This window comes from Zonotrichia leucophrys, chromosome 5 (assembly GCF_028769735.1).
Source record: "Zonotrichia leucophrys gambelii isolate GWCS_2022_RI chromosome 5, RI_Zleu_2.0, whole genome shotgun sequence".
Taxonomy (NCBI): domain Eukaryota; kingdom Metazoa; phylum Chordata; class Aves; order Passeriformes; family Passerellidae; genus Zonotrichia; species Zonotrichia leucophrys.
In genome coordinates this window covers 32,359,008-32,429,676 of record NC_088175.1, presented here as the reverse complement: position 1 = coordinate 32,429,676, position 70,669 = coordinate 32,359,008, and the positions used below count along the sequence as shown (strand labels likewise).

The 70,669-nt window shown below is 40.1% G+C and overlaps 3 protein-coding genes across 5 annotated transcripts in view; 2 read left to right on the top strand and 1 right to left on the bottom strand.

The window, feature by feature from the left end:
- NUSAP1 (nucleolar and spindle associated protein 1) overlaps positions 1-13,428 on the top strand; it is a 13,787-nt gene extending 359 nt beyond the window's left edge. The window contains exons 2-11 of the mRNA XM_064714006.1: positions 1,032-1,097; positions 2,144-2,332; positions 3,356-3,530; positions 5,027-5,110; positions 5,825-5,925; positions 6,883-7,070; positions 9,719-9,894; positions 10,858-10,968; positions 11,518-11,623; positions 12,090-13,428. Of these exons, the coding sequence (XP_064570076.1) occupies positions 1,032-1,097; positions 2,144-2,332; positions 3,356-3,530; positions 5,027-5,110; positions 5,825-5,925; positions 6,883-7,070; positions 9,719-9,894; positions 10,858-10,968; positions 11,518-11,623; positions 12,090-12,177 (1,284 nt within the window). The 3' untranslated portion in view covers positions 12,178-13,428. The remainder of the gene's footprint in view (positions 1-1,031; positions 1,098-2,143; positions 2,333-3,355; positions 3,531-5,026; positions 5,111-5,824; positions 5,926-6,882; positions 7,071-9,718; positions 9,895-10,857; positions 10,969-11,517; positions 11,624-12,089) is intronic.
- Positions 13,429-14,040: 612 nt separating this feature from the next.
- NDUFAF1 (NADH:ubiquinone oxidoreductase complex assembly factor 1) lies at positions 14,041-21,316 on the bottom strand. Of its 3 annotated transcripts, none has more exons than XM_064714008.1 (5): positions 21,116-21,316; positions 19,286-19,903; positions 17,337-17,522; positions 16,098-16,172; positions 14,041-14,472 (listed from the first exon to the last, which is right to left on the bottom strand). In XM_064714008.1, the coding sequence occupies exons 2-5, from the start codon at positions 19,787-19,789 to the stop codon at positions 14,332-14,334; spliced, it is 906 nt and encodes a 301-aa protein (XP_064570078.1). In that variant the 5' UTR covers positions 19,790-19,903; positions 21,116-21,316; the 3' UTR covers positions 14,041-14,331. The 3 variants fall into 3 exon arrangements, with proteins under 3 accessions (XP_064570078.1, XP_064570079.1, XP_064570080.1); XM_064714009.1 differs by lacking the exon at positions 21,116-21,316 and adding an exon at positions 20,701-20,963; XM_064714010.1 differs by lacking the exon at positions 16,098-16,172.
- Positions 21,317-21,352: 36 nt separating this feature from the next.
- On the top strand, positions 21,353-47,883 carry RTF1 (RTF1 homolog, Paf1/RNA polymerase II complex component). Its single transcript, XM_064714498.1, is given in 19 exon segments — positions 21,353-21,454; positions 21,456-21,545; positions 24,150-24,260; positions 32,601-32,748; positions 34,222-34,426; positions 36,465-36,579; positions 38,172-38,283; positions 39,120-39,255; positions 39,866-40,043; positions 40,954-41,036; positions 41,376-41,463; positions 41,548-41,655; positions 42,228-42,305; positions 43,534-43,655; positions 44,030-44,087; positions 44,661-44,738; positions 45,807-45,902; positions 46,191-46,302; positions 47,063-47,883. Coding segments are annotated over 19 exon segments (2,127 nt in total). The 3' UTR covers positions 47,170-47,883.
- The last annotated feature ends 22,786 nt before the right edge of the window (positions 47,884-70,669 follow it).

Below are 70,669 nucleotides of genomic sequence, written 5' to 3'. Positions count from 1 at the left end.
AGAGAGACCGCGTCCCCAGCCTCCCAGGGCGCACCCTCCCGGGTCTGGAGCACCGCGGGGTGCGGCGGTAGCTTCGCCCTGGGGCGCCCGGGGGCTGCGCTGCCGTCCGGGGTGCGGGCACGCACTTGGGGAGGGGGAGAGCGGGGCTCCGTTGTCCGCCGGGCATGGAGAAGGGGCGGCTGCCCCGCCCCTGCTGGCCCGGCTGCTCCCCACTCCGGTGTCCCCGGTGCGGGTACTGTGTTTATTTGCTTGGCTTTGTTTGTTTTGGTTTTTTTTTTCTAACGACTCGGAGAGGGAGGAGCAGTGACAAGAGAGCACCTTACGGGAGGAGAGGGCGGTCGCGGTTAAGGGCGCCCCAGGCTCCTGCCTGGAGCTGCGGGCGCTGTGAGGCGCGGCCCGGCTCCGCCTGCAGCGATGGCACAACTCGTAGAGCCTTAAAGGAAAGATCTTGGGTGGACAAGGCAGTTCCCTGTCCTCACAGGACTCAGAGCTCTTCTGAAAATGTTAGTTTTGGGGTACTTTCTTTGTTTTTGTGCTGACCTGCCTACTTAGGTGTGTAAGTGTCTTTCATAGCTTGAATTATCAATGGTGTATTTTCATCGTTGTTTTATTACTGTTACTGTTGAACGTATGCGAGGGTTGAAAAGAATGCTTTGCCTGTAGCATGCTCAAGGCAGAAGCAATTGCAGAAATTTGACACAATTTTAATTCAAGTTCAGCTGCGCTGTGGGGCTTAAAACAGTTTGTCTCCTTCAGTGAACAATTAACCTCCTCGACAATAGAGCAGGGGAAACCTAGTCAAGGAGATTTGCCCTTGTGCCTCTGTGGAGAATATGCTGCAGATTTACCTGTGGCCTTAGGCACTTTGTCTCATTGACTGACTCGAGCGAGTCCTTCTGGTAAGGTGCCTTATGCTGCTGGATTCGGGAAATGTTCTGCTCGCTCAGTTTATGGGATGTGGGTTGGGCCTGGGCCAGCTTCAGTGACTGAACGGACTGTTTGGTTCATGGGTTGTTTTGGTTTCTCTTCAGGCAGACAAATTATTGGAATCATTGAAGCAACACTTTGAAAGGACGAATGAAGAAAGTGAAAATATGGTAACATAATAAATCAGACCTTGCTTTTAAGAAATGTGAACCTTAATTTGTAACCCATAGAGCAGAGCATGTCCTGAAGAGTGATTTTGACCACAATGTAATAGAAACACCTTTTTCTTCTTAGTGCCCTTAGTTTTAAGTACTTATGTGCTGATAGAAATAGATATGCTAATGTTAGTTTTGAAGCGGCCTCTATGACTGAAAGCTGGTTTCCTTTCAGCTGCCAAAATTACCAATGCATTTTTCAGCATCAGTACAAACCTATTCTCTGTGAACAATGACATTTAATTTCCACTGAACAAACCTTAATTCTTGCTTGTTTGGCTCCAGACGCTATTCAGAAGCAAATACAAAAATATTTTATTTATTTTGCATGCCTAAATGAGGAGGACTAGGTACTAATTGGAAAGCAATTTGCATCTACTACAGTTTACTTTCCCTATTATGAAAGCAATATGGTTGTGCTGCTTCCTTTATTTGCCTCTTAGTGTTTTGTTTTCTTAATTTTTAAATAGTTTTCCCGTAAGCTGAATTGTTTTGTTGAGTGTGGCAATGTTTTTTATTAAAGTAATTTGTTATGTCCTTTTTCTAAAATACATCTCCCTTTAAGTGTATCCCTTAAAAATCTTTAAAGGCTTGAGGAACTGGTATAAACCTTGACAGCTTTTTAAAAATTTTCATGAGCAGGAAAGGAGCCCTGTTTTTACTGGTGAAGAGTATTCCACAAATGTACAAATATGGGAGGGTCATGACATCATGTAAGTTTTAGATTTCAAAAATAAAATATTAGATTGTTATAATTTATTAAAATGAAATGTGATAAACCAGTCATAGGAATTGATTTTACGGTCTCCAAACAATGAGCTTTGATACTTAGGGGAATCAAGATTGTGCCAGTTTTTTGATTACTGTGCTGTTATGTGGCATGCTACTGTTTATCCTTAGTATAAAATACTTTTTCAGATAATAAAATTGAAACTGTCCCTGGAGTATTTAATTCATATTTGTGTCAGATATCTTCCAGTTATAGTATTTTTCTGCTACAGGGTCCTGTAAAGAGTGCATCTGCTTCCATTAAATCGGATGAACTGAGCAATCAGGAGGAAATGTCTGATTCAGTGTGTGTCATTACAAAAAAACATGGTCAGGATAAGAAAATAACCAGAAAAAAGAGGAGCTCCCATGAGGAAACTAACAGCAGTGAAGAAAACCCAGTGCTTTCTGATGAGAAACAGGTGATTTGCTTGGCATGCTTTTGTGTGCTGTCCTCCCTTCCTCTGAGCATAATTTAAGCACACTTGATTTCTTTTCAGTCACCATTTATAGATGGTATGTGTTCATATATATGTGTGTGTGTGTGTGTTTTGACACGTAGAGAAATTGATATGCAAGCATTCTGGTACTGGTCTTTTGTATTTTGTAGCAATGGGTTTTGTCCCTTTATGCACTGTCCCATAATAAACAGACATTACTTCTAGTCACTGCTTCAAGACAATAAATTCCTCTAAGAAATATACAATTCCAAACATTTTATCTGAGTGTAAGGCTGCTAGTTCATTGTAATATTCTGAATCTTAGGCTAGCTTCAGAATTTATCTAAAATAATGCTGTTCTCTCTTTTTTGGTACAGAAAAAATTATCAGAAGTTACACAATTGCCTAAATATAATATTTTTTTGATTGTGAGGGGTTGTGTGACTTAATAAGAGAAAGTTACAGGTGAGATGAAGGTTGAATTTTTTTGAGTTACAAGGAGTAGGTAAATTAAGAACTGTGAAAGACTTGCTGAGGTAGAGGACGGGAATGAGAAAATGAGGAGTATTACTCTTTTAGTGTTAGAGAATTGTACAGTATGCAAAAATACAGCAGTAAACAGTAACATCCCCAGTGAATTTAATCTTATGAATCATGAATTTTAATCCATAAAGGCAATTTTATACTAAAATGTGAGAGCTATGCAGGCCAAAGCTTTCTAATATATCTTAAGGTTGTGAAGTAACAGGGTAAGTATTTCACAGGTTAACACAGTTTGAATTTCAGAAAATCTCTTGCTGAATCTCTCAGTCAAAGAAGACTCAGCTGTGAGGTTGGAGCCCAGTGCTTTAGGCTTTATCCAGTCTGATGCTGAAAACCCTTGAGGATGAAGGCTGTGCACCTCTCTGGGCAATCTGTTCCACTGGCTCACTGCTCTCAGAACAACAGCCTTGCTTTATATCCAGCTGGAACAAACTGGTTAAACAAGGTATGTTTAAATTGCAGGCGCATTCTGAAATGAAAGAAAATGAAGTGCCTCAGGGGGAGCACAAAAAGGGACAGAAGATATCACAAAACAGAATCCAAATAACTGAAGAGAAAGCTATTGAGAATCCAGGGATGGGTGCTGGGCAGAAGAAACAGGCAGAGAAGGCTTCTGCTAAAGGCAGGGGAGGACAACGTAAGTAGAAAATTGGATAAAAGCAACTTCAATTTATGCTGCTCAGAATAACCAAAAGATAATTTTATTGCGTCTTCGAAGCATTGCTGTGGTGCATCTGCTGATCAGTAACTTGTTTTGGGGCTGCCAGAAGAAAATTGGTCTGGTTTGAGTTTGTGTTACTTGTTTAACATTGTAACACAAATCCACAGATTCTGCAGTGTAGGAATTTTGCTGGCTTTGACTTCAGAACTCTTGTTTTAGTGAAGGAGTCTTCAGAGAGATGAGCGTATTTGAGTTTTACACTTCCAAAAGGATCAATGCCTTTTGGAATACCCTTGAGGTGGTGTTTGGCCTCTAGGAGGTGGCAAGAAAGAGAGGACTTGCTTTGTTATGGTCCATTTATCTTTTTCTACAGATGAACAGTTTTATCTTTTGCTTTCCAGGAGTAAAATCAGCAGAAAACATAGAATCCTTTACCATTTGTTTGAACTACCTAAGACTATCTGAATGTATTCTACTGGATCACTTTTTCATCTGGTGGTGTCTTTAGTCCTTCAAACATGATGCCACTGAAAATATTAATTAATTTATCCCCCCCTGCTTTGTGTATGCAGCTGACATGAAGAAATTAGTTTGTCCACCTAATCTGATAATTTCTTGATATTGAGGGGTCTTCAAGTAAGATACACTTCTGCATTTGCTCTGTTAGGCTCAGTGTATGTAGTCTGTAAGTTTGTTATGGATATTATTCTTGTTCCATAGAATTTATAAGGACAGTCTTATGGGAGACCACCAATAATTTTGAACTAGCTCAGAAATGAGGTTTTTCTATGAACTAAAATGATTTTCTTTGTTTTTAAAAACAAAAGCAATAGGATATGAGGGGACATCACTCATCTTGACAGTTGGTACAGTGCTCATCTCTTCCTGTAGCTATAGTAACAAGTCTGCATTTAATATCAAATTGATTTTTTAACTGCACGCCGTTATTTGTTTCCAATAAGGACTTCTTTCAATATATTGTAGTCATCTAAGCTTACTTTTGAGGGGATGTGAATGACCAGAAATACAAGTGCTTGCTGTTGGTATGCAAAAGCTGAACCTGATGTAAAGTTGTTACCTGTTTTTTTTTTTTTTAAGAAAATTAATCATTAAAATGTGAACGTGAGCATATTACTACACCTGAGAACAGAGATGACAAAAATAGCTTGGACTTTGTATGTAAATAAGGCAGTGGCAGAAAAGTTGGTCAAAAGGTATTTCTTCTTTAGTATCAACATTTAAAAAACAGACCAAGGCTCATGAGTTTAAAGTTTTTGTTTACTGCAAGCACAGGTCTCTTGTAAACTTTCCCTGAAAAATATTTTGCTATCATAAGATACTAAGCTAATATGACCCGCTTTGAAGAGATAAAGTGTGTTTTGAAACAAACATTGGAACAATATTTAAAACCACTGTGATTGTTTTAAATCATTTAGGAGTCATAATGATTTTGTCTAATCTTGCTGTACCAGGTAATGCTCGTCCTGCAGGAGGGAAGATCCCTTTACATGTAGGCCGTGCAGCCAGGTCTGCAGGAGGGACAGCCACCACACCAAGTAAGACAACCTGCCATCTCTAGGAAGAGAGGTGTTTTCTCTGTCTAAAGAGAGACTTGACTTAGTTTTTTAAAACTCAGATTTCTATTTGTGCTCAATTGAAAGAATATTCTCTCTTTAAAAAGCAAGCAAGAAAAAAGACTTCCCAAATGTTACATATCAAGATACATATTCCAGCTTGTAAATTCATAGTAGTAAAAGACTGGCATGTATGTTAAAAAACTGGTTTATTGAACATTTTGGTACTTTTCCATACAAAACTTGTATTAATCATTTTGAAAGAACAGGAACACATACATGCTGTTATTCCTGCTTGTTTAGTTTTCACTTTATAAATACTATGGTTGTGCTGTACTACTATACATTAGCTCATGGTCATCACTTCTTAAAATGTGTTAAATCGTCTCAAATGTAGAAGTATTTGTTTTCTTTAACTGCAGAATTTGGGTGTTGGGTTGGATGATCTTTAAAGGCCCCTTCCAACCCAGACCATGATTCTATAATCCTCCAGGCTACCAGGTAATGGGCCATGTAGCTGGTGAAATATTCTTTTGGTCCTGTTTGGTCAGCTGTGTCTACAGCCTTTAGTCAGAGGGATGCATTGGCTTCTTTGAGGCCGTGACAACAAGTGTCACAAAATTCTCCTGTTATGTGCTAAGCTCCCTTAGCACCAAGTTATATCTGTGAATGTTCTTATTTTTTGGAACTTCTTAGACTTCAAAAAGTTGCATGAGGCTCAGTTCAAGAAAATGGAATCTATTGCTGACTACATTGAGAGGAAAAAAAAACTGAATGAAAGTTGCAGTGCAGTCAAGGTAAGAGATAACATGGGAAGATACCCACTGTTGGCATATTCAATTATTTCGAGGGCCTTTCTGTAAAAGTCCTACCAGGTCTCTTTAGATCAGTAAGTAGCTGGTCATGTGAACCTGCATTGGAATATCATAACCAATATATATAACTTATATAACAACACAAGGTTTTACATGTTAACAGTGTACAGCTGTAGAAACCAATAACTAATTTGTGGTTTTTGAGTAAAAATAATTGTCACAATTACTTTGGTGAAAGATCTCCTGGATCTTTTGTTTACAACTTTTTTAATTGCTGCAAAATTTAACCGAGGGGATAGGTTATTTTTCAAAGAGGAGGAATTAAATATTTTCTCTTTTGTGCCTGAATTATCCCATGGCTGCATATGATTCTCCTTAAAAATACATTCAATATGTGTTGTTCTCAGTTCTTGTATTTCACCCTCACATGGGTGAAAGCTGCTAACAGGGCCTCTCACAAAGTGCAGTAGAGCCTGAAAAAGTGACAGTAATACATCAATGAATGTGTGAATGAATATGGCAATGGCCATAGAATTGTTCAGGTTGGTTACTCTAGCACTGTCCATATCAAACAGTGACAATGAATGAAACACCTGAATGCTACTTTTTTTTTTAAATGGCATATATTGTACCAGTGTATACTTCAGACAAATTACTATCAGCAGGTGCTGACCAGAAAATCAAATCCCTTAAGAGCATCAGAAAAAGACACTCCATATTCTAATGTATGTGTTGTCAGGTCAATTTAATAATAAAAATACTTACATTTAATAATAAAAACACATACATTACATAAAATATGCTTTTAAAGATGAAAAAAAGGGAGAGAACTGAAGAGACCATATGCTTCTGATTCACTGTGTGTTTTCCCTTCCTCTTGGCTGCTTGGTAGATAAATTTTCATTAGAGTATGGTAACTCAGAATTTGTTTTTCCCTAGAAACAAGCCAGTGGCAAAAGATTTTTATTCAGCCCCAATGCAGAAAGAGGCAGGTTCTCCACCACCAGCACTCCTTGTAATGTCCGGCGCTCACCACGCACCTCTCTGAACGCTGCTAATCGGAGCATTTTATCCCAGAAATCTTCATTTCATCCTTCTGTACTTTCAACATCCAAAATGAATGTCAGGTAAAAAAACAAATCAAAGCTACCAGCAAGCCATTTGATGTGATACACATGAAATAATTAACACTGACTGTGAATTTACTACATTATTTCTCTTCCAAAAATGAACTATGCAAGACTAATTCTGATTACTAACTTTCAGCCTGGCTTTTTGGGTGGTTTAAGCCTCCTTGTGCTGTTACTGTCTTCATTTTTCATTTTTATGTCTGTTAGAAGAATCTCAAGTCCTAGCTTTCATTTTTCTGAAGCCAAATGATGCAAAATCAAGCAAATTATTTTACTTCTATTATTGTGTTAGGTTTTCTATTTTGCCAGGCAGCCTAGTAGTTTCTGTTTATCCTAATTAATTTTTCTGTAAATTTTTAAAATCAGAACTCTCTTCAGTATTCCAGGTGAGTCTTGCAATGGTTTTTAGATATTTTCTTCCTTCTGTCCTCTACTTCCCCTCCCCTTCAGTGTCACAGCATGGGTCCTCTTGTGATTGACTAAGCAGCCTGTTTCTAGCAGATGGGAACTGACACCAGAAGTCATGAGCAATTGCTAAATGGATGAATTCTTACTCAATGCTATTATACCTCGTCTCATTTCCTTTTAGAACATCATGTGTATGTCATCATTCCTCCACAGTAATCTAATTCTCTATTAGTGTTAATATTTCATGAAATTTATAATTTCTAATGAAAGCCTTTATTTCTACTATTTCTTTGTTGATTTCTAACTATTATACTAATTTTGACTTTATTCAGTTTTCTTAACCTTCCTCAGTGACTGAAGTTCTGATTAGATATTCTCCCTTTGCTAACAATACACAGTTGTTCACAGGCCTTGGTTCCAGTGTTCCTTGCTCTGATGACCTTCACTTTTCCACTTCTGCATGCCAAGATCATGGCTGCTGGGAATTTTTTTTTGTCCCTGACTAAAGTGTATTTTGGATTATTGTTTTTAAGTCAGATAATGGAACTTCTCATATTGCTGTCTGATAATATATATTTATGAGACTTTGGAATGCAGGTCTTCTGCTGTTTAAAGGTCAAAATCAAGATTACAAACTTAAAGGCTTTGTTTTTACTTTAAATGTCTTTTTGATTTCAATAGATAACAAATGTCAAAAATACACTGCCTCTAGTGTCCTCTTGGATGAGCTTGGATGTCTTCACTGTAGCCCTAATTGACTTCTAGCAATATGTGAACCAAAACATTACTTTCAGAAATTGCTTCCAAAATTCCATTCCACAGTTGCACTGTGGTGGTGGACCTTGCAAGCTGTACTTCATCATAAAGTTGCTTGTCCACAAAAACAGCTTTCTTCAACATTTACTCCTTGTCTTTCTAAATCTTGCAAGCTCATGTCTTATTCTCATGTGTTTTTGCAAGATCCTGAATTTTATGCATGTGCACATATGAGTAATCATAGGTGTTAATTAAAAATGTGTATATACATATATATATGTATATGGAATACATATATATATATGGAATACATATGGAATGGCTGTGTCTTGGTATGCAGGTGTCTTGGTTTGGAAAGACAGGAGTCTGCTAAAGAAGGCAGGAGCCTCCCCACTCCTCTGAATTGCTATAAATTTTAAATTAAGGGGCTCTCAGGCAAAAGTATGGGAGCAGGAAATAACAGTTCTTTAATGGGGAAAAGAAAAAAAAAAGATAAAATAAATAATACAGTACACTAGAACAACACTGACAGAGTCAGAAGCCAACGTGACACCCTGTGGGTCAGGGTGTTGGTGGCAGTCCGATTGAAAATGTGGCTGCAGACCTCCTGAAGCGTCAGGTGTGGCTCTGTTGGGGCTAAGGGGGGTCCTGTAGGGAAGGATGGATTCTTCCTCTGAAGATCCAGTGGAAGAAGAAGGCAGCTGCTGTTTCTCTGTGGAATCACATGGAGAAAGCCGTGTTGGTGTCTCCAAAAACTTCTGGATTATATCTGGGTAGCAATGCTTGGCTCCTCCCTCTGGGCTCACATCTCCCAATGGGATGTTCTAGTTCTTATCAGTCATGCAGTGCCATTCAATAGTCTGTTATCAGCAGATGTCCCCTCCGAGGGAGGTGTGAATGTGGTCACTCAGAGAGAGAGATAAAGCAAACCGCCCACTTGACAAAAGATAATCTGCCTTACAGATGGTAATTGAAAACATCTTGCATTGCAATCTTCAACAGCAGATAACTTGTGTGTTTCAAAATTGTCAGCTTCTTCCTCTTGCAGGTCTTTGAGGTCCAGCATTCTGTTAGTTGTCTTTCAGTTTTTTTTTAATTTGAATTTTAAAACTCATGAAATATGCAATGCTTTACTACAGAATCCAGGTCTAAAGTAAATCATATCTGTTGGTGAATAAATCTACTAGCTTATTGCACCCAAGTATATTTGCTTTTCAAAATAACAAGAAAGTCAGTTCTTTGTATTTTCTAGTAGTACTTACTGCTATTGACACTGGCTTGAAACTTGAAGTGTTATACCAGCAAGGTATTTTAGTACAGTTTTTGTATGAGCTGTGAACATTTTTCACAAAGTAAATATTTCTATCTGTAATAAATAATTTAATAATAATTAATATAGAAGGCAGGATCTATATTCTGGCACATTGCTTACATTCCTTGTAGGTGACCGAACTTGTCTTCATATTTCTAAAATCTTTCAGGTTCTCAGAAGCCACAAAAGATAATGAGCACAAACGCTCTCTTACCAAGACTCCATCTAGAATGTCTCCATACATGGAGGAGCTCTGCACACCTGACACTCAAAAGAGCTGCAAACTACGAAGTCAGAAGAACAGTAAGGGAAATGCAAGAAATAATGATCTGTCTGCATCAAAGGGTAAGGTGGATGGTGACTATTTGGCTCTTTCAGATCAAGACTTTTGTCTTACTGAATTACTGTACAAGTTTTTAACAATCGAATGTCACGTAGACCCAGGTTTTAATTTAATTTTCTAATTTATGACTGGTTCTTCAGAAACTGCAGTAGTTTCTTTGTTTCCTTTGTCTTCCAGCGATTTGACTAAAATGTTTAGGTGCCACAACTTAAACATATGGTACCTAGCTACCTACAGAAAAGAGGATAGAAAGTCTTCCAGACCTTTAGGGACTACATAGCAGAAGATTCAGATAGCAGATACAGGGACACTCCATCAGCACAGAAAGGAATTCCTGACACCTTCCTTCCCAGAGGTCTTGTTCTTCTTGTGTGGTTAGCATGCATCAGGCTTCTAGCTGTGCTTTAGGATAACCTGTTATCAGCCTCAGCACCCTGATAACTCAGGAAATAAAATTAAGGAAAATCAGAAGTCTTCTGATTACTAACAGTTTTTGCAGCAACACAGCTCTGCTATCCAGCCATTGGCACCCTTAGCATTACAGGGATATTTGCACAAGTCAAGAACCCTGAGCTTCCTGGTTTGCTGTATAATAATACTGATGTTTTCAAGGGGCAAGCAAAATTCCACAGTGATGTGAAGCTGATCTGTTCCAAAAGAATTCCTCTTTAACATGAAAAACCACTTGGTTCCAAATAGGCATGGAAGAAACGCAATTTGCCTTGAAGGACTAGAAAAACACACGGAGCTGTATGTGCTCTTCCAAGGTGTAATCATAGCTGAAGGGCCAGTACTCTACAACTCTTGTCCCTCCCTATTTCAAGTGAGAATTGCATTGTTTGTGCAATTCTATCTTTAGAAGTAGCAGCAGGGGCATTTAATGGCCTTGGTAATTGCAGTGTGGTCTTTCTGTGTACATTGATGCTCCTGCTACTCTAATGATGGTATCTTGGTGCCTTTTGTAGTTCTTACCCCCTTCAAGTTTGGAGCTCAACCTGCAGAACCCACAAGTGGGAAGAAGACATTTGATCTCAAAGCCAGTCTCTCTCGGCCGCTTCGGTATCAGCCGCACAAAGGTACCGTGACTGCGCAGCCCGTGTCGGTCACAGCCCTCGCCCTCAGCCGCTCCTGCGGGGCGCTGTGATACCAACAGGGAGAACAAAGTGTACAGCCTCTTTCCTGTCCCTTGTGCTTTCTCTATGGGTTCCCACACAGTCTGATATTAAATTTCTTCATAATACATGCTTCAAGCACCTCCCTACTGAAGATTAGGATTTTATGACCTAAAGCCCATAAATACAAGAATAAATATCCTTGCATTCCACTGAATAGATGCATGTACAGGAAATACAAAATATTCCTTACACAATGAGATGGGTTTTTTTAATCTCATGTGAGAAGCTGAACTTTACATGTTGAATATTACTTCTAAGTACAGTCACCTGTTTCTACTTACAGAACTACTTATAGGGAATGAAACTGATAACACAGCTTAAAGAGGCATTTCATCTTCAAAACAGCCAGTAAGAAACAGACTAGCTAGGATAAATTCATGATAGGAAGTTAAGCACACAATTAGTTACTAAACTATTAAACTAGTCTCTCTTTTTGCTCTTAAATTGTAGGACGACTAAAACCATGGGGAGAATTTAAGGAAAATGCTGTTCTCAGTAGGTCTGGTGGTATCTGTTCACACAGGAAAGATTACAAACAGCCACATCTCCAGACAAGGTTAGTACACCACTCATCTTTTTATAGATAGTGTTACTTAAAGTAATATGATGATTCATTCTTCTTATTAGGATTTAAATATAGTTTAGGAAAGAATACTTTTGTATTAAAGCCATTTTTCTTTCCAATGACTGTTGAAATTTCAAGAAGGCCAAGAAAAGGCTGCTCTGAATTTAAGATGATTTTTTTTTCCACGAACAGTATCAGTTCCAGGGTTTGGAGATTTACCTTAATCTTGGAAGAAGCTATCAATATTACCATGCTGTTGCCTCAAGTATTACACCTGTATGTCTCAGCAGATGTATTTGCCTGAATGTTTGGATTCAGTCCATAGTGGTACTCTTATCTCTGCCTATGGCAAAGGCAGCACACTGATTAAACTTGTGTTAGGCTGTGATCAGCTTCACATTCCTTTGGTTGCTAGTGTCTCTAATGAAACTTGACATGGTCTCTTTTTTCCCTCCAGGGAAGAAAGGCGTGAGATGCTGGAGCAAGACAGAAAAGAGAAAAAGGCTCGTGCTCTTGGGAAACGTAGAGGCCTGTCTGGGTGTTAGGATGAACAAGAAGTATCCAAGACTTCACTGTAACTACTGTTCCTCTCATGTAAAGGCTTGTGCTCTGTGTATGGTTCAGGTTGCTTTTAGCTAGTGGAATCCAGAAAGCAATTAATGAGACCTTGTAATGTGCTCTGAGCATAATGATGATCAACTTCTCCACTGAGAGTTCTAACCCTTGAGGGGCTTAGAACTCTCTTGTTGCTTCGTAATGTTTTCATTTAACTAATTTACTTGACTAAAAGATGTTAAAGAAGAAAATATGAGTGGAAAAAAGATGCTCGTGAAGCCTCCTTGCAACTTAGGACAGACTTGTGCATCAGAATGCACACTTGTTGTGTGCTAGAATGCAGGCTTTAGACAGCAGCAGCTTCAAAATGTTCCCCAGTGTTCAAAATGACAAGATTTGGAAGTACGTGCTTGCCCTGTTCTCCAGGTCAATCCTTAAATGCTCTAAGTTACAGCAATTATTCAGCATTTCTAATCTAATCCTATGGAATAGTAGGGAATTTCAAAGAGAAGAAAAAATATGCAAGCTCTCTGGCAAACTAATGTGTAACATAATTGTAAACTACCTTTTTGAAAAAGTCACAACTGAATTTACAAATTACCAGTTGAATGCTTTGGTACAGTTAAGGTTTTCTTCCTTTCTATGGTAAATAGCAGATGTTAAAATTCTCTTGCTTTTCACCTCTAAACCTTGGTTTTAAAAGAAGCTGTTATTTTTGCATTTAAAAAATACATAGAAAAGTTGTCTGGATTTTTTAGGGATAGAAGTAGAAAGGTAATTTAGCAGTTGTAATCTCAGCTGTTGAGCCAATAAATGTTTCACTGAATTTAGTGTCCCATCAAATATATGTTGCAGTGTCAAGAAAAAGCAAATTTTTTAATAAAGAAGACAATAAATGTTTTGTATAGGTCCTGTTTATCACTGGCTTTATCATTTAGTATACCAACTACAACTTCCTTACTCTGGTACTCATTTTGTTCACACCTGTATTTACTGCTGTGTTTTCCTGTGCCAGGTTTTCCTCACTAACTCACCTGCCCTCCCACTTCATGGAAAGATGTTAGCTCTGGTATCATCATTCTTCTACAATTAAGCAGCTAAATTCAATGCAAAATGAAAATGGTAGTACAAGATTCTGTTTCAGCTTGCTTCATTGTGGTCTCTTCCCTATAAAATACAGTACATTTAATATTTCTAAAGTACACTTAAACAAGGCCACTGTGGAGGAGGTCAGCGCTTTGATTATTAAAATTTGACAGCTGAAACATGCCCTTTACAAAACAAGTGTTTGGGTGGTTATCTTGAATTCCTGAAAACTGGATTTCTCTGCAAAAGGGAGGTGTTAAGGTTCTGTGCAGCAGTTGAGGCTGTGAATTCTTGCTGCACAGCTGAGTTAGGCTAACTGCACACAGCAGAAGTGGGATCTGCTCTGCCCTGTAATGATGCAAAGTCGGCCAAGCTCTGCCCCCTCAGGGAGCAGACAGAGCTGCAGCTTCCCTCCCACCCCTCCTTTGGAGCTTTGCTTCTTTCCAGCATCCTTGGCTCTGCATCATTGTAGGATTATCTTCAACAGCTCTGAAGGAAAAGTCAAGCCTGCTGCATAGCTCTTGTTTCCATCTTGGCAGCGGCAGCTTTTTCTTTTTTTAGCTATCTAGAGGAGCCAAAGCTAAAGGTTGAAATACTTCTGCCTTTTCCACTTCTGGTGCTGCTCTTTGTAAATTTCAGAAGCTGAGTCACACCAGTCCTCAGAGTATTAATTCTCATACCTTTTTCAGTTAAAAACTAGCAAGTGCAAGTGTTTTACAACTGTCAATAAACCACAATGTAGAAAATGAAAGTGTTGGACAAGAAAAGAACAGACTCATGAAATACTTTTATTTCAGTGAAGGTCAGGATAGAAGCCAAGAAGAGTCACTACTTTTTAAGAACATCACAACTGCTCTCAGGCTACATTGCAGTCCATCCATCTTTGTACAATCTCTTCATTATTCTGTAGTTGGGAGTTTAAAGATGCCAGTGTTGCCACACTTCACGCACTTATCTCTTTAATAGGCCCTTCAAGTTGTTAAAAGCCACATGTTAATAAGTATTTTATAAAAATAAACCAAGTATCTGAAGAATGTTCCAAAGTACACCAGCCCAGCTTAGACTGGAGTGTTCTTGTCATATGCTTCATAGGCAAACTTTTCTTTATGAGCTCTGTCGTTCAACAGACCAATAAAATCGATCTCCAGCTGGAATGGACCATCTACTTTATCTCCAATGGTGAATCCAAGGGTTCTAACCTAGTTAAAAGACAGAGGGTAGAAGAGTATTTATAATATTACAATCAAATTCAGTTGTATCTCCCAATTCTCTATTTTACATGCTGATCACAGCAATCTTCTTTAAACTGGTTTTGTTTAAAATGCAGCAGCATTTTTTAAGGCTTGAACACTTCCCTACCCCATTTTCACCACAGACCCCAGTGGGAAATGACTCCACATGTGCCTTTCTACCACTGTGTAAATAAACCCTCGATTTAAAATGGCCCAAGCCTAAAGCAACACTTACTTTTATCCTTCATGCTTTTCATCACAATTGAGTTTCTAAACACATTTTCATAAAATCACAATTCTTTCATTAATAGGAGAAACAAAGATGTAATTAAGGATGGAAGGGATCATTCTAGACTGTGATACAGCATCTACTCTGTGAAAACACCCAACCAGACATTTTAGAATTTAAGTTTAAGCTGGTAGGAAACTTAATTACTGAGTTTAATAGTAAGACAAGGTTCTTAGCCACTGTTTCCCAGTTAGAATAATGTTCTTAAATATACGAACAAAACTGTGTGGCTCATGCCTGCTTTCTATTAGCCTGGGGCTTGCCCAAATGCTCCCTCAGCTCTCACACGTGAAAAAACACCTCCAGCATTACCAGCTCAGTCCAGTCACCAGTGCAGGCACCTCATAAACTCAGCTGCCCCAAAGCCCTGCTGAAAGTGCAGGTCTGAACAGTGCCCATGATTTTAAGGGCTGCTGTAAGTCTGGGAAAAAAATGTCTAGGATGTGTCAGATGAATAAATGTGGACTCAATCTAAATCTACATTGCAAATATATGTTAAATAAAAGACAGAACAAAGCAAGGTAAATGCACTGACACTCCTCTGGATCATTCTGATGCTTTCCATGCTATTCCTTCCCCAGCAGCAAGCTCTACAAGTAGCCCCTTGGCTTTTGGAGTCCAGAGAGTTTTTAAAGCTCCTTTTTTCCAAATCACATTGTTACAGATAATCTACAGGAGTCACCTAAACTCTGCTCTAAAGAATCTATTCCTTTGCAAGCCCTAGATACATTGACTGTTTCTTGCCTTTTTTATTCCTATTTAACAATTATTTTCTGCCTTTCCAGGTTCCTAGGAAAACATACAGTAGTACCATGAGGGCCATTCATTTAAGAGTTGGACTTGATGGTCTCTATGGGTCCCTTCCAACTCCAAATACTCAGTGTGTGACCAAGAGATTTTATTAAGATTTCTTAAACTACCTTCACACTGCTTCCCTGATTTTTGGGTTTCTTTAAAACATGTTTGCAAAATTACACTGCAAGTGCATAATTTTTACTGTCAAATGCTATACATAAAATAATCATCAACAAAACTTCAGTTAGATCAAGTACTGATTTGTCCCTTTAACTCCCAGTAAATATTTTTAAATAGACCATATATGTTTTCACTTACCACACATGAGAATAAGTACCTTATAACATGAAGAAGCCCTTCAACTGCAAATTCACAAACATTAGAGAATTTTTAAGTTATCTATATCAGGTCATCTTGAAGGAAATTCTGAATTTCTTATAGAGCAGTTGTGTGCTCCTTATACTGCCTTTTCAAATGAAATCTTAAATAAAGCCTACAGAAAACTTGCCTTGTCTAACCAGACAGGATGCTGGTTATCCTGCACTCTTCCCCGACTGGAGAGAAAGAATTTGGAGAATGGAATCTGACATAAACAAAACAAAACAAAATCAGACTGTAGTGTCACCAGTGCATAAAACAAACTTAGGGAAAAGAAAATAACATGGTACTAGCATTAGTTGGGTACATAAAACTGGCACAAGAGATGGGCCACATTAACCCTTTCAGGTGGCCCCTGGCAGCCAGCTCCAGGCCCACCCTGTCCTGTGCTGCCGCAGCCATCGCACAGGAGCGCTGCCCTGTCAGGTCACAGTGAGTGGCTGCAGCACAGAAGGTGGCTGCTTACAGAGAGAATATCTCCTTCCAGTAACATGGAAATTTCAACCAGAAATTACTGCAAACTCTACCATGGGGTCATACTGACAGCCCATCTGTATCCAGGCTGTGGATTTCACAGTGCAAACTTTGTACTCAGACATTGGTACCTCTAGCAAAGCATTTCAGGGTAAAAATTTCTTTGAAAGTAGTGGGAGCAAGAAAGCCGAGCTGGCTGGGGGCTGGTGAGGGTGAGAGGAAAACATCCAAGCCAGCAATGACACTCCAACTTTCATCCTCTTGGCTCCTCGTCTGCGGAACAGCAGGCCGTCCCCACATGACTGGACAATGGTATCATGGAGCACTCAACACCAATTCATAGGGATGTGCAAACCTCCCTATAGCTGTCATCAGAGAATTAGAAAAAGTCCCCAAGTTTCACCAGAAAAGAGCCACAACTCACACTTAAAAATATTATTCTGTGTCACAGAGTCAAAGGTCACAAATGACAAACCCCAACTCTTGAGTCTGACTGACTCCAGAGAAGCTGCAAGTTAAGCAAATCCTGTTGCATGGAACAAATCCTACAACAGCCCATACTCATTTGCATTACAGATAAAATGGTTACCACAGAGAATATTCCAGGCAACACCTGCCAAGTTTCAATTGCTATATCTATCCTGTTACTCCAGTAAGAGCCAACAGTAGGCATTCAGAGAAATACCTGGTGGATCAATTCTTTAACACAATTGCACAGTGTGCCCTCCCCTAGTCCAGTTTTGGGAACTCCCAAGCCAAAGGCACATGTCTATTGTATAATGAAAATGTCGAGTGGACAGCAATATGAACTGTGAATGTGGAGAGAATTCCCCTTCCTGTGCTTTGGCCAGGACCTCAAGATGGTCTCACCAGTTTGAAAGATTGCTTAGCTCACCGTTATCTCCTCCCAGTATGGGCCTCCTCTGGTAAACATGAAGTAGCTGTAGAGGTCATCCTTTTGATGAGAGAAGTAGGGGTCCGTATAAATGTTCACCATCCAAGGTCTGCCATCACCACGGACACGTAAATACAGACTGTTGAAGTTTGACCAGTCATAATACTTCTTTCTGTTAAAAGATCCCTACAAATTATTGATAAATAGAATTATTTCTCCTTAATAGAGGGACATTTTCATCATGAGGACCAGAGCATTGTTGCTTTGATCACTGCCCTTGTTATTATGTCAGATAGCATTTACTGTAACACAGTGAACACAGCTACTCTGTCATCACCCCGGCTGCTGAGCTCACTGAATTTCCGTCAGCCCTCTATCAGAGACCACAAATCACAATATTGCTGCCTGAGGACTCTCATTATAAGCCACAATCTCGTAACCATCAGAAATCAGACCTCCTTGCTAGGACTGAATTCCCTACCAGGCAATTACACAAGTGATAGATCAGCACTTATGCAGCTCACTAAGTTTCATATTCTGTGGTCAGTTCTAGATCATTCAGAAATGACAGCAGGAAATTGAAGCAGTGAAATAATTTATCTTCCTTGATAACTTCCCAACAGAAGACTAATGAAAACTGGGAACATTTAATGTTTTCCAACTTTTTTTTTTTTTCGTTAACAGTGTAAAATAATAAGATTGCAAGCATGTCTATTTCTTTCTTGAATTTTTTCCAAAGATCTGAAAAATCCTGATGTTGTCATTTGCATGATGGCATATCCAAGAGTCCTCAGAGAGCTACACTGCAGTCACCTGGAGCAATGAGGGGGAGGGGGCAGGGTTATTCTTGGCCAGACTTGCCAAGAAGTCAAAATTAGCACCAAAAATTCACATGTTTCCCCTTTATTTCACAGCACTACTATGATTACCTATCAGCTATTGTTCTACCAACTCATCTGGCAGGTAACAGAATAAGTAGATGATGAATATATAAATATAAGGCCTGTAGCTACTTCATTTTATGGTTTTAACAGTTTTGAGCCTTTCTAGTTAAATAAGGATGGATTGATACACTCCACTACTTCAGAATGAGGAGGTGAAAGTTTGAGTCACATTTGCACAAGTCAGTAGCAGCCCTGAGAGTTTAACTCAGACAGGACTCCACTTGGTCCAGTCACCTGATCTAATGCCACCATTTTAATCACTGTTCATATGCCTCTCATTTACCAATTGATTTTGCTTACTCATATTCTCTGCTCCCCAAGATTCTGGCCCAGAAATTATTTTCCCTAAGCACTTGTGCCAAGACACAAGCAAGAGAACACATTAAATATTTAAGGATTTTATCCAGTGTGTGAAAATGTTCCTTTACTTTTAAAGGTGCTTAGAAATAAGGGATGAAACAAGCAATGTTTGTAATAAGCACACCCATTTTTGGTTCTATTTTGCTCAATTCTAAGCTATCAAAGATTTGTGTCTTGCTTTTTTTCTGATGTACAGTAGGAGGCAGACCTTTAAAAAGTACATTTCAAAGCACTGCTTTCTGTTCCTGTGAGAAAATGTTTCATTCACCCTAACAAAGTCTGATTAATAGACCAAGTTAAAGCTCAGAAAATTCTTACTTATGACACATTCAATCAACTTCAAATTTAGAAAGATTTGAAGATTTAGAAGTCTATTTTAATCATACCAATTTTGGATATAAAGTTTCATTCCAGATCCTTCATTTGTAAGGATGCTGCAAACAGGTCTGTCTGTTGTACATAATCCAAGAAAAAATTTAAGTTCCCTCCAGGTCAAGCAGCACAGCAGCAATTACATGTCTGAGAGAAATGCAGTGCTCCTGAAAGGGATCAGCAGTAAAGAGCAGGCCACTTGCTGTCACTGGGACACCACAAACACCCTCAGATCCAGAATCAGAAGCTGTGCAAGCACGGAGCTGTACTCACCACCTCTGGTCTGGATCTCATAGTGCAATATCCACTGTACTTCGTCTCCCCATCACGAGGCACTTCTGTATTGAGGGTTCCATATAGCAGAGCAGCCTGGTTATTCCGACCCAATTTGATGTAAACTTTACTTTTCCCTCCGATCTCCACATCAGAGGAAATAACCCATTTATTTAAATCTTCTTGGCTCCTAAACTGCCACAACACCCTTGTTTGTTCCAACAAGTGCTGACTTAATGGATTGCCTCCAGGTCCTTTTAAGTAATCTTGGGTTTCCTTCTTCAGCAAACTTAGGTGAGTCTTCAGGTGATCAATGCTCTTCTTTAAGCTGAAATCAGCATTTTGCCAAGACAGTTTTTTCTCAGGCTGTGCCCCGGGCCTCCTGTAGCTGCTGTACAATTTTGAATTGCTGAGGAGAGGTCCAAGTGAGGAGAGCAAAACCTTGTGCCTGCAGCATGCACTGTGGAAGGAAGCAGCATCCAGCAGCATCACAGCCAGAGCCATGCTGGTAACTTGAAGAATCCACGACCAGTAAAGCAATTAATGGAGTGAAAGTCAATTCAACAACAGAACTAGCATTCAGAGCTATCTTACTGTAGTTACGTAGTTGATCTTCACCTTCAATGAAAAAGAGAAAAAGTTATAAAAAATTACATATGGGATGCTTGTGAAATTATTTAACTTTTATAATCAATGCTAGCTAGAAATCCAAGTCATTGGAAAACAGAATGAAAAAAACCATCAGGAACGACCCTTCCTCAGAGCTTGAGTTTATTTATTGACTTCCACTCTATGCTTTCCCTTCTCCCCATGGTGTAAAATCCCCATGCAAATAAGAAAACTCAAGTAAACTACTTCAAATAAAACTGAAAACAGAAAAGAAAATCAGTTTCTCTTCATCCCTTCCAACAGTAAGTTTAGGTGTTATGGATAACACCAGCAAAAACAACTCATGAAGGTTTCTAAAAGATGACACCTATATAACTAAAAAGTTTCATTCCTGCATGAAAATCACAAATTCACAACAGGCAGATGCTGCTGCCACACAGACAAAAATCACAATTTCATCTGACACAGATGACAAGACTTCTCAAATACTAAGTCCCACAATCTTCTTCCAAGTCATCCTCAACCTGCGTTAGGATTACAGACACATTTGCAAAGACTGAAAAGTTTAACACGAAAGACTACAATTTAATATGGGTTTATTTTAATAAGGCTTCAGGAAAATTCTGCTCAATGCTCTGTACAAAGGCTGTTTTCTCTTACTTGTAAAATTAAACGGGGTTTTTGTCAGTTGTTTTTTTTTTCATGCCACAGAACAAAACCAAAAACGATGTCACCTGCATTCAACTTCTGTGAGCTTTTAAGAATGGAATCAGGCACCCCACTCATGTCCTCTATATGTCACTCACCTTCCTTTACTCGCTGTAAAATTCACTACTGTTATTTTCACACTCTAATTAAGTTATGTCTAAAGCTACACTGAAGAAACCCACATTACGCTCTATCGTGCACTTCACGATCGGAGCAAGTTCTCGATCAAGAAGCCCTGTCTCCTCATTGCTTCACCCGAGCACCACAAGAGAGCGGAGAACGTGAATGCGTTCTACTTCAGCCCGGTTCCTGTCCCTCGGCACGGCTTTAGCAGCCTTGCCCGCCGGGGTAGCGTCAGCCCGGGGCGCGGCCCGGCAGCTGCGGCGCCTCGGCCCCGGATCCCGCCCGCACGCCGGAGCCCGGCGGGCAGGGGCGAGGCCAGGCCAGGGGGGCGGCGGCCGAACCCCCTAGCCTCTCCGTGATCGACAGAGCCCGGCACCCACTCCGCCTCACCTCCCGCCGCCGGGTCTGCCGCGCCCGGGCCGGCCAAGGAACGAGCACCGCGCCGCTCCGGTTGCGCCGCCACCGACGGCGGCCACCGACGTCCCGCCCACAGCGGCGGCCGAGGCGCGACCCGGGATCTCCGCGGGTCTCCGGGCGCCGGCGGAGCGGCCGCGGGGACAGCGCGCGGTTCCGCGAGGGAACAGCGGCAGCGGCGGCCCCGCCCTCGCCCCGCCCCGCGCGCCGCGCATGCGCGGTGCCCTTTGTGTCGGGCGGGCGGGCGGCGCGGGTCAGGCCGGGCCGGGCCGTGCGAGCGCCGCCGCCGCCGCCGCCGGGGCGGGGAGGGGGCACCGCCGGCTCCGCCATGGTGAAGAAGCGGAAAGGCCGTGTCCTTATCGACTCCGACACCGAGGACAGCGGCAGCGAGGAGAACCTGGACCAGGTGCGCGGGCAGGCCCGGCCCGAACGCGGGGCCTGGGATCGCTGGCCCGCGCTCGGCTCGGCGCCGCCATCCTTCCCTCGCTCCCGCCCGGCGGTCCCTCGCCGCTCTCGCCCTTCTCAGCCCGATGTGGCCCCGCGGCCTCTGTGGGCAGAGCCCGCGTCCCTCCGGCGGATCCCCGGCCCGCCCCTGGCAGGAGGCCCACGCTGGCGGGGGCTCCTTGCAGCGGGCCCGGTGCTCGGCGCCGGCGGGACGGAGGCGCGGTGGATGCTCCGGGGCGATGCTCCGGGCGGTCTCGCCCTGAGCAGGGGGTAGCGAGGCCCGACTGCCCGCGCTCTTCTCACCTCGAGTAGTGGGGAAAGAGGCCCAAAGGGCTGGGCAACTTTTCCATGCTACTTTGGTACGCCGGGAGAACAGCGTGTCAGGTCCCTGCCCCTGCTCGGGGCAGGCAGGCTCCCGGAGTGTTAATGCGTGTTTAATGCGACCCTCTCAATCTTGGTGACCGCGCTGGAGAGCTCTGTTGGTGGGAAACCAGCCTGTAGATGTAAGAAGGGGTAGTAATTATGTATTGATCACCCGTGCATCTCCCGAGGTTCTAAGTGCCATGTCTGGTGTGAGTTCAAGCGTGGCAGGGTTGCAAAGGGGATGTCTCCCCCTGTGGAGCGGGCTGCTTTCAAAGATTCACCTTTTGGTGTAGCAGGTATTGATGGTGTGATTCCAATGGTAAATAAAGATATTATAGGTGAAGTGTGTTGCAGTTTGAATGGCAGTGCTTGCTCCGGGGAGAAGTTTGGAAGGTCGAATATGCTGAAGCCAACATGTCTGATGTAATTTATGTGTTGGACCTTCAGAGTTTTTAATACAAAAACTGTTGCTATGTTGCAATAAAAAGCCTTCCCCAACACACAAAAATACTTTTGCAGGCTGGGGCTTCAGAAAAATCAATCAGATACTCTAGTAAAACAAATACACTGTAGCTGATGTGGTTGATCTTGTATACCTCTAAAGTCCTTAGCACTGCCAACATCTCGCTGTTAATGTATCGGTTTGATAGTTTTAGAACTTGAAAATGGGAGTTGGGCTAGCTCTAGCATCAGTCAGACAATTGGAGTGATGGTGGTGGGAGTAACCACGTGGTTCTGCGTCTGTTCCATCCCTCACTGGCAGCAGGCATCTGCAGCTGGACCCGAGTACAAGGTGCTTCCCCCTCCGCTGAGCAGCTTGTAGCAGCTGTGACAGCAGGGAGGTGTGTGTGCAAGGATGAAGATCAGGTAGCAGGGAAGCCATGTTTTTGAGATGAGAGAATACTGACTTAAATGTTAAATACTGAGTAGATTAAATGTCTGACAGATTCCCATGGCAATCTAGGCTTGTGAAATCAAAGGGCTAGCAGCCTTTTAAATATAGTATGTTGGAAAACACAGAACAAGTGTAGAAAGAAAGAAAATAAAAAAGGACTATAACTTTAAAGTGGTGGTTCCCTTCAAGAGCTTCCCAAAGAGAAGCACTGAAGCTTTTTCAGTAGCTTCCAGAGATCTGTTAAATGTACAATTGTGCTATTTTGATGTTGCAGGGCTTCTTTAGAGGTTGGTAAAATGCCATTGCTAATGAACTAATAAAAAGTTTCTTTCTTGATAAGTAGGCAGACCATCAGTTTCTGCAGTGTTTATGTTCTCATTTGAGGTAGTAAATTGTAATCAATTTGTTGAGATAATCTTCCAGTTGTGACACTAATGGAAACTAATCCAGCATCAACTTCCCAAGACTGCAGAAGTTGGTGTGGCTGTATTTCTACACACAGCTAAGGCTCATCAGCCCCAGAGTAATGTTTCTGAGAATAGATTCCGTGTCCCAGACTGCAAAGACAGTAACACAGCTTCAAAAACGTTTGCTTTGTACTACTGCTTGTGTCACCTGAACAAGTGATGAACAGTAGATGATGAGAGTATTTGAGAGCCTTGTAGTTCTTTGTGTGCGTGTCTGTTGCCTGTGAAAATGCTTCCTTTTGAGCAGAACAGCTCTACTAAGTTTCACAGACTTTGAGCTTGATACCTGCTCTGTGTCTGTCCCAAGCTTTAAGTGCGTTCTGGGGCATGCACCAGCAGTGAAATGGAATGAAACAAACTGACTAAATATTACCAAACATGATGTAAAAGTGATGCCTAAAGCATTTACCCTTTAAAGTGTATAATTGCAGACATCTCTGTTATTTAGGAGAGGAAGCTGCTATCTGCTGGTATTTGGCTTTTTAGGGCTGATGCTTCATGGTGTAGTTAGGGTGGTTTTCAATTATTACCCAATCCAAATAAGACAGATCCGGACATGACTCTGAAAGTAACTTGTCTTACGTTGTTTATTCCAAGAAAGTAATGATAGTAATAGTTACCTTTTATAGCTTGTTATCTTTAAAATCCTTTTGTAGCATCCAGTATTAAAATTGTGTGTGCACATGTATATTTGTGAAACACAGGTAGAGTTGTTCCTTAGTAGGTGGCAATAGTCTTGCTACTGAGATGTGCTCAGATATTGCAGAGAAGCTGCACATGCCCTGACCTGGATTGTTAAAACTAATCACAACACTGAAATAATTGTGTGTTTTTACACCAGGAGCTCCTGTCATTGGCCAAACGGAAACGCAGTGACTCTGAAGAAAAGGAACCACCTGTGAGCAAGCCTACAGCATCCTCGGACTCTGAGACATCAGACAGTGATGATGAGGTGACTTTATCACGTTATCAGTGACATTGCTGTGGGTTGTCTGTCTGATCATACCTAAGCAGTGAAAGTGTATTTATCATGCAGTATATTTAGCCTGCTGACTTCATAAGCTGGGACTGGCTATCAGTGATGGAGACCCATTAAGGCCAGATAATTTTTTTATTAAATGAATATGTTTTGAATTCTAATTGTATACAAAATAGTCTATATATAGAAAAGATGACTGCCACTGTAATCCCATATTCATATGGTGTGGTGAGCTGCCTGCTTTAAACTAGTGTTTTTCCTGTGTCGTGCTTGCTGTTGAAGTAGCAGTGAAGCTGCTAAAGCTGGACTCTGAATTCAGGGAGTGAGATTTTCACTTTTGAGTGCAGCTTCCTTCCCGAGAGAGGGGTCAAGGCAGATAGTACTATTTTACAGTAGTAAAACTGTTCTACTTAGCTGCTTTTATTCTCCAAGAACTGTGCTGTGAATTAGCTGTCTGGCCATTTGGATATGCAACAGGGTGTGTTTTGATCGACATCTTTGAAGAAAGAGGGAAGAAAAAGTTCAGCATTACTTTGTTCTAAGGTTTCTCAATTTCTTGTATAACAGTGCTTATACAAGAATAACAGTGCTGGTTCTGTTTCTAGTATTTGTTCTTGGTACTATAGTCTAGAGCTGGTTAAAAGCCTGTGCATCAAGAAAAGAAATATTTAAAAAAAAACTATTAAAACAGGTACTGCAAATGTTATACAGGTATGTGAGTTAAAGCAATTTCTGGAAAGCTTACAAATATTTTTGCACACTTTCTGGAAATTATAGTGAAGTCATTAATTCCACCTATTCTTAAATATTTGTCAGGGAGATGTTTGGTGTGGGTGGGCTTTTGTGGTTTTTTTTCCTTCTAAAGTAACAGTACAGATTATCCATTGTGGCAGCTTGCAGCCTAACTGGGTAGGCCAGTGATAAACTGTAAAGTATTTATTAGTGTAGCAGAGTTCTTCCAAAAACTGTGAAGAATGTGCAGTTTAATTTTCTTTCTGTGGCATTTTTTAAATAAATATGCTTGGAACTCTGTTCCAATTCAATAATTTTCTTAAAAACCTGCTTCTTGTATATCTAATATACGTTTAAGGCATAAAGACAGACAAAATTGTGGACAACCTAGATATATTAGGTTTCTTATTGGGGAACTACTCAGTCTGTTATGGTGTGTGTTCAGATCTGCTGGCTCACAGTTTATTTATTCTAAGTTATGTGGTGACCAGCTTGTCTGGAAAAAGTAGACTTGGGTGTGGAGAGCATGTGGATGATAAAGCCTTCCATTCTGTGTTTATCTCTGAAAGCTGTCAGAATTTTAACTTGTGTAATAAGTAAGGTCTGCCTTCCTCTTCTGTGTAGAATGTGACAATACTTTTTCACAAATTTGCACAGACCTTGCAGATCAGCAGTGCTACTGTTGCACCCAGCGTGTTTGATACTCTTTCTAATCTATGTATCATTTCAAATTGATACTATGTTCTTTCTGACCTCCATGCAGCAAGAGGAAAAAGATTTAGAGAAGAGGTAATTAGGACACTTGCTTCTATTCCTGTGTCTGAAATATGCATTCTGAACTGCTGCTTGTCACAGCAGGATGAGCGGCTGCCTTACAACAGTTCTGCTTCTGCCAGTCATTCCTTTCCTGGGCTTGACTACATTAGTCCTGCTGAATAACTCAAGTTTTAATAAGTATTCTTGTGGTTGGTTTGAAGTTCGTTCAACCTTGGGAATTGGAGTAGGAGGGATCCCCTCTTGGAATAGGGGGGATCTAAAAGTTGAATTTGTATTACTTGACTTCCTGCAAGGTGAAGACCTTGAGGCAAAAGCATGGAAATTGTTGCTCTGGACAAACGTGCCTAATCCTACCCATGTGTTTCCACAGAGGCTTTTCAATGTGCGTCTCCTTTGTGATTCCTGGAAAGCACTAAATGTTCCAAGATTGGCACTATGTTGCACGTACAGGAAAAAAACCTAAATCTGTTGCAGAGTGTAATGCAGCATGCTGCTTTCTTTTAGAGGGAGGAAAGTTTGTGGGGCATAGGGGAGAGAAAAACATTTTGGAATTACTGAATAACAGCAGGTACAAATCATGCTGCATCTATATAATAGTGCCCAAGGGATGTCACTACATCTTTAATGTTATATTTATGTGTATCAGTGAGAATGCACTTCTTGCCTAGATGCTGAGTTCTGTAACACTTCTGTAACCACTTCTGTGGTCTGAATCAAATTTTCTAGCCACCAGACTGAAAGTGAGTTGCAAGCAATGAAATAGGAGAGATGTTCTGAACTGTCTTCTGGTGGGGCTGTGGGGCATTCTTGACTGAATCACTCTAGTCTTTTGTTCAGAGAGCTGATAAATAGCAATGACTGCAGGGCTTTGCAATGAGGAGAGCCACCTTTGCAAAGAGATGTACTGATCTGGACACAGATGGCTCCTTTTTCTGGTGTGTGACCATGTCTGCTCAAGAGCTCACCATGTCAAACTGGTAGCTTTCTGCATGTAACCAGTTTGGTGCTAGCCAGGTTCCTGCTGGGGCTACCAGAGGTTTGTGTGTCCACAAAGTGTTCTTGTTACTGATTGAGGGCATTAGGTGGATGATGTTCCTCAGTTGCAGTAGGTTAATTCTGGGCTCTTGCTTTTCCTTCTAAGCATCCTTTGCTTACAGTAAGATAATTCATTCTGTTGTGTGAGAAGAGGGGATGACTTCTGCAACAACTTCACTGACATTAGTGTTGATTAGACAGAAAGCCACAGTGCTACAGGAGCTCCTGTTTGTTTCTCTTGAAAAGTACACTCATTCTAATGTCTGGAAGGGTTCAGTTCTGCCTTTCAACACCTACAGGGTCAGGACAGAATATCCTTCCAGAACTGGAAAACTTATATAATGAGTGCTTAGTACTATTCTGGAGTTTAGTGAGGATTATCTGTTTATACCTTTTTTTACAAATGTGCTCATTTGTTAGGGACCTGTATAGCTGAAGATCTTGTCAAGAGCTATGGGACAGAGGAGGAGGTGAGCAGTAGTCATGCAGCTGGCGAGGAGATTGGTTTTAAGTAACAGCCTAGAGGGTTTTATGCCTCTTTGTAGCTCCTTACTGCACTTTAAGTTAGAGCACTCCAGCAAAGCACAGATGAACTGAGTACTGCATGTGTTCTTTCTGTTTTGGGGATGTCTTTTGGTGGGTTTGTAGAAATTACAGTACTGAATATTGTCTTTTCCTGTGTGCTTTTATTTTATAATACTGCTTAATTAAACCTTCAAAAATGAGTGGGTTCTCCAGTTCTATGAGGCCTTTGCCACACAATTTTTTCAAGCTTAGGACATTTGAAACAGGCCATGCTTTAATCTTCTTAGACACAGCTTATAGACAGTGTGCTTTGTAACTTTGACTTTTCCTGGAGACAGTTTCCTTCAGCTATTAGTGGGTGCACTAGCAAAGCTTTTCTCAAGAAAGAAGGGTGGTGTTACTTCCTCCACTCCAAATAAAGTGCAAGTGCAAATCTGAATAGCATAAGCTAATTCTATGAAGGCTGGCATGTCAAAAGGAGTAATGTGAATAAGCTGTGGACAAAACTGGTATAAAATTTAGTTGGTAACGAACTTCTTTAAATTGCAAACTAACATGGGGATAACTTCTTGGGATTTGATTTCTGGGAGATTCTTGGAGCTGTACATGAATGAAAAGGGTAGATCAGGTGTCTGGTGATACTCTGGTCCATGAAGCCTTCTTCAGCCAGTTCCTGGGAAAGCCTCTTCTGTGGCTTCCAAAGGTGTTTTCTTTATTTGCTTATTTCCTTTCCATTTTGGTGTACGTACCTAGAGTTTCCTCTCTGTGTCTAAAATAGTTCTTAAAGTTTTCTGATTGCTAGGTTGTAGTCATCATCAAAGTGTTTGAGGTGTTCAAATGACAGGTGTAGATCCTGAAATATAGGATAAATAACAGTGGCTTTTTATTTACTATTGTTTTAAAAGTAGCAGTAGAGAGTATTTTCCTCCTTGAAGCTCTTGGAGTGCTGTCTGTAGAGTTTTCCAAGCTTTGAGAAAGCCTGAAGACAGTAAATTCTGCCTTACTTTCATATCTGTGCTTCCTGCTGTTGAGTTCAGACAGGCTGAAACTCTAGTTTCAGGGCTTGCCTGGTGGACTGCCTTATTTTTTTCCTGTATGAATGCATGAAAGTTTGTAAGCTGAGCTGATGTTACCTATGGTGCACTTAAATGCCATGACAACAGGACAGCTGGAGTTTATCTGCCCTTGGAAAGGAACACATTGGTAAGGGACCTATTTTACTTTGATGTTGTGGCTTGTCTTTTGCATTTTGCTTATAAAGCCATGGAATGTGGCAGGAGGGAAGGATATGGCACGACAGGCTGGCAACCTTATTTGTGCATCCTTACTTGTGCATGATAGGGGGTTGAAAAAAAAGCTGGGAGAACACCTATTTGCAAATTAAAATCTCAGTGTGTAATGCATCTCTGTGTGAATAGAAGGAAACAGCAACTACCTGAGCAGTAGAACAATTCTGCACTCTGAGCTCACTTCAGGTATAGGGTTTTTTCCTTTTTTTCTTTTTTTTTTTTTCTCTGCAATCTCATTTCATCTCCCTACTGGAAATATGTTCCAGGTTTTCTGAGCTGTAAATTGTTTTCTTAAATCACTTTGTGTAGTTGTTTTTTTAGAAGCTGACTTTTAAATCTAGGTAATTTCTAATGTGGCGGGTTGGGGTTTTTTTTTCCCCTGAAGTCCATTCTGGTTACTGTAGCTTAATTTGGAGTTCTTAGAATCAAAGAATTATTTAGGTTGACAAGGACCTTTAGGATCATCATGTCCAACTGTTTTGTGGAGGAAATATGCAAGCTGTTAGCACTGTGAACCTTGGCAGCAAGAGGGAAATTCAAAAGGCTCTCCTGGCTCCTCCTTGTGAGAGAGCCAATAAAGCTCTGTTGTTGGGTAGTGCTGAACAATGAGCAGAAGGGCACGTGGCACTGCACTTGTGCACGGGTTTATTAACTTGCTGTGGCTGGAACCATGGAGGGTTCCAGATGGTGGCCGAGGAGGCAGTGCTGAATAGAGGGGCTGTTCCCAGCAGGCTGTACAGCCATGGGAAGCATGACAGGCATTGACTGGGGCTGCCTGACAGCAGGACCTGAAGAAACTGCAGTAGAGGAGGCATTTTGGAAAGTGACTGTTGTTTGGAGTTAAGGGGAAAAGAGCGAAGAAATGTTTCTGACTATAACTGTGTGTGTTTTTACTTGATGTTGCATGTAAACATGTTGTATTTTTGATTTTTGCTGGTGTGCTGGAGCATGAGGAAGGGACTCAAGACTTTGGTTTTCTAATATTTCCTTCCCTCTCCCTCCTAGGCCAGCTTAGCTGTTGTGTCCTCCTCTGTTGCAAGAAGAAATTCATATTGGCCACTCCCTCTGAGCAGAGCAGATAGATCATTGAGTGTCCAAACAGCAAGTGCAGCAGTGTCTGAATGCACTTTGTGAGCCTAGGAGTCTTGTGCTTGTCCTGGTTTTGAGTGGTCCACGATTTGTCCTAACTCTTGTCTTGTCTTGTAGTTGTTCTGGGAATAAGCAGGCATTCATGAGAGATTGAGGTAATTGAATAAGCCCAGAAGCAGCTGAGCTGGGTAAGAGTTTGGCTTTGTGACAGCCCTGAAATTGGAAGATGGACATGGAGGTCACTTGAATTAACAAAAGTGAGATGAAGTGTTATCTCCAGGGTGAAATAGAAACCAAAGCACACTTTCCTAGATGAGAGAGCAGATTTTTAATTACCTTGTCCTGTGTTGGTTTGTTTGGGTGGTTTTTGGTTTTGGTGGTGTGGTTTTTTGTTTGTGGGGTTTTTTGGTCTTTTTTTTTGTTGTCGTTGTTTGTTTGTTTGGGATTTTTGTTGTTTGGGTGGGATTTTTTTTGTTTGGTGTTTCTTTGTGGGTTTTTTTTTTTGGTGTTGCTATTTTTTTGTTTTGTTTTGTTTTTCCAAATGTTTGTCACATAGGTTTCTTTTGAGTCCTATCTTCCTGGTCACAGATTTTATCCACAATTCTACTAGTGAGTTAAAAGCTGAAAACAGTGATATGTAACACATGTATGTACAACTATTAAACATTTTATTCACTGAAGTCCTGCTGGTTTTTATCTGATCTTAGCTTCTTTAATCTCAGCATGGCCTCTCAAGGTCTTGATATAACTGTGCTGCTTTACTGTGGCTTTCTGTGTGCTGCTTCCTTGCTGTGCAGCATGCTGACATGAGGTATAATTCAGCATTAGAACATTGAAAAGAAGTGGAAGAGCTCTGAGAGGGAGGCACCTCTGCATCACTGCTAAACACTGAGTTTCACTTTTCTTGCTGTTGTGTCCTCTCTGGTATGTCAGTGGTAGGTGAGTGTTTGAGCAAATAGCAAAAATGCTCTTTTCTGTTCACCTGGGAGATGATTCCTTAATGCTGAGATTTGAGTAGATTTAGACAGAGTGCAAGCTTGTTCTTTACTGATTTATATGAGCATAGTAACCAGAAATAATATTAGACAGCAATATTGTAACACTGAACAAGTAAAACTTCAATGCTGAAGCCAGTAAAAACTTCAGTACAAGCTCAGGCTGGTGTAGAGTCAGAAGCTTTCTGTGCAGTTTTTTCTCAGCTGTCCAGCAGACCATAGCAGACTCTGGGGTACCTGCATTGGATATGAATTGCAAGGCTCACCACTGTACTTTTACCTCAGGAAAAAGAACAAAACCAGCTTTGGCCTTGACAGAGACTTCTAAATACTCTGATGGTGCCTAAAGTACATGATGAATCATTTGGTAATATAGAAAATACAAGGTTGGGTGTGAGTAATCAAAACCTGGCCAATTCCAAAGGTATTTGTTCAGGTATTGTTAGATTAGGCAGTGGTTTATAATTACTTGCTTGAGTTTCATCTAGAGTAATTGAACACCAGGGATCTCTGAGGATGGTGTCTTATCAGACAGAACAATTTATCAAATATGATGGAGTGATGACTGTTTGCAGAGACAGACTTGATTCATCCCCCAGGATAGAGTGATTGGGTAAGAAGCCTGAAGTTTTTATGTATTTGAGCTCAAATCTAAGGTGTTTTTTTTTTCCACTTAGACTAGTTTTCAGTGCAACACCTCACTTATGCATAGTTGTATTTGCTCACTTGCATTATGACTGGTTTTTTAAGACTCCATGTTCAACCAGACGGTGCTTTGCATGAAAGGTGAGAATAATATGCAGGTATTTAGAGGATTTGTGTGTGTAATATATATATATATGTGTATATATATATATATATATGTATATATATATATGTATGTATGTATAAAGCCTGAGGGTCTCATGCCTGGAGAATTTTTAGAAAGAGGTGGTGAAGTGCAAAAATATTGTAATGCCTTTAAGTAATAGATGGGCAATCTTTATTGCTTCTGTTCCCTTCTGGCTTTACCCAAGTAGTTGGAACAATGTAAAAATTCTATTAAGAAATCATACTGTAAGGTAAATACTAGCTCTTCTGGGACTTTGGGATTTAAAATGGCTATCTGTCTGGTGTATGTATGGTGGTGTAAGTCCTGTACTTGGAAACTGTGGTCTAAGTTAACTGAAAATATGACATTAAAATAAAATTAAAATTTGGACTTGATACTGTATTTTTTTCTCATTTTTTTCCTGACTTCTGTTATTCTGATTTGATTCTTCTTTGTGTACTTAGGGGGTAGTGCCACCACCTGCATCTCTGAGTGCACTGCTGGCTTGTTGCATAGAAATACAGACACTGTGTACTTTTGGTAAAACAAAGATTTTGAAGAGGCTGTCACATATAATTGGTGTCCTTCATGAATGTAAAATCTGCTCCTGGTTAAACTAGTTCTGGAAAAACATCAGTTGCTTCTGTTCAATAGTAAACTGAAGCTAATCTTTACAAACACATTGGACACATTTTTTAAAATTATTTTCTTAGGGAAATATTTTCAATACCTTCTCGCTTGGCAGATATTGCCAACTTTGAAGTCTTCATTATCTTTTAAAAGCAGTCACCTACCAACTGTTAAAACTGGTTTTTTTTTTCAAAGAAAAAACTTCAACCAACCGCACAACACTCTACTCCCGAAAACCTTGTAAAAGGCTCTCATTTATTTGATAAGCTTCCTTTTGGCTTCTCTTTTTTTCTCTTCTTTACACCTGTATGATTTTTTTGCTGTCAGCTGTTGGGCTGTTTCTCAGCTGGTTTTACTCCAGTGTTCTGGAGAAGGGAGAAGAGAGTGGTGTTTGTGTCTCACGATCCCTTTCTTGGTTCTTTCCTTGCAGTGGACTGTCGGAGGTTCTAAAAACAAAAAAAAGGGAAAAGCGGGTAAGGCAGAGAAGAAAGGAGCCATGAAGAGACAGATGAACAAAGCTGCCTCTTCCGGCAGCTCGGATAAAGACAGCTCGGCTGAGAGCTCGGCACCTGAAGAGGGTGAGATAACACTTGTGCATTTGTTTAGAGTGATTCCAAGTGAACTTACCTGTTGTGCACCCTGGAGAGAAATGTTGCATGGTGATATTGAAGACCATCTTCAAAGATTTTTAGTTGTGTAACTTACAGTCAGGGTAACTTTTACATTTACTGTGGCTTAAAGTAATTCAGTGTAGCATTGCTGTGAGCGCTCCATTACAACTGCAAGGTAAAGGCTATTTCATCTGAAGAATGAATGGCATTTCATTGCTTGACTTTCTCCTGGAAAAGAGGCTTCCTTGCTTCCTTCTAGCATGTCCTATCTATCCATGTGGGAAGCATTTTTGATTCTCATTGACGTACTTTCCCATCCCAAGCTTCTTGTGACAACAAAGGGAAAGGTACATAGTGTTTGTGATGCAAATAAGAGCGTCTTTTTTATGCATTTACTCTGAATTGGAATTCTTGCACATTTATACTGACATAGAAGAAGAAAAATCATTCTATAACTTTGTCAGAATTTTTTTACATTAATATTGAATACATTTCAATGCTGGGCAAAATTCCTATCTTCTGTTTCATCATGTCCATGAAGGTTTGCAGGTGCTGACTTGCAATTTCCGTTGATGCTAAAAAAAAAAAGTACATGAAGGAGCTTACAGTTTTAAGTGTATCAAGCACAGCAGATACAGACAAAGGCATGGAGTGACTGCACCTGTATATACCAATGCTTACAAATCAAGGGCTTTCATAGTGTGAGCTTGCAAAGCTGGAAGTTTCCAGAAATACTAATACCAGTATGGAAGTGAAAGAAGGAATCCTAATGGCCTGCTTTTGTAATTCAATCTTATTTAGTCAATGAGGTGAGATAATCAAAGCACTTGGACTTGGATCAAGTTTAAAGGTGGTATTACCCAACACTAGAGGGGAGTCAGCTGTTCCCTAAACCCGGGTGGAGCTGGGAGGGCTTGTTACAGTAACAGGGCATTGCCAGCCCTGAGGATATTGGTTTCAACTTTATCTCCTGGTGTAGCAATTCATAGTGTTGCAGTCTTCACGTGACTAATTTTGGTCCTTCAGGTTGCTGTAATGAGGTGGTTAATTCTGTGGTGGTTGATCATGGTATTTGAGGTGTGTGCACACAAATTCATGCCTGTATAAGCAACTTGTCAGGGACATAAGCATATGGGCATAGACGTCTAACTGTAGGACTGCAACACATTACTAAAAGGCCTTTTAAATTTGTTTGTCTACTAAGAATTTTTAATTAAAACCCAGTTTGTATTCAAATGTAGTGCCACTCATTTTAGAATTTTTTTAGCATACATATATTATGATAATTTCAATCGGGCCTTAAATTGCATTATATGTATGTTTTTAGTATAGTGGAAGACAAGTGTAGAATTAATTCATGTTATCTCTTGCTAATATGCTATAATGAAGTGGTTGGGCTTTGCCCCAGCTGAATCTCATTGCCTTATATTTTTGATTTAGGAGAAGTCTCTGACTCAGAAAGCAACAGCTCCTCATCTAGCTCAGATTCAGATTCTTCATCTGAAGATGAGGAATTCCATGATGGCTATGGAGAAGACCTGATGGGAGATGAAGAAGACCGAGCTCGACTGGAACAAATGACGGAAAAGGAGAGAGAGCAGGAACTGTTTAACCGGATAGAGAAGAGAGAAGTGCTAAAGAGAAGGTGAATTTTATGTCTGTTGATATTTGGTAGCAAATTCTTAAAGGCTGCATAGGGGAGTATGCTGACTGTGCTCTCAGTACTGTTAAGTGAGTTAAGCTTGATTGTATATTTTTTGAAATTAACTGTCCTTGTAGTAGTTAAGAAACACACAGCAGGAATTCTGCATATTCTTGTAGGAGACAGTATCTAAAAGTTTCTCAGCTGTTGAATATGCCTGGTTCTATCAGCTACTCTTGTAGTTATGTTACTGCCCCATAGGTTAGATGCCAGACAGTCAGAAGACCTGCTTTTCTTCATCTTTTTTGTATTAACTGTCATGTGTTGATGCTTTGGGAAAAGGCAAACAAAGCATAAGGTGTACATGAGTTTCTGCAACTTTTCAGAAAACCATGGTGAAGCACAGATCAGTGTTAGGATTGCTTGTATATGGGTGTGAAACTGGTTTGGGCCCTAATATAAGGTAGAGATACTGAAATAATGAGTGATGTTGGATATGTCCTTTTCATGGAACCTTTAGTATCTTATGTACTGTTGTGTTGTTGTTTATCTGTAGCTGTTACACTGTCCAGGCAGCTTCTTTATAGTAAGGGTATTTTACTTCCCATGTGTCTTAATCAAAAGGATTTGGCATGTATGGGACAAGGTTTCTTGAGTTTCTTTCTTCTTTAGTGCCTTCTCTTTTCTCATTTGCTGAGAAATTTCCCTAGAGGACTGACATCTGTTGAGTAAATCATGTCAATACAAGCAACTGCCAAACTGTGTTTGTCCAGGCCATAGCTAGAGCACTGCCTGCCTGCCTTGATTTTGACACCACATTCAGAATCTTATGTGGTCTGCTGCTCTCCTCAAAGGGATCAGAATGATTGTAAGTTTGGATTTAAATCATGTAGAAGGACATCATATTATTCAAATTTTACTCTCTATTTCCTGGTAACTGAATGTCTCTGTTTTAGAATGAATGCTGGAGAAGACACAAGCAAGCTAAACAGTCAAAGCTTGAGTTACTGATTTAATCTTAATTGAATTTGTGCTGTCTGTGTAAAGTCTTGGCAGTTAGGACTGAGGGGGTGGTGGGGTAGTCATTTATGATAAACTGAATCTTTCAAAAGCTCTTTGTGTGCACATTATGCTGTGAGTTCATTTGGATTACAGCAGACATTGCATCTGCTGTAATGCCTGTGCCTCGTGTGTCATGCTTCATGTTAAAGGCATAAAGGGCAATGAGCTCATCTGACACTTCAGTTTGTTGTCTACAAAATCCAGGTGTAAAGGACTGAAGAAGAATCGACTGTGTAGTGTGCATGTAGATAACATGAATTTCAGTTTTTGGAAGCTATTTTTTTCTTGTCTATGTCCATATGTACACTTCACTAAAGCAATGACCAGTCCAGGGTGCAGTGGAATCTCGTTCTCGGGCCTGTTCTATTGAAATTACTACTCTTCTGAATTCAGTGGCTGAAAATAAGACATCAGGGTGATATATTTCATGAAGGTAGACATGGAAGTGCCTAAATTATTCTGCAGAAACTGAGTCTGATGAGAATTCAGCTGCTGAAGGAGGACTTGAAATGTGGCAGTCATTTTTATACAGACCAGTGCCAGTAAAAAGGTGAAGTTTAAGCATGAAAAAGCTAGCATGATAGTGGCTTTAAAGAAAAGAAAATCTTTAGCTGTTTAGGTTCAAATTATGTGAAATAGCCACATGATTTTAGAATTTGAGGCAGCTTGCAATGATCACTGCACTGGCAAAGAGGAAGATGGAATAAGGGAATCTTTCTGTGGAATAGTAATTTCTACATGGTCTCATCAACCCTTTAGTAGGACGGCACTAGGTATGCTCAGCTTTTCTTCACTATGTTTTCTTGGGGAAGGGAGGGGATGGGAATAGGGGACAGGGTAACATAAAAGGGAGAAGGAATAAGCAGTTGAAGTGTTACTTGCAGCCTAATAGCAATTGTGATAGCATCTGAGCAATCCTTTGCTTTCTCAGGAAGCGCATTCTTTCATGCATTCTTTTTGTTCCAATAACTTCTCCTAGATTTGAAATCAAGAAAAAACTAAAAACAGCAAAAAAGAAAGAAAAGAAAGAGAAAAAGAAAAAGCAAGAGGAAGAGCAGGAGAAGAAAAAACTCACGCAGATCCAGGAATCCCAGGTAGGAAATAAAACTGTTCTTTGTAATAACCCCTTTTTTTTTGGAGAAAGGGGAGAGGATATGGCCTCTCTACCCCTAATGTTTTCCCTTAATTTCAAACAGTGTAGTAGGCAGATCAGAATTTAATTAATTTATATGCTCAAGCTATCTTCAGTTTTTCCCGTTCATTTAAGGAAGTTAACATCTTTGGCCTGTTGAGGGGTGCACTGATGCTACTTTAATGAAAAATACAAAGTTGCAGCTATGTCTGCAGTTGCTGTGATAGCCCTCCCACATGAGAAAAAGAAAGCAACCTTTTACAGTTCCTTTAGCCAAACTTCTGTAGTTCAGTCTGAAACATTCCATACATGCTCTTCTTGAAAAGTTTGAGAGAGCAGACCAAAAACTGCTCAGCTATCATATTAATTATTTTGTGTGCACATACATACAGAGGCAAAGATGCTTAGTTTGCTCTGGCAGGGATGTCAAGGAAAAGCTTGAATGCCAGGAGGAGCAAAAGTAGTTCTATAGTTTTTCCTACCTCCAGTAAAAAGAGGACAACACTAGTTTTTGAGGCCAGGTCTCTGTAACTGAACTGTGATTTCAAATAGTGAAGATCCTGCCATTAATACAGAGTCAGGGCAGGTAGGCTCCCAGAGAGGGATGAGATTCATCTTGCCTAACTTCAGCCATCTAAGAACCAGTTGATTGTTTACACTTTTTGTTGCCTGTTGTTTTGTGCAATGGAAGAGGGCATCTTCAGCTGACCATTCACTGTGTTATTTTCTAGTGAAACAGATGTTTAACACCCAAAATCTAATTGGGTGAGATGAGTTTTCCCTTAGGCACATGTTGAGTGGAGTGAATCACATTTCCCTACTCCCTCAACTCCATATATGTACATTGTGTATGCCTTAATAGTCCATTTATAATACACAAAGTGTACTTGCAAATACATATATGCATGCGTAAAAGGATCTTACATAGAATTCTTTTACAGTGCCTTGCAGAAATTACTTCAACTTAGCTGAAATTACTGTCTTTTATGCTTATTATAAAGGCTGCTTTCTCTATAGAGATAGAACTGTTAGAAATGGAAAACACAAAAAGACGTTAAACATTTAAAGTTTGGATCCATCTTGCAGATTTTACAAGCAACTTTCTTTCTGCTTAAAGTATTTTTTAACATGACGTTTTCCTTTGCTACTAAATGAAAACTAGTGCTTTGAGTTGGCCTTGCAGAAGCAGCAAATGAGAAGACTATTCATCCAGTTTTTCCTCATTACATGTTATTTGCTAAATTATTTCTGTTTTATTTCTCTGTCCTTTTGTAACTTAAAGGAGGAATTTTGAGACTACGACTTGGTGGCAGAAATGTTGAACTTATAATATGTTCATTAATTTTGATATGAAGCAGAATAAAGAAATATGCTCCAGACTGATTTCTCTCTCTACCTTCTATAAAAAATGAACTGAAAAAAACTGATTTCAAAAAGGAATAAGCTAGTAATTTCTATTTGAAAAAATTTCAAAGTATGCAAACAAATATTTGTTTTGATGCTTTTTAACTTATGGATTTATGGTGTTGAGGGATTTTCTGTGTATGTTTTTAGGTCATGTCACATAACAAAGAGCGGAGATCAAAGCGGGATGAAAAGCTAGACAAGAAATCTCAGGCAATGGAGGAGCTAAAAGCAGAACGAGAGAAAAGGAAGAACAGAACAGGTATGAAAGGATGTTGCTCTTGCTACAGTTTTTCAGGCATTATTGCAGCTTTCTGAAAGCACTACTTCCTCTTTCAAATAAATGCAACAATCCTACACCTTGGAGTGAATGAATTCTATGTCTATGTTTTCCTTGGCCTTTGCCCATCATGACCATCTAGGGTGGTACTTGGCAGTTTACCACTGATGGAGTATTCCTTACCCCTGCCCCTCCCTGGAGTGGCCTAACACCAGAACTTTCATCACAGTCCACTGAATGGTTCTTAGTAAGGTTTAGTTAATGTATCTGAATTGGTCACTTGGATTCAGGTTTTTAATCTCTGAATCATTCAAACTCCTGCTTATTGTACTTGTGATACCCTGTCTACATTTGCTTGTTTCTTCACTGGCACATCATCTTGTCCATCTTTCCACTAACTTGATGCAGCCATATTTTTTACTCTACTGGACTTCATTGTAATCCTCTCCAAACATGAGGTTTTTTTATTTTTCCTTGTGAAATAAAAATGAGTTGTCTGATCATAATAGTTTTTTTCTTGTACATCCAGTTGTTACACGCATCTTGAGTTACTATGTGCAGTCAAATTGGGAGACTGAAATTAAGTACAATTGAGGTTTAGAATGATTTTAAATACTTCATGTATATGCAAAGAGAGAAGTCAACAAAGTGCACAGCTTACTAGTGGATTTGAACATGTGCCACCTGTATCTAGTGTAAAATTAATACCTGTCTGCCTCTTGGACTTTTTTTAAAGCAATTAAGGTTCAGCTCATATAGGGAAGCATTTCATAAAATATTTATAGCTTGCTTTTCCTGGTTCTCTGTCCTTTACCCAGCTGAATTGCTTGCAAAAAAACAGCCATTAAAAACTAGTGAAGTATACTCTGATGATGAAGAGGAGGAGGAGGATGATAAGTCTAGTGAGAAAAGCGATCGCTCCTCCAGATCGTCATCCTCTGATGAAGAGGAAGAGTAAGTAGTAAACACTAGGCTATGATTACTTGTAAGTATGTTCAAAAATAGAGATCTACTTTAGGTAGACACATGCTTTTTCAGAGGATTGTTTGGGGCAGTTCAGTGTCTCTAAAGTGTTTTTGCCTCTGGGCAAAATTGCATTGCTCAAATTTGAGTCCTTGGCACTATATCATGGTTCATGGGACTTGTTACCTTGGGTGGGTTTGCAACTTCAGTTCCCTACTGTCAGATTTAGCCCAGATTACACTGTTGTGTACTGATTTGTTTAGTCCTGCAGTTCAGCAGCTGCAGATCTCTGGCATATATCTGGGCAGATACATGTGCTGGCTTATCTTAAAGCATTTGTCTGTAAACTGCCTCGGCATGTGTCTTTCTGCTTTCTGGTAGCAGGGGCAGTATTTAATAAGTCTAGGATTTCACCTTAAGCCTTTCTCATGAATGCTAAATTCACACATCTACAGTCAACTAGTGCATGATGAATCATTCCTTTTACTGGTAATTTAAATTATGTAAGGTGCTCATGCTGCACCTTACTCAGGGCCCCCTTTTTGGGCTTCAATTATGTCTCTGCTTTTTTCTTTATTCTCTCTCACCTTTCCCAAATCAGGAAAGAAGAAATCCCTCCCAAGTCGCAGCCGGTGTCCCTGCCTGAAGAGCTGAACCGAGTGCGGTTGTCGCGGCACAAGCTGGAGCGCTGGTGTCACATGCCCTTCTTTGCCAAGACCGTCACCGGCTGCTTCGTCCGCATTGGCATCGGCAATCACAACAGCAAACCTGTTTATCGGGTGGGTTTAGTGCTGAGGGATTTAGTTCTTTGTTGTGTGCTGCAATAAAATATTTGTGGCTTATCGGGTCTCAGGTACCAGGGACTGTTTGACTGATAAAAAAAGATTGCTTATAACCAGAAAATGTAATTGCTGCCAAAGAGGTGGAGGAGACTGGTTTAAGAATAAATAAATCTGTGTGACCACCTAAGGGAGGAGCTAAATTTAGTGAGAGAGATGGAGCACTAAAAAAGCCTGATCTTCCAGTTTTGGTTCATGCTGTCTTATCATTTGTATTGCAAACTAGAGTTTCAGACTCTTCTTAGACCAAGTAAGGATGAGTAAGATTAATTCCTTATTTCTAGGACCGTTCTGAAGTTATTGTGTGGTCTTGACTCTTTTTTTACAAAGTTTCTAGTACACCCCTATGCCTTCAGAAGAGACTGCATTGAGAACACAGTTTTGTTTTTCTGTTTCATTGTTGTAATCATAGGATACAAGAATAGTCTCTAAAATTGCCTTAAGAAGGCCCCAGAAGGGTTGTGTTTAGTATCTGAGCAGCAGTAGTGTATTTCGTTTGAAACATATGTTAACCCAAACCAACGTTATTTGAGAAGGAAATAGGAAAGGTAGGAGAGAGTACACTATTTGGGCAGGAAGGCAGAGCTGAGAAGATACAAAAACTGCATCAGGCATTCAGATGGTATAATTTACTAACTCAAAAACTATGTATGAAGCAACTCATTCAGTACCTGATAACATATACTGAAGTGTCTTGCTTTCCTTGATCTGGTTAGAGTTGTTAGCTAGATTAAGGTTTTTTATTTCTAATGAAAAAGTTTGAATATACCTGATACATTCCAGAAACATGAAAAAAACCCCTAAACCTCTCTTGCATCCTTCTTCTCATATATTATACTCTGTGATACAGGTTGCTGAAATAACAGGGGTGGTAGAGACTGCAAAGGTTTACCAGCTTGGTGGCACACGGACAAACAAAGGCCTACAGTTGCGGTAAGATACTAAAGGAATCCTCTTTAGTTCATGAATCAGTGTCCTTTTCATAGCAAATAATGATCTGTGTGGGATTTGGAGGTGAGAACTGAAAAGTAGACTGAGCCTTGTCACGCTACTTAATGCTAGAATGTTTGGTTTGGGTTTATTTGGTTTTTTTTCCTTCCTACTTGTGCGTAGTGGAAATGAAAAAATGCCCAAACATTTCATGCAGGATGTTATGATTATGTTGATGTGTGGTTGTTTATTTTTGGACTTCTTTAATCAGATTACACTTATAGATCCAATGTCACCACTTTACACCATCACAAGGGGGTGTTTTGCATTTTATCGTTGCAGGCATGGCAATGATTCACGTGTGTTTCGCTTGGAGTTTGTCTCAAATCAGGAATTTACTGAAAGTGAATTTATGAAGTGGAAGGAAGCAGTAAGTTTGCTAGACTTCAGTTTCTTCTTAGCAGCCTTCTGCCAAACATGCTTTAAGTAGAAAGTAACTCTGTCTTGTGTTTAGATGTTCTCTGCTGGGATGCAGCTACCCACACTTGATGAGATAAACAAGAAGGAAGTGTCCATCAAAGAAGCCCTCAACTACAAGTTTAATGATCAGGACATTGAAGAGGTAAATGGTGCATTGTAGTGAAGCTGTGTCAGTGCTTATAAGTGACAGGAATTCATGCAGTAGCAGTTACAAAGCCAAATGATCATGGTATTTGCATTCCAAGAAGGAAGTAAAAGTCTCAAAGGAAATTTCATAACTGGATAGAGTAGCTTGGTGATCCTGCTGTTGTTTTGTGTTCACTCCTGCTTTTCTTTATCATTTGTGCCCTGTTATCTCCTCTTGAACTTGTGTTGCGTATCTCTGAACTCCTGAGTATGGCAACTTAGTTCTCAAGTTGTGAAAAACTTGACAACATCGTGGTAGTTGCATTTATCACAAGTTTTGCAGTTTTGTACTTGCTTGGTACTGACCAAAGGTGATTAGCATCAGGCTTTTGTAGGTAGTAAGGAGAATGGAGCTGTAACTCATTACCAAGGGCACAAACTAAGAAACAGAACTATCAGAGCATACATCAAATTCAGTAGCAATAAATAAATTTCTTAGGTGATACTTATCTGTTGGTTCTAATGTCCAAGTACTGAAATAGAGATTTCATATTTGCATATTCATGTTGTTTCCTCTGCATCTTACAGATTGTGAAGGAGAAGGAAAGGTTCAGAAAAGCACCTCCAAATTATGCCATGAAGAAAACTCAGCTATTAAAGGAGAAGGTGAGAGATGAGATGATGTCTGCAAGCTTAATGCAGTCTTTTATTTCAAAGAATTGGAACTCATCTGGATTAACAGAAGTCAGCAGTAGGCTCAACTTTAACTGTGTAGCTGGAAAGGGGTTCTCAGGGTTCATTGCTGGGATCGGAATACTCAGAATCCAATTAGCTATTGCACCCCCTTTTTTTAGGGGCAATTGCCAACAATTTAAGCTGTCTCTTGTGTCCATTAAACAAGGTCTTAAACTGGTCTGCCTCAGAAACTTTTTATTTTTTCTTAGTTTTTTTCTTTTTTGGTTTTTTTTTTGGTCCATTTAGCTGTTGGGTTTTTTTTGTTTTGCTTTTGTTTGTTTTTGTTTTTAGAGTACTTAGTAATAATGTTTGGAAGTTGATTTCCTCTTATTTTAAGACAGGAAAAACAGAAGTTGTGTTACATTTTTTACTCAGGACTAACTGAATTGTCACTTTATGCCTGGTAATTTCTATTGAAAAAAAAGAAGTGGCTGAAAGGTTTATTTGCCATGAACTATTTTTACCTGTAGTCTTCCTGGAACAAGTAGACCTAACAGTGCATAAAAGCCAAAGCCGAGGAGTGAAGAAAAGGAGCAGTCTTAAGTATCTCTGAAGATGGGACTGCACAAATAGAGCCAAAATTTGTTTGTCTTACTCGAGACATTAAAGCTTCATATACAGTAAAATCCAAGAGTTCGTATTAATGTACCTTTCTTGGTTCCTTGGTTTAACTGTATTTTTTCCTGTGGTCGCTATTTTACTATACACGAACATGTAAATGATGAGGAGTGCAGTTGCCTTTTGTTGTCACCAGGTGGTGCAATAAGCTGTTGTCGTGCCTCAGGGGACTCCCCGCTCCCTGAAGTAAATGGCAACTGGGAATTGTGGAAATAATTATTTCCCTGATCTGCTAAATGGGGATGTTAAATTTTAATAAAACTTGTAATTTAAGTCATCTCACTGACCTGTCCTCCCCATGTTGGGACTGGTGTTCCTACATCCTCCTTAGTGTAAGTATTTTGAGAGTTCTTCAGAATAAGAAATCCAGTTTTGCTGAGAGCTGTAAGCAAAGTGTAGCTCTTTGTTGTACTCTTACCATGCAGGGAAGAACATTCATGACTGAAGTAGGGTTGGCTCATTGATTCACAGATATATCTCTTGTCTCTCTGAGTAATTCTGGGTAGAGAGCAGTTCCTAATGAGTTCATTTTTGGTTGAAGGCTATGGCTGAGGATTTGGGGGACCAAGATAAGGCCAAGCAGATTCAAGATCAGCTTAATGAACTTGAAGAGAGAGCAGAGGCCCTGGATCGTCAGCGAACAAAAAATATTTCTGCAATCAGGTAAGAAGCAGATACTGGGAATTTTCTTTCTTAAATAGTATCAAACAATATGTAAAAAAGACAAACTAATGCATTAACAAATTAACTGCAGGATTTTGTTTCTTTTTTCCTGTAGACTGTGTTAATGTGTATTGTAATGGCTCTGTTAGTGCTTGTCTATCTTCACTTTCTTGTATCTGTCATGCTGTTAAAACTGTCAAAAATGTAAACTCTCTTCTGTATACCCCAGGGGGCAGTTGCATTGCAATAAGAGTAATTTGTGGTCAGGATGAAGCTGCAAGAATGCTTTCAGCTGTTTTGCTGTGTAGGGACTGATAAATGATAGTCACTTTCTTTTTCTTTCCCCCACCCTCCTTTTTTTTTCCATTCTGCAGTTACATCAACCAGAGAAACAGAGAGTGGAATATCGTTGAGTCTGAGAAGGCTCTTGTGGTAAATAGTGCTGAATTAATACTTTTCTACAAGTAGAGATTAAATGATGCAGAGGGATAATTGCATGGCAAAGTTGCTAATTTTTTAAAATCTGTAAAATCTTTCATAGAGGCAAATGATAGGATTTGAAAGCACATTGCTTTATCCTTTTCCTCAATTCAGTTATCAGCAGATTAGTCACTATAAGAGTGACTTAATGCTTGTTATATGAGAAAGAAAATGTCTCCTCATAAAGGAGACTTCAAATAAGAGAAGAGTGAAGGAGATATTCGGTTCTTTGTAGTTACATTTTTATTAAGGAAGAGTTAAGCTTGTTAACAAATGCTTAAGCATTAACCTTCCTGAGAGTTGTGTGTGTATTTTCTGTTGTTGCATGCAATAAGGACACTTTTTCCTGTGAAGCACAGGACAGTGGGTGCATTAAAATCTTTCTAATCTCTAATGTTGCTGGTTTTTCTCCAATCTCAGTATTGTATATAGCAAATGAGTAATTGCATGGATGGGGGGCTGTGGGAGGATTTAAAAGAACACAAGTAGCAAACTCTGCAAAACCATGTGCTATTTCTTCTCCAGGCTGAAAGTCACAGCATGAAGAACCAACAAATGGACCCCTTTACTAGGCGGCAGTGCAAGCCCACAATAGTGTCTAATGTGAGTGTAAGACTTAAGTTCAGTTGAGGCAATTTGTTGAAAAACAGAAACCAATGCCATCCAGAATGTAGGAACAAAAATTCCCAACTGTGCCATATGCTATTAACGCCCTGAATGGCAGTGTGAGATACAGCTGAGTGAGATCCTGGTCCCTCTTCTTTTTTAATGCAAAGTGTGAAGGACATAAGTGATGTGGGTATGTACTGCAAAAGCAACCATGATTGAGACTTCTGTCATGAGTTCATCTATGTTGAATTATTCAGATTTAGTTAGCTCTGAGAATACAGTTTGCTTTAGGTGTGAGTTTCACTTTTAATTAGCTGAAAGTTTCCTGAAAGATCAGTTTAGGGTGAGAGGAGAACAAGCATTTGGGCCTGTGATGGATGAAGTAGTTCAACAGAAACCTCCCTTGTGATACTGTGGCAAAACCTTCTCCTGCAATTCCTCTGTGTATAACTGATGAGTAGCAAGGTGATCACCTCCTCCTTCTAAGTAATCTGGCCTTGTTGAGGTCTGTTCTGGAAGAGTATGTGGTTCTGGTGTGGGTACCTAAAAAACCAACTGCTCAGGTCAGCTTTCATCAGTCTCCACAAACCAGCAAGGAAACAAAAGAGAAATTATGTTGCAGGGCTTGAATGAAATATTTCTGAAATACTACTTTAATAGAAAGGAGTTGTAACTGAGTAGCTTTATTATGCTAGAGAACTATTAGGTAAAGACAGTAGTCTTCTATGGATTGCTTGTCAGTGTTTCAGGCAGAACTGTAAGCTGAAATCAAATACATACTTAGTAGCATCAAGAATAGTCACAGAAACAAACTGTATAATCAGGGAATGTATTTCTGGTTTCTTTCTGAAGATGATTTTTAGTTTGTTATTGTCAGATAATGCCAGGATGATTTCAGTAGCCTTCTGGGATTCTGAAAGTTGGGTGAATGCATATACAGTCTCTTATGATTTTAGATTCATGGATATGAAAACTGTTTTACCAAAATGTAGTTCTAGCTTTTGCAAATTTAAATGCATGTATTTTTAATTTTTATTCTTGCCTAATATTTCACCTTTGCAGTCCAGAGATCCTGCTGTCCAAGCTGCCATCCTTGCCCAGCTAAATGCAAAATATGGATCTGGTGTGTTACCAGATGCTCCAAAGGACATAAATAAGGTGAGTTTCCATTTTGATCTCCATTATGTTCCTCACACTGTCACCCTTTTGCTCTGTGAAGCTCGTGAGTAACAGAGATGCATGTTTCAATTCTAGAACAGGGTATCCTGTAGAGCTTTATCATAAAAAGCAACAGTTTGTTGGTTACTTGAAAAAGGAAATTTAAGTTGCTCTAGCAGTATGAAAGCTACACTAAGTGTGTTTATGACAGAAGAGGGGAAAAATATTTTTATCTCTGTTTTTGTGGCCAGATAAGGTTTGGAGACTTACCTGTAGTTTTCATTTCAGGGTCAAGGAAAAGATAAAGATGTGAACTCTAAATCAGCTAGTGACCTCTCAGAAGATCTTTTCAAAGTGCATGACTTTGATGTAAAGATTGATCTTCAGGTTCCCAGTTCAGGTAGGTGTTCCATCTGAGTTTGGGGATGTGATTGTCCAGCCCATTTTGATAGAACTTACTTCTTCCAGAATAATTCTTTCAAGGATTTGGTGGGCTTTTGGAAATGGGAGTAAGGACTCTGTTTACCATCTTGGCAAGTATCTTGAACTGAGGAGGGTGGGGATGTGTGATAGTGACATCCATTTCTTTCATTACCTGAAGGATTAGATCTGCAGTTTCTTGGAGGACAATAATTTAGGAAGTACTGTAAGAATGCACAAAGACAAGAAGCAAGAGCAGGAGAAGTTGTTTTTCAAAACGAGGTCAGCTCTGGATGTAAGACTAGAGAATGAGGCAGGAGTTCAAGAACAAGAGACTTTGTGTAACAGCTAGTGAGAGTTAGGAACTTGAGTTAGCAAGCAGATAAGGGTTAGGCACTGAAGGACACTTAAGAGAGAAGGATGAGGAGACAGAACACCATTTTGACATTTTATGCAGTATCCTTGCTTAGCAGAAGAATCTGGAGACTGATGAAAATGTGTGTTGTAGACATAGATAGAATGTTTAACTTTTTCTGCTTACTATCTGTCTCTGGATTAATATACAGAGTCAAAATTGCATGTGCTGCATGTCTGAGTATAAGCTCCCCAATACTGTCTGTATTATTAACTGAAGATATGTACTACAGAAGCCAAACATGATTTTGTGGTGAAGTTGTCAGCAAAAACAAGTAAAAATTTTGCCTGTGGTTTTGTCCTTACTCTTTTCTTGTCCCCAACAGAATCTAAGGCACTGGCCATCACCTCCAAGGCTCCTCCAGCAAAAGATGGTGCCCCTCGGCGATCATTGAACTTGGAGGACTACAAAAAGAGACGGGGGCTTATTTGAGCATGCCCACTCTGCTGCTTCTGATCCTGCATGCTCCATGATGATGTCCTACTTTTTCTTCCTCCCTTTTCAGTTCTCCCTTCTGGGTTGGAGCAGCAATGGAGCTGGGAAGAGACTCTTTAAAACTGCCAGTCATCTGTAACATAAACCATTCAACTATTTACTGTATAGACCTCCCTTCTTGCCCTTTCCTCTGCTCCCCTCACAAATGTGGATCTGTGCTATTTGGGGTTTTCCCATTTCTTTTAGTTTGAGTTTTGTTTTTATTTTGTTGATGCAGCTCGTTGGTCCACTCTGTGTTCAGTATTAGCCTGAGGTCTGGATTTCCATAGGAATCTCTTGGCAGTCGCAGAATCAGCACTTGGTGATCTCCCCTTACATACCACCACAGGCACAGTGAATAAACATTGGCGCAAGACCTTTGTGGCTGGAAGGTCATCTGCACTTTCTCCCTCTTCTTCCTCCTTCATCCTAGCTTTGGAGAAGGGAATCTTCAAAAACTGGCCTAGGTTCAAAGTGTAAATTTTTTTGGGAGGGTTGTGTGACTTTTTTTCAGGTGTTTTTTATCATTTTTAAGCTGCAGTACTATTTGTATCCGTCTGTCACAGTTCTTTACGGCTGTTTGAATTTCTACCAGCTGTATTTGAGCATCTGAAATTGCAAGAAAGAAACTCATTAAATGTGATTCTTCTTACTAAAACGGCTTGGCTGATATAGCTGTTTAACTTCATGTTCTCTTTTTTAATTACACTTAACCGATGAGCAAGAGGTACACAGCTCTTAATGTGGGACTTGTCATCTATAGCACGTCCAGACTCTACAGCTGTAACTGGGTGAAGTAGCTTTTTATGGGGTGATCCTGGGGAGCTCATTTGGTTGGGCTTTAGTTTCTTCTCCAAGCCTTCAATATTACATATTTGTTAAGTTATCATGTCGTCACTGGACTCCAGCTTACTTTGTTTCTTGCTTTCTGAACCATTTAAATGGGGCTTCTATCATAAACAAAAATTTTTTTTTAAAAATCACACTCTATGGAAGGGGAAGGACATAATAGAAAGATCAGTGGGTAATATGAGAGGTAGGTGATGGACATTTTTCATATATAAACTAGTACAAGTGCAACATGAGCACAAGAATTATATGGCTTTATGGAATATTTGACTAGGCACAAATTGACAGCTGAATTATCGCTCAGGTGTAAAAAAGAAAAAAAAAATTCAAATGTAAATATAAGTGACATTTAAAAAAGAACTTTTCCAAACAAGATACAGGTGAATATATAAAACTAAGAACTAAATTAAAAGAGAATTAGAAGTCTAAAAGTTAGAGGCCCTCGTTCAGGTAAGCATGCAAGCACATGTGTGTTCCTACTCAGGCCAGTATGAATATAACAACTTAAGCACTGAACTGGATAGGAATGTTTCTGGGGGACTCTAAGGAGTGAGAATGCAATGCTCTTCTTGTGTCAGAGCATCGCTGTTTTTCTGAAATCATACACTGGTTATCTTAAAACCTGTGTTTGATACTGATGTTGGATTCTTAATGAAACTTTAATCTAGTTCTTATTTAACTTTCTCTTCGTTTTTTAACACTAGCTTTAAAGAAACATCATGTAATATGTGCAGATTCATTCTACAAATTGTGTATAAAAAGAAAATCAACGTATGAAGCCTACCATGTAAACAAATAAATAGAATTATTTCAGTACTTATTTACTGAATAGTCCATAGTTCTAGGACATGTGGATTATTCTGTAAATATGTAATCATAGACTACTTTATTTGATGGCCTATTTTAGCAGTTTCTCTGGAGTTAGAGTAGGCTGTCACATATACATACTTTTAACTTTTTAAGATTGGATTTATGGGACATACCATCATAACTTCATAGGAAACATTGTGATTCACTGTGTAGATAAGCATTTGATATGATTTGGTTTTTTCAACAGCTAAAGTGATTTGTGATTAAAAAAATATTAAACTTACTTGGCAATAGACAGTTTTAAAAATAATCACTCTCTAATGGTTTGCAGAAATAATTGCCAAATCAAAGAGATCAGGAACTGATTTTTTCCACAGAAATGCCTCAGAGCTCTGAGATGCAGTGACAAGTGGTGTCTAAAGGTAAACTTAACACAAATACAGTATTTTTAATATGCTTGGCCTTGATGTATTAGTTTTAGTTAACTTCTACATTTGGTAACACAAGACTATCTGTAAAACACCAAAATGTGGATGGTGGATCCATATAGTGTTGCAAATAACTTTTAGTAGAGAAAACTGAAACACAGGAGATGCAGTGTGTTTAGGATGCCAGTCTGAATGATGGACTATGTCCTAGTTATCTGCAATTATGAAGCTGCCACTTACCTTCTCAAAGTCTCTGGGTTTTGCTAAAATGCTGTTTTTCAGAGAAGGCAACCGTCAGTAAATTATGCAAACCTCTTATACTGAGAATGATACATGAAGAAAGTACTCTTGAATAGTTACATAATTGTATGAAAGCTGTAATCTTTTTTCCTTTAAGTGCATGTAAAGGTGAGTGACTACACCTCCCACTTGTTAGAGAGGGAGAGATTTGTTTACTTTGTTTCATTGGTGTCCTAGCATAGTTCATCACAATTGTACAGACTTCTATAAATAAACTTGGTTTGTTGGTTTAATAAGGTTGATTGTTTATCCCTTGATCTGAGGTGCTAAGGGTTCCTGTCTGGATCTTTTTTTTTCAGAGACTGACAGTATTATATTTAATAGTAATATTGTGAAATAATTCATGAAAAGTAAGCCCTCTTTCTTTGCAAGAGCAGCTGTTGACTCCTGGATCACTCTCTAACATCTGGAGTTGGTCCTTATCACTAGACTCAAATGGAGCCTCTTGGAAGGTTAGTTCACTTGCACCTCTATTGCATCTCACTTAAAACAGACTTTGCTTGTCTTGTAGAAATCCAGTCTACTTTTGTAATCAAAAATGCTAAAGCATATAGCTGAACTTAAAGAAGCTACTGAGTAAGGTGAAGCAAGATTTCTCAGGAGCACTCAGTGTGAGAATGAGACACAACAGGCATAATTTGAAACAGGGTAAGCTCTGCCAAGATGTAATATTAAAAAAATTACCCTCAGGACAGTTAAACAGTGAACTAGGTTGCCTGAGAGATTTTTCTGTCTCTTTTGGAGATTTTCCTCCAAAAAGAGAATGGATTGTGTTACTCATGCCTTAATCTAGCAATCTTGTAGCTTACCCAGTTTTGAGAAGGAGCTTGGGTTGGGGATCACCCTGAGCTCCTTTCTCATCTAAATTAATGTACGAGTCTGTAAGTAATTTTGTACTTTCTCCAGTTTTGACTGTCTTCCCTGCAAGTACTGCCTCTGCCCCATCCCCCTTTCAACATGCAAAATAATGTAGTACCCAGAATTTTTCTCACAGACATTGTGGCTTAGGATGAGCAGTGCAGGATTTCCCAACACATCCTTTCTGAGACTCCCTGGTTGTGGACACTTATAGGGTTCCTGCTAGGGCTGTCTGTGAAACAAGATTGTTCCTAGAAATTAAGCACTGAGCAGTCTGGAAGACTTGGCCTGGAAGTTTGAGCTAAGAGCTGTAACTGAGATTTGCTTAGCAAAGTGTTCCTTTGTGAATTGTAAATTGAGTCATTAAGCTACTGATACCTATGCGATCTTACTTTCAGCACAGTTGTTTATTCTTTTAGAGAGAAATGCTTAAGTAGCCAAACAAATAGGTTTGTTTTCTTTTTTTTTTCCATCTTGAACTCACTGGTTTTACCTTACCACCATCAAAAATTGCTTCAGATTTTAGATCACCTCTACACTCAGTAGCTGAAGGAATCTCAAATGAGCAATTTCTTAAGTCTATTTGGTGTGGAATTATCTGGGTAAAAAGCCCCAAACAAACAAAACCCAACCACCAACTTAGGTTTCTGCTTGTTTAGTTGGACTGTGGGGCTAGTAAACATGGAGAGTTGTAGTGGTAATATCTTAAACTTCTACAGGCAGCTCTTTGGAAAGCCAGCCATTCAATATTTGCTTGGGGTTCTTTCTGCCTTGACATGTATCAAGATTTTAAAGGCTCCTGTGGCCCAGCTGTGTCAGGCCATAACAGGTAGGCATTACCTGCATAATTCCAGCCTTTGGAGGGAGACTTGATTCTTTTAATTTAGCATACTTCTTTCTACCGAGAAGAAGTAGTATTCAGCTAAGAGAATGAGCAGTTAAAGAAGGTCATTTAAAGTAGGAACTTCCCAGAAATAGCCAATATATTGCCATTACCTATCAGTAACAGAAGGCAGGGTGAGTGTTGATAGTACTTAGGATGATGTATCTGGTATTTTATATGAGACTGCACGTAGACTGTGTGTAATTTTGGGGTTCCCCAGTTCAAGGAAGATTTCAGCAACCTGAAACAAATTTAGTGAAAGGCCACTGAGATGATCATGGATTAGGGCTTGTTCAGCTTCTTCCAAGAAGGTCAAGCAGTGTAATAGTGTATTAGGGCTGTTAGGAACAGGCCATAAGCTTGGTGCTGAGTCTGCAAAGCCTGCAGGGCCTGAGGAGAAATATCATGCTTCCCCTTATGAACTTTCTTCGGCCTGTCTGTATCTTTGTTTTACTGAGCTTTGCTATAACAATTTCTATAACTGGCCAGGTGTCTGTTGTTAATTTCTTTTACTTCTGTTTGCCTTCAGGTGGTGCAACCAGAGTTTTATATATGGAAGAGTATTAAGTAGGTATCTTATGTGCAATAAGACATTTATGACCAAAATAATGATGTGGAGAGAAATGCGGGCATGTTATATAATAGCAGGCCTTTAGAATAGGAAACAAAGGATGTAGAATAGAAGAGTACAGATTAATGATGGGGAACTGGAAACCCCATAGTTCTGTATTGGTGAGTGGTTACTCACCAACAGTCAAATACAGGGGTGGAGGGGAATTGTTTCCTTGTTTGGGTTGTCGGGTTTTTGGATGTGGTTTGTTTTTTAGTAGGTTTTTTTCCTGATTTTGTGATTGGTTTGTTGGTGGGGTTTTTGTTTGGCTTGGTTTGGTTGTTTAAGGCAGAACAAGAACTGGACAAAATTGTGTTTAGGAAGTAACAGAAAAAAAAAATTACATCTAACATATGTGAAGGGCTCATATATATTTGGATCTGAAGGCCAATAGGGAAAAATAAAGTTGTAAAGGCATGTTAGCAAACATAAAAACTACCCCAAGTAGATCCTAGAGGGAGGAACAAGACAGCAGCAGCATATTCCTCCCAACAAAGGGAGGAATGCTGATAGCTTCAAGTTATCTTTTCCAGCAGTCTGGAGATGTTAACTTTGAGATGCAGAGTAACAATAATGAAAATAACCTCTAAAAAGGAGGGAAATGGAGAAATGTGTCTTACAAGTTTATTATTGCAACTTCTGTGTAAAAGTACACAACCTGCACTATTGTTCTTTTCCTGTAGTAATTACATCTACACTAATAGACTAATTGGGTTAAGCTTTCCATTTGTTAATAATAAATTCTTAGCTTTACTTGTATATATGTTATGCTTCCTCTTAACCCATAAACAAAATCTTCAGTGTAATAGAAGATGCAACTTCAGGAGGAGTTCCAGTGAATGTGGAGAGGTGGTCAGGAAAGTGGTCTGCTTTTTACTGTTGTGGGTTCTGGGAGAAGCAGAGACAATGGTATAATTTGAAACTAGAGGTTTTGATTAAAGGTGGTGGAGCTCCTTTATGAGGACAGTGAACAGGCTGCCCAAAGAGCTTATCTTTGGAGGTTTTCAACTGGATAAAGCTGGAGCAATGTGGCCTTGGATCTGGTCCTGCTGGGTGTAGGAGGCTAATCTTGGGGACCTCCTGAGGTCCCTTTCAATCTAAATTATACTATGACTCTATTTACAGTAGATTCTAAGTGAAGCGTGAGTTTACTTTGCTGTAGCTTGTCTGTTTCGTAGTGAAACTGCTTAAAGAAAACTGATAGGAGTTACCCAGCTTGCCAAACAGGACTTGGCTGTTTGCCAATAAGTGATTTCTGTGAGGTCTGGCTTCTCTAAATACATAGTGCACGTAAGTTTCTTAAGTTTTGTCTTTTAACTGAATGCAAAATGTAAAGCACAGTTCTGTTCCTGTAGCCCACTGCTGGTGTGGGCAGCAGCTCTCTCTATATTGGGAAAATACTGGAACTTAACAACTGTCTTTCTAAATTCTGTGTGCTGCATTCCAGCAGTCTGTGGATTGTTAAGTGTATTTTCTGTAGAGCAAATAATTTACCTAAGTGTGATTAAGTTGCATAGAATGTATTTTGGGTAGAATGTACTCTGCGTCATTAACTTAGCATTCTGTCTTCAGTACTGGAACATGAGTAATTATTTGAAATGAAAAAGAATTGTTTTCTTAAGTGCTGTCAAAGTGTGAGGGGGATACTTTAAGAGACTCAATACCCTTAAGCAGCATGAAGCAGGGGGGTGTATTAAGAGTGATAGTTATGGAGGGGTGTTCTTTGTGTTCTTTTTTTTCTTCATATCAAGCTTTAGAAAAAGATTTGGTTTGATTTCTTGGTGTGTTTGATTGTGACAACTGCTGATGTCTAATTCCTGAAAGCTATCAGCAGACCCTGCTCCACTAAAACTCTTTAGATGCCATTCTGAGCTTCTGTCTTTGAACACATTTGTAATCACCTGGCAACAGAAGAAACACTTAGCCATAAGGAGGGTGGGAAAAGAGTGGTGGTAGCCTGGAAACACTAGGAACCTCTGGTACATGAGGAGGAATACTGTGCAAATTTAAAGAGAAAATATGTTGCTTTTTGATGGTTAGCCTTCCACTTTTTCCAAATGTGGAACCAGGTTTGAGTGGGGCACATTGTTTTCACCCATATTACAGAAAACCATCATGCAGGAAGTAATTTTCTAAAGTTATTTGTAAGAAACAATAAAGTTTTGAAATTGGTCAATTGGGTAGTAGTTACTCATACAATGCTTGCAAGCAACAAGCAACATCCCTGACTTAATTGAATGTGCATAAATTATTGTGGATTCTGCACAAGCTTATTTGGTTTTAGTAAATGTATACAATTTTGCTACATGAGAGCTATGGTTTTTGAGTACTATTCTGGAGAAATTAGAGTTGGTCAGTACAGAAACCCATGATCACAAAAAAAAAGAGAAAGGGAAGAAAGCCATTGGCAAAAAAACTTGCTGGAAGTCTCAGGTTCATGTCCTAAATCTCACATTAACATTCAAGTAAAAACTTTGTATTTCCTCAGTTTTCCTGAAGCAGTTTTTTTTGTTATTAAACCTCTGTCAGCTTGTTCTGCAGAAAATACCAGGGTGGATAGGGTAATAAATTACACTGCAGATGAGTAACTTTGTCAACTTGTTAAAGACCATGTTAGACAAGATTCATAAATGCAGCTTAATGCTAAGTGAGCTCTGGAATGGAAATAAAGAATACAGGTTATTTTCTGGCATGAGTATATATGTATGACAACCAAAAGACATCAAGTCTTTGGGGAGATTGAATTTATGATTCAGTGGGTTGAAGGAAGAAGCAGTAGAGTAAAACATTAGAGGCTGGGCGTGATCTACCTTTGTAAATGGCATAAACAAGATCACAATGCCTTGTTTCAATGTGCCTGCTCCAGGAAAGAAATTCAAAATATCTTTGCTTTAGGGCAGGGAGGGGAATATTCAAACAGCCATAAAATGTGCCCTTAAACAGATAAAATTTTATGTGAGACTCAAGATGATTTGGGCTTTATTGAAAGTCCGTTCTTGAATCGTTTGTTGGCTCTCCTTCAAGACTACAGACAAACATGCAATTGCCAGATACCCCACCTGGCATGCAAGACTATTTGCCTGGAGTGTAAGAGTGTAAGTGGTGTCTACTTCATCCCTTTGTAATTCTTCCTGTGGTATATCTGCCAACAGGTAACTTGCTTCCATTATTTTTCGTAGTGAAATTGCTGTGTAACAGCTCAACTCCTGAAAGTAGCCACATGGCAATCAGTTTTCAGGCCGTGTGCTGGAAGCGGAAGGGATTTGAGCACCACCACCTTAGCAGCTGTTGTGTGGCTCTTTGCAGACAGGGCAGTTCTAGTGAAATTGTTGCTGCCCAACCGACTTTTTGTACTGATTAATGCTACAGAAATTAGAGCAAAATTATTGCTTATATCCCACGTGTGCTTTAGAAGGTTACCATGAGAAATTACAGCTTCTCCCGAGAGTGGTGCTAATGCGATGTTTTTTCTGACTGCAGTTAGCACAAGCTCTCACTCAACAGTCAGTTTAATGTAGTCTTCCTTGGTTGGGGGAACAAACTGATCTGTGACTAGAAAAAGCAGATCATATACAACATATATACTTAAAAGGTAAAAACCCAGACTGTTGTTTCATGCTTTGCTCTTGAAGACTTCTCAGTTGTCGAAAACAGAGAGTAGCTATTTTTACTGTAATAAATCTCTCTCCCAGAAATATTATAAGGGACTATGGAGGCAAATTGGTTTTCCACTATTAAAGAAAACTTAAATGTTGGAATAACTGCTGTCTTCATCTGAGAAAGACTAGATAAATTTCAAGCACAAAGCAGTTACTTTCAATTTTGAATCAAGGTTAGTTAATTATTAAATTGGTTATTGATTTTTATTTCCATTGCAAACTTCCGGAATATTTTCTCAAATGATCAAAGGTAGGAAGTTGAAGATAGCAAACTATGATAGCCAAACTTGAGGTGAAATATAAGCTGAGTACCATTTTAGCATTTTGTAAAATCCTCTTCTAGCTCTACCCCTGGTAAAGGATTTGCTATGAGGAGTTCTGCAATTTAGCTTAGCAGCCAAAGTCTGGAAGTGGGAATGAACTTTCATAACAGCATGGGGTACATAGTCTTTAACAAACACCTTCACTTTGGGCTAACATCCCTCTAGTGCATAACAATGAAGAGTTTTTAATTTTAGAGCATTACGATTACAGAGTGTGCTCTTGGGTTTCCTGTCACTGTGTTGCCTGTTTCAGCTAGCACAATCTGTTCACAGCAGCTAGTGCTCTTCCAGAGGCAGATAAGAGTACAGAGGGGTAAAAATAGGTTGTATCTTGAAACACTTTTGCGTTGAATGCCCAGAAGCCTGAAGACATACAGTCCCAAATGTTATATTATGGTCTATTTAACCAGTGTTACAATGAAAGGGAAGACTCTGTGGGAGGCAGTGGGAACTGGATGGAGTCCTCATGAGGAATATTTTTACTCACAGGTGACTCGAATTGCAAAGTCACAGGGCAGGACTCTTCCTGTGGTGATTTTTTTGTGTTATTTACTAAAAGTGAAGGCAGAGCTCATTGTGGACTGCCACACACTAAAGTTTTGACTTACGGGCAGAGATAGCCTGGTTAGTTCCTCAGGTCCTGCTCTCTTCAAAAAGTGATACATAAAGAGATCCACTGTAATCTACCATAAAGTGGCTCATCACTCATGACAAGTTTGGTGATGCCTGGTTAATAGTAATAATCTTTAGTTATTACTATAAAATTAGAAAGCATTTAAATTCTGAAGGATTATTGTCCCTCTGTTTTTCTTTGCTCCTGCTCATGAACTTCTGCCTTGAGTAAATTCTTCAGTTTATCACACCTTGCATATTTATATGTTATATTAGTTCCATTTGCTGCAGCCCCTTTTCAAAGGGAATAATGATGCTTGGAGGTAGAAACTAAGTTCCATTGATTCCTATAAGTTTTAAGATAACCCATTTGCTGGTCTGTCTTAGCATAAATATGTCTCAGCTAACACTATTTTTCAAAGCAGCTGGGTATTTTTGGCCTGCGTTCTTGGGGATGGAAGCAGATGGTCACAGCAGAACAACAGATGTTTTTTCAGATGTTAAAGTAGGGCTGAATTGAAGTGAGAGTTTGACAAAAATACAACAAATGTGATCTGAACCCCAGCCTTGAAAGGAGAAGCTGGCAGAGTGGGCTGTCACAGAGCAAGTAGTCCAGGCTGCATAAAGGTATTTCTCACTCTTCGTCTCTCAGCATGGCCTGTCCCAAACACCAAAGATGTGGTGCTGGGGCTGCAGTGCCTGGGCAGCAAAGAGAATGAAAGGCAATGCCTCAAAGGCAAGGCCATTCAAACCTGAGAGCTGTGCTTCTAAAGCAGGGCCTGACTCCATTTGTGGTCTCTTGGCTTGTCTTTCCAGTTCCCTGAGCTCAGGGGAGCAGGGAGGTAAAGTTGCTCCCGAGCATGCTGAACAGCTGCCACAGCTCAGCAGCATCTCCTAAGCACCCTTCTCCAAATGCCTGCATTGGCTTTTTGCCACAAGCTTGTAATAACACAGCTGTACCTGATTAGGTTCTGGAAAAAAATGTGTATGTAGTTTACTATTGCCTTTGTTTTCTTTATTAAAAAAAAACAATATTTATGCATACTTCTATTCTTAACTTATTACCAAGCCTGAAAATTAATCCTGTGGAAAAACCAACACGGTATTGTAGAAACTCATTCAGTATTAAAAAGAACTGATTTGTCAAGTTCAGGAAGGCATAGCACCATTCAGCCATGGCAGGGAGCTGTGGTAACAACTCATTGGACAACACATTCAGATATTATACTTTTTGCAAGTGAAGTGAGTGACAACATTTGACCCTGTTAGGGTCAAACCCTGTTTAGGAGCCAGGCTATTGTTGCAATTCTAAGTGCCCTTTTAGCTCTAGCATTGAACAAGAACAGCAAAAGGTGAATCTCCTGAGGGGTTTCTCTTGGTGTGGGAGGACTAAGACTGTAGTCTTTGGATGTGAATAAAATTGTTTCGTTTGCTTGCATGGTTGTGGAAGGAGCTAGTGGCTCACTGGCTGAACAGGCTGAGATGGTGCTCTAGCACCTGTAAAAATGTTTACATGCTCTGTTTTGTCTCATTTATCCCTGACTTTATCTTCAGACATGAACAAAGCTAAGAGAAAATATTACTTGTTCACAAAGAAGTACTTAGATTAGAAAGAAAAAAGAGAAGGAGCCCTTGCTTGTCATGGTATAATACTTAAGGTGAAATTTCTTGTTCTAGACAGTAGCAGATCATGAGGCTACAGAGCTAACTTGCATCAGATGAACACTGCATTCAGTTTCCAGGAATTAAACTAACACTGCTAAAACTGGTAATCAGGACAGAGAGACAAGGGTTTTGTGGAATCTTTGCTAGTCTCTTTGTGGTCTTGAAATTGATTTGGGATTCATTTAAAAAAAATGAAACAGAATCACAGAATATGCTGAGTTGGAAGGGACCCAAGAGAACCAGTGGATCTGACTCCTGGCCCTGCACTGGACCATCCCTTGCAAGGATCTCTAAAAAAGTAAAGACATCCTGTACGGGGCAGATGTGCAACTATAATAAGCTGTACTTTCTTATTTACCTGACCAGGCTGTAGAAGATTGATTTCTCTCTTTTCTGTCAGGGGACTGAAAGCTTCACAATAAAATTGTGTGGTGAGGGAGAAATATAGTAGGTTTTCTGACAGGTTCCCAACAGGATGGTCTTATAAATACTGCAAACCTCTCCAGTGGAGAAAGAAAGGTGTGGGAAGGGCTCCCACAAGAAGACAGACTGTCAGAAGTTTTGCCAGGAAATATTCCATTGCTTCTTTAGAGGGAGAAGCAGCATTCCCCTTCTAGGCAGGGAAGGGCTTCCATCAGAGTTGCCAGGCTGAGTCTTGTGAAATATTCCTTTGAGCCAGTATCCTGTCTCAGACAACAGCCAGTGTGGGATGATTAGGACATGAACATAAGAAATAAGCCATCAGCAGACCTAGCCTCTTCCTGTTTGTTCACAATCTCCTTTGGAAGTGCAAGAAGACTAAAGTGGCAGAAAACAAAACAATTTTTACAGCCAATAGAAGCTAAGAAACATGAAGAGGAATCTCTGGGATTCACTGGTCAAAAGATCTCTGGAGGAGGAACAAGGATCAAGGAGAAACTATGATGGTGTTTGATGAATGCAAAATTTGCAGAGGAGTTGTGTACTGTGGGTGTGATTATAGACTTAAAAAGTCAGTATTTAACAAGAACCTTGTTGTTAAAGATCATGAAGTTTTTTTCTTATTTCAAGCAATGAATAGGTGAAGAAGATCTAAAAGGAAGTGTGGTACTGGAGGAAACAGTAGTGTGTTGAACAGGTGTCAGTGACATTTTTCAAAGCCTCTGCTTTTTATTGGATCAAGACAACAAACCTCAGCATGAGCAGTGTGATGAACAGAGTTCCTGCCCAACCATCATGCTTTTTAGCTGGCTGGCTTGCTGGCATGTGCTCCTTGCTGAGGTATAAGCGGAAACAGTACAGGAGCTTTGCTGGTGTGGGGCAACAAGCATCATTCTTCTGGCAGGTATATATGTTCACAATCTCCTTTGCTGTGAGGATTCAGGTGTCTGAGCTGTGCTGCCCTGAGAAAAGACTTGGAGAAATTGCTGTAGCATCTATCACTTGCTGTCCACATGACTTTGCCATCTTTCTTAATTTGATTACAAGATCACTTTGCCTGGGACTTGTCCTAAGGTCTTATTTGATTGACAATATCTTTATCTTTCTAAATATATCTCTTTATATCCCATTTCTGGGATATACTTTTCTCATTACATCAGACATTGGCTATATGCCTTCATTTTTAAGGCTCTCTGCTATTTATCCTCACCCTATTAATTTTCTGTCATTGTTAATGAGGCACTGACTCCTGTCTTTGATTTCTATGGCTGACTTAAATATCTTTCAGAAAGTTCCTCCACGCTTCCTTACCATGCTGTTTGTCCAGTTTCAAGAATTTATGTATTTAACATTTATGTAAATATTCTCAAGGATGTCAGTTCATCCTTCTGTTTCCTCTATAGAGCCCCAGTTCCCCACCCTGGCACCTCCAGCCACACTACCTTCCTTTTGCCTTCACTTCCCAGCCTGTCAGGCTCAGCCTTCTGTCCCAGCTCTTCCCTGGGCAGTGCTCCACAGCCATCCAGCAGGAGAAAGCAGTGGAACTGGGGTTTTTTTCCCACTGTGTTTTTAACCTCACATTTAGTGGCAGGTGCCAGTGCAGCACCAGCTCCTGCCTTGTTACTTAGGCTACAAGTCAGTGACAGAATTTTCTAACAGGCAGTTAAAAGGGAAATCATGTTCCCAGCTGAGACCAGGCTACAGACTCACTGCCATTTGGTTTGTCCTGTTGGCAAAGCACTGCTGCTGAGCTGCCACTTCTGTTTGTTAATACCTGATGCAGTTTTTCTTTCCTTTGCTTTAGTTTTGTGTTTTAATGTAAGGTCAGAAGAAGAGTTTTTGCTGGGTGAATTTTAGGAATTTGCTAGGTGAATGTTGGCCAAATGCAGAAGAGAACACAGAGCAAATAAAGCACAGACCTGTTTTAAGGAGCAGATATGGGAGGAAAAGCAGAAAATTTAATGCTCTATGACAAACCATGGTGAGTAAAGCAGAGAAGAAATTTTTTCAAACCTATCAATATTTTCTGATCCTTTGGAACTTATGTAGCCAGCATCACAACTATATGTAGAGGGCTGAAAGCTCAAAGAAAGTAATTTTGCCATCTCAGGAGTTTGACTGTTTCCTAGAAGCTCCTGTTCCCCTTCTGTCATTGCTGTAACATTCACTACAACATCAGAGGACCTTGGGACAAGATGCCAAACAGGCCTTAGGCATACTCTGTGTAGTTTAAGGGCTACATCTCAAAGGAGAGAGTATGGAATTACTGTTACCTATGACTGGCAACTTGCAGCAGCTAAGTTCTGTGCCAATGCAGTGGGGTAAGAAAATCAATGAATCACTTAGTTTGGAAAAGACCTCTAAGACAGAGCCCAACTCTTAACCTAGCACTGACACCTTCACCACTAAACCATGTCCACATGTTTTTTGAATGCTTCCAGGGATGGTGATTTCACCACTTCCCAAGGCATGCTGTTCCAGTGCTGACCACCCCTACAGTGAAGAAACTTCTGCTACTGGCCTGGTCTCCTTTGGCACAACTTGAGGTAATTCCTACTATTCTATCACTTTTGCCTCGTTTCAGGAAGTTGTAGAGAGTGATAAGGTCACTCCTGATCCTCCTTTTCCCTAAGCTAAATAGTCCCAGCTTGCCCAGCCACTCCTCATAGGACCTACTCTCTAGACCCTTCCCCAGCTCCATTGCCCTTCTCTGGATGCACTCCCACACCTCAATGTCCTTCTTGTAGTGAGGGGCCCAAGCAGTATACAGCACTCAAGGTGTGACCTCGCACTGCCGAGTACAGGGGGTCAATCACTGTCCTGGTCCTGCTGGCCACACTGTTGCTGATCCAGGCCAGCATGCCCCTGGCCTTCTTGGCCACCTGGACACAGCTGGATCATGTTCAGCTGCTGCCAGCCAGCACCCTCAGGTCCTTTTCTGCTGGGCAGTTTTCCAGCCGCTTTTCCCCAGGCCTGTAGTGCTGCCTGGGACTGTTGTGATGCAAGTGCAGGACTCAGCACTTCACTTGTTGAAGCTCATACAACTGGCCTCTGCCCACCAATCCAGCCTGTACAGGTCCCTCTGCAGAGCCTTCCTACCCTCCAGCAGATCAACATTCCCACAAATTTGGTACTGCCTGCAAAGTGACTGAGAGGGCACATGATCCCCTCATTCAGGTCATGGTCTGCTCAAATGGTCACAAGTGCTATTTTTTAGCTTTACTATTCCTTTAATGTGTTTGAAAAGAAACTAAACTGTAAGTCTTAATGCTACTTAAGCTCTAGATGAAAAGTTTAAATCCATACATTGGGTTTCAGAATATTTATTTTTGCATCTACCATAAAGATAATAATTGTATTACATTCCATGTATTTTCTCCTTCCTTTCTTCAGACCTGAGATTTTTGTAAGGATGTTTGAAAATTCAATTTTTTGATGAAAAATTGGATAAATAAGTATTTTCCTTTTTTTTTTGTTCTTAAATAACTTTTAAATAATCTTGTCCTCTCTCCATATCAGACATTTTTCCACTTCAAAATTATGTGCAATACACATTCTCTTTTCCTCTTAGGAGTAAATAAGTACAGAGATGAACTGATTATAATATTCTCTTTTTTCCCCCCAAATCTCAGGGTGTTTTTAAAGGGAATATAAAGAAGTATAATCTCTAGATTTTACGATGAAGAACTGGTAGTGTAAACCAGGTGACTTCATTTTTTAAATACCACTCCAATAGGTAATGAACACACAGGTTAATTTCAAAGATACTGATCTCTTGTCTGTTAGTGACAATCCAGTTTGAAGCAAACAAATATTTCCAGCGTTGCTAACATTTTACCAGTACCACCACATCCACAGAGGAACTCTTGTAAAGAGTCAGATCAGTATCACAGACAGGGCACAATGACTTGATCCCTTTACTCTGTTCAACACTCAGGAATTTTTACTGAGGTATTTATCATCTGAATCAACAAAGCAAATGTATTGTATGAATGTATTTTATGTGATTCCAACATATGAGTTGTTTGTTCTTACTGTAAGTATTAACTCCAGTACTTCCTTGCATTAATCATAGGATTTGAATGAAAACTTCTGTCTCAAAACTTTGCTTCTTTAGTGTTGGTGCCCACTTCCAGCATCCTGAATAGGCATCTTTGTGTGGGCAGAGGACATTGTCCAATGCAGTAACTGTTGTGTTCTGTGGCCTTGGAAGGCAGTGTAGTACACTCAAACTCCAGGTTTGAGTGTAAAAAAAAACATAAATGTTTTTCATTTATGCAAGAGTTATCATGAAGTTGTTATGATTAGAGCTCAGAGATTGCTCCTGTAATGAAAAATGGGTTCATTGCTGATTGTATCTCCAGACTTCATAGAGTGGAGGTTTGAAAGGACTCATACCAACAGAATTTGTAATTTACCTATTTTTGACTGTTTTATTAAGCCAAAGCCAAGACTCCTTTTGGATTAGCCAGACAACACTTGTATTCAGTTTTTGTATGATCACAAAATCATAGAATGGTTGAGGCTAGAAGAAATGTCCAACCCCCATGCTCAAGCAGTGTCACTTGCTGCCCAAGACCATGTTCAGGTGACTTTTTAATATATTATTTTTTGATACGGAGATTTCACAACCTCTCTTCGACAACCACTTCTAGCGTTCAGCAAAACATTTTATGATGCTTTTTTCCTGATTCCCTACCCAGGACTATGGAGTACATCCTGAGCTCTCAGCTGGCTCATTATCCATTCCCAGGCACAGCTCCATGCACACAAGCTGCTCTGTCACAAAGGGCAACTTCTTGTCTTCTAAGCCTGTCCTTCCTGAGAGCTTGTATCCCTCTGTTGGAGCACTCCAGCCATGATAGCCATCCCCCCATGTCTCTGTGGTCCCAAAAAGATCATGGCCCGTGATGGCAGGCACATCTCTAGCTCCTCATGGTTATTCCCAATGCTGCATGCATGTGTGCAGGCACTCCCAAGGGCCACACTGGTGTCCTGCTTGGTTTTCCCATCACAATGCCCTGTGGGCACTCCTTGCTTCTGCATGGAAAAGCAGTTGCTTGTAAGCAATTAAGGCGATCTTGCTGAATCCTGTTTTGCTGATTTTGTGTTCCTCTTCATACACATTGTCCTGGGGCCTTTGCTTGTAATGGTGTCTGTCATGTCCTCACAGGACTGCTGGTAACTCTCTTCTTTCCCCACCATAATGCACATAACTTTCTGTTCTATCTAGATCAGTTCTGCAGAATTGCTTGTGCCTTCTGGAAAAACATGAACAAAACCAAGTCAGGCTTATTTTAAGAATGTATGATTGGGACAGAAAACTCTAATCTGTCCTCAAATATTTATGCTCCCTGGAGTTTCTATTTATTTCATGCTCTACAGCAAAAACTTCACAATGTGTGCATTGGAGCTGAGTAAAAGTAGCTAGGAGGAATTGTCCTTTATCTTTGACAAAAACAAATGTTATAAAAGTCTCTTCCAAAAACCTGAACACACAATAAGCTTTCAGAGAAGAGAAATTGCTCACTATGTTCACATGTTTATTCATATTTCTCAGTAAACTCAGAGGTCATACAGTTCTCAAATGGTCAAACAATGGGTATACCACAATCGCAGTTTCATCATATCTTTCCCTCTCTCTCTCCCTCCAAGCCTGAACATGCTTTCAGCTTTATGTCATGGACTAAGTGAAGACATTAAATGCATTAGGGTTAGGACTGAATATTTCTGACACACAGAATGTGTCTTTCACAGAAAACTGAAGAACGAAGAAAACTACGTCCTCCACAGAAATTCATCCTTTTGGATTAAAAAAAGTCACTTGTCCAGGCTCATGATCATATAATTAAACTGGTGTGTTTGGTGCAGAGTGAAAGAAAATGATACTACAGAAATATCTAAATTTCACTCAAGAGGAGCTGAAATCACAGTATTATGATGTTATGACAACCTGATTTGTTAATGTTTTGATCTGCAATACCTTAGCCTTTGTTTACTCTGGACAAACATGGTGCTGGTGAAAGGTGCTCATCTTGCAACCCTGCAGAGGAAAGTGCTTTGTCTATTCAGGGAGCACATACTGTGCTCACAGTTACTCCATCACCCTGCCACCATTGCACACTGCCAGGCCCTCCTGTCTGCCCTGCCTAGAGGAAACCTTGTGAAAAGAGGAAGAGACATGGGAGTGCCCAGCTGGAGAAGCTGGTGGTGTTTTATTAAGGTTTCCTCTGGAGTCTAGGTCACCAACTATTGAAGTGAAGGGAGACGACCCATCTTCATTGATCAGCATCGAGCTCCATTTATTGATTCAATCAGTCACTTTTTATAACAGTGTTAACCAAGCTCATACATATTGCAAAATCCAAGCTCATCATAGGTCAGAGATTACACACCAACCCCTCCTTTTGTTTTCAATACCTGTGGTTTATTATTGAAACCAAGATTTGTGTTCTCACCCTGATATAAAAGGTTCTCAAAACTTCCCCATACTTTATCCAAGGACAAGGTATTTACTTGTTATAGAAGACAACCTGAAAACTTCTGCTGTTTACATAAACGTGCCTGAGAATCTTCTTGTTTACAGAAACAGGCTTTGAGAATTTGCTCTTCACAGCTGCCTTTTACCTTTCCATCAGCTGTATATTTTCATGGCCTTTTTTCCTTCAAGCCATGTCTGAGCAAAATTCTACAACAACCAACTGACTTCATTCTAGCTACTGTGGCAGAGTGCTCCTTGGAATCAGGACCAGCATCTTCACTAGAACCCAAACACAGGGAGTTATGCCAGGAGCAGGGTAGGGAAAAAAGTGTGTCAAGAGACTGTATAAGAGATTGTGTATATAAGACGAGGAAACCAAACCCCCTGGATGCCTGAAGCGCTGCAGAAGCGTGGCAGGCAAATTGGAGGGACACGTGTGTGAGTTGTGTCTAACCCTGAGCACCATGAGGAGGGGAAGTAAAGCAGCTGCCTAAAATGGCTGATTCAGAGGCTACATATCTGTCAAAAATAGAAAGTAAGTTAAGAAAAGTCATTTGGGTACCAAAGAACACAGAATTTCCAGAAAGAAATAAATAAAGTCCTTACAATAAAAATAAGTACAAAGATGTTGGGGAAAGGCTATCTGGTCCAAGGCTGTCTTGCAAGAAGATGTCAATATCCACAACTGAGGAAAATATAGTTAGAATTGCCCAATTTATACTTAGTAAATAACAATCAAATGCACCAGGAAGCAAAATAAAACCAATAAGGCTCCAAGGGAGCCTGACATGGACTGCATAAGGAAGCAACAAAGACTAAAGTGACTCCCAGCATTTCTGAAGTGACAGGATTTTGTGCAACACAATTACTTTGAAAACATTAAAGGAAGAGCTGTGTATCTACCTGTAGGCTGAAATCTTAATACGTATTCATCAGGCAGTGAGATATTAATGCGCATAAAGAAAAAAATGAGAAAAATGTATTCTTGTTAAACATGACTCAGAATATATTGCACATAAATAAGTTCCCAGGCATAAATAATTTAGGTGTAAATATAAAATCTTGGAAATGCATAGCTTTCAGTTGTTTTAGAATAGAAAATATTTATTCCATGCCTGCAAATGTGCCAGGGCTTGTTAGGAGAAGGTGTACATTAGGTAGACACATATTCACAGACAGGATGATCAATGGAGAAATGTTTTAAAACATGTTAGAAGGAAATTGCTGTAATTCAAGATGTGGCAGTATTTGCCAAAAACCTACAGCACACCTACAAATGTTTCTTTAGTCCTCCAGCAGAAATGTGGAGATGAATTTGATAAATAGAACAGCAAAGAGAAGTCCATCAAATTGGTTAATTCTGTAGTAATTATGGAAATGAGGGTGTAAAAGTTAATTTAGGTTTAGCTCCAGGGAATAATACAAACTAAAAATGGCTAAAATTTTATACTATTAGACTAAAAGGAATGAAGATTTAGAAATATATCAAAGAATGGGAAATGTGAAAAAACCCAGAAATACCCAAGAAAAATTTGCAAAGATAACTGCAGAGACTTCAGATCTCGATTTGCTGGCCCTTGAAATTCTCTTCCAGTTTGGATTATTTTCTCAATTTGCAGCAACTGTTCAATTCAAGTATTAAATATCTAATGTAATTTTATAAAAAGCTATAAGTAATATCTGGTATGTATGTGATGCCATGCTAAATGTGATAACTGCTTTTAAATAGTATCCAATGTGATTACCGTAAGTTAAAATGTTTTGCAAAATGATACAACTGTGTCCATTTTCTACTGAGTGTAGACTATCCACAACCCAATATTACCATGGAAGAAAAAGTATAGATATTTTTAAACTAGTGAGTTAAGCCCAAACTCTTAATTGGCATAGCTAAAAATATTTGAATTCAGGTAGTTTTCAAAAAAAATTTGAGAACTGAACTTCCTTACAATATAATTGACAATATTAAAAATGTAAATATTGGGATCTGCTACTTGCACAAGCAAAAAATAAAACTGAAAATATTCTAGAAAAAAGCAGACTTGAGACAGTGGCAAACAAGTTGGAAAGACTAGAGGCATTTCTAAATTTTCATCAGGTAGGCACAAAATTATTATCTAATAATATCAGGTATATAAAAGCAACTGTGAAAATATGAATTATTGCATAAAAAGGGGAAGGGGTGGGGAAGAGAAGTAGGAGTTTTTAAGTGAAAATACAGAACAGGCTGTTAAATTTTGACATCTTTGAGGAACAGGAGTGAGCCAATCACTGCAGACAGCAAATGGTAGGAGCTGTTTTGGAAATCATCAAATGACATTTGAAAATGCCTTGTGTAATCTTTTTTCTTATGGAAGAGAGAGTTGTAAAGATAATTGTTCCTTTCTGAAAATGGCACAATCAACCCAGATCAGCTGTTGATCTGTGGAAGTGCAAGATGTATCAGATTTCTGTCACTTGTTCATTCAGTCTTAAGCTCCATGTTTACCCCCTACAGTCTTTTAACTCTGTTAAAAATATACCCTTCTTATAATATTTTTGATTCAAAGCAGAAATTTTGGTGTGATAGATAAAAAAGTGCAGCATTTTATACAGAAAAATCAGGAAAACTAGAGTTTAAAATTGGACTGTATTAGTCAAACTGGTGGACTAATTGTAGCAGCTTGGTGCATGTGTTATTTCTGGCTTAATTACTCACACTCGCCCATTTTTCAGCAGAACAGTGGGAGTGAGGCACTGAGCAAACAAGATGAGGAACAAAAAATAAATATTTTAAACTTGAATTGCGAACTGAACATTTCAGAGGGCTGAGGGTCTGTTAGAAGCTGAATGTAAAGAAAATATGCAGTTATGGCACAGCAGTTTGATTATTTCCATTCACTATTTATCTGACTTTATCCAGCAAATGAGATTAAAGCTCCAACAGCAGATATGAAATTTTGTGGGAAGGTTGCTTTTCAAAAATGATTAACTACATGCACACAAGAGAGCAAGAGCTGATGGGCATTCCATGGGAAACCAATTCCCCGTGAGCCTCATCCGTGCAGTCGTGGCTGCAGCACTGCAAGGACAGGGGGAACTGGCATAGAGAGCACTGTGGAGGCTGCTGCAGCCCCAGGGAGCTGCTGCTCACCAGGGCTTCGAGGGGACCAGTGGTTTGTCTCCAACATGAGTGTGGGGACCTAGTCGGCAAACAGCCCAGGGATTCTCTTCAGCCATAGATTTAGGGAAACTGTGGCTCCCACAGGTGAGCTACATCCTCCTGAGGACCAATCAGCTCAAACAAAGGAATGAGTTTAAGGAAATCTACTAAAAAGTGGTTTTCGCAAAGTGCAGCAAACCAGTGAAAATAAAGGAAAAAAAAAACAAAGATCGCAAAAGAAGAAATATAGGAGTCCAAAAAGCAGAAATAGAAGAACCTTAGCACTGTTATTTTGTCAGGTGATTGGGGGCCCAGGCCCACAGCTTGCTATAAGGTCCCATGTCACCCCTAGGGCCCCCCAGAGCAGCAGGGCCAGCTCAGGGGGTTCCCCCCAGCCTGACCTGCCCCAGCCTCTGCCTGCCCACAGCCACACGCCCAGGGGTGCTGTGAGCCCAGCCCAGGGCCCTCAGCCTCTGCCTGCCCACAGCCACAGGCCCAGGGGTGCTGTGAGCCCAGCCCAGGGCCCTCAGCCTCTGCCTGCCCTGCCGGGTGCTGGCCTCCAGCTCAGCCCTACCTGTGGAACACCTTGGCTCTGGGCCTGTGTTGGGCCAATGCCCTGGCATGGCCTGTCCCCATGGCCATGATGGAGCTGAGCCCAGCCCTGTGCATTGGCTTTTTATCCAGCCCTGGCCCAGGACCATGAGCCTGGTCCTGTCAGTGGGACCTGGCTGTTGTCTCTCTCAGCAGGACAGGCCCTGCCATCCTGGGCATTTCCTTGGGCCCAGTGCTGCAGGAGGAGCCACCATCCTGCTCTTCATCTTGGATTCAGGAGCTACTGCATGCACTCAGTCTTCATTCCAGGACTGCTGCCCTGAGGAAGGGTTGTGGCTTTAGACTCTAGTCATTAGTGCAAAGCTGTGGGATGACTAACATACCATATGCCCAAGTGTATTGTCCAAACAATATTCTTGAACTCTGTCAGGCTTGTGCTGTGACCACTTCCCTGGGGAGCCTGTTCCAGTACCCAACCACCCTCTGAGTGAAAAACCTTTTCCTAATATCCAGTCTAAACTTCTTGACACAAATTCAGGCCGCTCCCTTGGTGTCTGATCATCACAGAGAAGAGATCAGGGTCTGTCCCTCCTCTTTCCCTCCCAAGAAAGTTGCAGACTGCAGTGAGGTCTCTCCTCAGTCTTCTCCAGGCTGAACAGACCAAGTGACCTCAGCCATTCCTCATATGAAGGGCTTCCTCTTGAGGCCCTTCATCATCCTCATGGGCTCATTTGGAGGGTCTCTAATAGCTTAATGTCTTTCTTATATTGTGGCACCCAAAGCTGCACACAGGACCGCAGGTGAGGTTGTGCCAATGCAGAGCAGAGCTCAGGCCTGCGCTGGTAGGGTGGTTGTCTCTTAAATCCCTCCCTTCCCTTAGCTCTCTTTTGGCCCAGGCTAAGTAAAAAGCCTTGATTGGTAAAATTACTACATATACAGTATTTTAAAGATGTAGATTTTGTTTTCCTACTTCTTTTTTAAGTGATGGCACTGGTGGTTCCCAAAAAACTACAGATAGATTGCTTTATCTGAAATTCTTCTATTTCATCTGTTAACAAGAAATTTCTTGGTTTTTCCATCAAAAAGTAGCCAATATCCCCTAGATTAATCAGGGAAGCTTTAAATCTAACATTTTAGTGTCTGCAAATAATCTCAATCATTTGTCAGTCTTATACCAGAAGATCCAGCACAGGTGATTTCTAGAAAACAATGGTGGAGTGGCTGTCTGATAATAGTGATCAGCAATACAAAGGCCCATTTGGAGTGTGACAACTGCTTTTCTGATTCACTCTCCCGAAAATACAGTGCCAAGCTCTGCATGATCAGAAAAACACACAATAGTCACCATCCATTAGTCAGTTCTTGCACATCTTTGTCTACCAGTTCAAATATTTTATTTACAGTACAAAACCTTTTAAAATTATGTATCTGTTTTCTTTTTTTGTATGATATGGAATTTTATGGAATAGCTAGATCGAGAGAAACCAGAAACCTGCAGTTTCTGAGCATGTATCACATTCAGAAAAGCAAGATGCCTGAAATTCTCATTTTTATCTCCAGGCAGATACCAGAGCAAGAGTCATGTAGGAGGAAGAAAAACTGGCAGAAGATCTAGATATGAAGATTGCCTAGTTCTGTGAGTGAAGACAGAACTTGCATTCCTGAGTACAGGAAGGCTGTCAGGTAACTTTCCACAGCTAGTATTTTTCAGTAGGCACTTACAGTGCTTTACGACTTTAGGATTTTCCTTGCAGTATGGAGGGCCCATGTTTAGTGTTGTTTCTCCTCTCATTGTTTCTTGTCGGATCTCAAGATCTCAGTCCTGAGATGCTGAGCCTCCGAGACCACCTTGGGGGGCTCGGGAGT

Excerpts from the sequence above, each read along its gene's own strand:
- NDUFAF1 (XM_064714008.1), bottom strand. The coding sequence starts at position 19,789 with ATGGCTCTGGCTGTGATGCTGCTGGATGCTGCTTCCTTCCACAGTGCA. Across the intron at positions 17,523-19,285 it reads TGAGATCCAGACCAGAGGTG|GGATCTTTTAACAGAAAGAA; the intron begins GTGAGTACAGCT and ends AATAATTTGTAG. Across the intron at positions 14,473-16,097 it reads ATCCTGTCTGGTTAGACAAG|GTTAGAACCCTTGGATTCAC; the intron begins GCAAGTTTTCTG and ends TCTTTTAACTAG.